Consider the following 68,038-nt stretch of genomic DNA (forward strand, 5'->3'; position numbering starts at 1 on the left):
TTTAAGCACAGGTCACAACTGTTCTCTTTCCAGGATTAGGCACATGGTGCCTCCAGGTAACTAATTTCACTGTCCCTGTCTGGGTGCTCTCTAGCTTCTGACAGGGGTCTTTATTCAGGGGGAGGGTACAGTCATCCATCTTATTTGTTCCTGTGGGGGGGGGGGGGGGGGGTCTCCCTAGCTAGGGGTCTGTGGGGGTTTCCTTTAGTTAGGGGTCCTCGGGGAGGAGCGGGGTGCCTCCCTATTATGGGGTTGGGTCTCCCTAGTTAGGGAGTCCTAGGCATGGCATTTCACCCCCCCCCCCCCCCCCCCCTTACTGGAGGAAGGTATGGGCACCACATAATCCTGGGAGGGGTGGATGGCGGTGGCAGCCGCAGGACGTCACTATCGACCGCCCACTCAAATTGGGAACGTCATGGCAGGATTTTCCCAGGAATCCCACCTATTCCTTGCCATGCAATTTTATGCATGGTGAGGAATGGTGAATTGCTTCCTGATTGCCCACCCAGGCAGAACGGAAAATGAGTAGCAATTCTCCTCTGGCGGGCAAACATAGCCTCCCAAACAGAGAATCTCATCACCACTTCCCCATGGTCTCAAATTCCCACGCTGCTTGTCCGATAGCTACCCCTGGATGAGCAGAAATTTGCATCAACTGACTATTGGGAAACCAGTGCCATTGGCTTCTTCCCCATGACAAATTGTGCTTTCTGCAGCTCCATCCTTCACCGCAGTTGATATCTGAGGCTGAACCACACTGTTCACAATCTTCACGTCACATCTGACCCAGAGATAAGCTTCCCAACAAATATCCGAGACCACCTATTTCCATCTCCGTACTAATGCCCGATCTATCTATCCAATCAAGGCCCCACCTCTAGAACTCCCTCCATAAAGCATGATAGATAGCGCTCTCCCTTGCCTTCCTCCTGTTGAGCTACTTAAAAATACCTTTTGCTGAGCTTGTGGTCATCTGCCCTAATATCTCTTAAAGCTTGATGTCCTATTTTGTTTCTTGGAATGTTTCTATTGTACTTTGGGTTGTATCATTATGTTAAATACAACTAGTTATTGTTGGATATTTTGCTTGTGTCTAGGAGCATTTCTGCTTGGATGTTGCACTGTTTGCAGTGCTTTGAGTCAAAGGTATGTATACTTACAGTGAAAATGCCAAACAAGAAGCCCAATCATCAGTGAGAGGAGAGCAGCCCCATAATCAGGACAACGATTAGAATCACTTCTTGTTGGTTTACGTTCTCAAATTCCTTCTGGTCCACTTGCCGGGAGAAAGACCATTTCCTCAGCCAAGCCATTGACCTCCTGCAAAAGTCCATAAATTAAATTAAACAACGCCAGGGCAACCTCTCCAACACTCATCGTGCTGCCACTTTCACAGGCAATTACCCCGGGTTTTCAAAAAAGCATTGTAGTCCTGTAGTAAAATTTTTCTGGTCACCTCTTTACAGCAATAATTACACTTATATGTGACGCAAAGTGAAAGTGAAAGTGACCGCCCTTGACATCAAGGAAACATTTGACCAATGCGGCATCAAGAAACCCTGGCAAAACTAAGTCAATGGGTATCAGAGGGAAACCTGCCTGCTCGTTGGAGTCATACCTGGTTGGAGGCTAAGGTCCTGCGACCTTAGTCCTCAGTCCTGGGACATCACAGTCCTGGGCCCAGCCATTCAGCTGCTCATTTCTTTTTCATAGAATTTACAGTGCAGAAGGAGGCCATCCGGCCCATCGAGTCTGCACTGGCTCTTGGAAAGAGCACCCTACCAAGGTCAACACCTCCACCCTATCCCCATAACCCCACCCAACACTAAGGGCAATTTTGGACACTAAGGCAATTTATCATGGCCAATCCACCTAACCTGCACATCTTGGACTGTGGGTGGAAGCCGGAGCACCCGGAGGAAACCCACGCACACACGGGAGGATGTGCAGACTCCGCACACCCAAGCCGGAATCGAACCTGGGACCCTGGAGCAATTGTGCTAACCACAATGCTACCGTGCTGCTCCATGAATGACCCACCTTCCATCACAGGGTCAAAAATGGTGATGTTCATTCATGTTTGCACAAGGTTCAGCACCATTCACCACTCCTCAGATGCCAGTAAGACCTGGAAAATATCCAGGCTTGAGCTGACAAGATGCAAGTAAAATTCACACAACTTAAGTGCGTGAATCCAACCACCTCCCCTTGGCATTTAATGAAGTTACCATTGCTAAATTCCCTCTTATCAACAACCTGGGGTTACCATTGACCAGAAATTTAACTGGATTAGCCTTGCAAATATTGTGGCTGCAGGAGGTCAGAGGATAAGAATCCTGTGTCGAGTAACTCCTCTCCTGACTCCCCAGGGCCTGGTCCACCATCTCAAGGCACAAGTCAGGAGTGAGATGAGTGCCTGGATTGGATTGTTTATTGTCATGTGTACCGAGGTACAGTGAAAGTATTTTTCTGCGTGCAGCTCAAACAGATCATTTAATACATGAAAAGAAAGAAAATGCATAATAGGGCAACACTATTCTCCACTGCCCACGCCGGGGGGTTGGGAGAATAGCGGAGGGCCTCCCGACATTTTTCACGCCCTCCCGCTATTCTTCCCCCCCCCCCCTCGCCCGACCCACGTCACGAATCGGCGCTCGCCGTTTTTTACGGGCAAGCAGCGATTCTCCGCGGCCGACGGGCCGAGCGGCCGGGCCTTTACGCCCGTTTTTCACGGCAGCAAACACACTGCTCGCTGTCGTCGTTAAAAACGGGCGATGGATGCGTTTGGGGCATCCAGAGGCCGTTTGGGCGGGAGCGCCACCGTTGTGCTCGGGAGGGGACAGGCCCGCGATCGGTGCCCACCGATCGTCGGCCTGCGTCCAAAGGGACACACTATTTCCCCTCCGCCGTCCGACAAGATCAAACCGCCACATCTTGTTGTCGGGCGGCGGTGGCGGAAATAGCGAACGCGCATGCTTGGGTTCCGTTATGGCATGATGACGTCACCCGCGCATGCGTGGGTTGGAGCAGGCCGCGCGTCACCTTGGCGCGCGGCCTTAACGACGGTCGTTAAGGCCGCGACGCCATGATTCCCGGGGTCCCGCTCCTAGCCCCAATTTTGGGGGGAATGAGGGGGAGGAGAGAATCGGGTCCCTGGAACGGGTGTGAAGACTGCCGTGAAACACGGCCGGATTTACACTCTCTGCATTGCGGAGAATCTCGCCAAGAGTATACAATATGAGTGCAGCTCCAACAACACTCACGAAGCTGAACACTATCCAGGGCAAAGCAGCCCGCTTGATCGGCACGCCTTCCACAAACATTCACTCCCTCCACTGCTAAAGCACAGTAGCATCTACAGGATACACTGCAGGAACACACCAAGGCTCCTTCAACAGCATCTTTCAAACCTCTACCATCAAGAATGACAAGGGCAACAGTTCCCCTTCAAGCCATTCGCTATCCTGACTTGGAAGTTTACTGCCATTCCTTCACTACCAATGTATCAAAATCCTCACTCTACTTAACAGCACTGTGGGTTTATCTGCACACAGTGACTGCAGTGGTTCAGGAAGACAGTTCACCACGACACCACCATCATCAATTAGAGATGAACAACAAAAATGTTGGCCTAGCCACTGAAGTCCACATACCACGAAGGAATTTTAAAAAGACTAGAGAAGGCAGAGGAGATTGCCCAGAAGAGGACATTGCGAAGACATTTACAACACGGCAATGTGATGTGAGAAAAAGTTTCTTCTCGCAAACAAGTGGTTTGGGTCTGGAATGCGCTGGCTGGAAGTGTGGTGGAGGCAGATTCAATCGAGGCATTCAAGGGGGCATTAGGTGATTATCTGAACAGAAACAATGTGCAGGGGTACAGGGAAAAGTCCAGGGAATGTCATGATGGAGAGCTGGGTGCAGACACAATATGCTGAATGGCCTCCTTCTGCACCATAACAATCCTGTGATCGTAGTTATGAGGAAAGATTTGACAGGCTGCCGTTATTTTCCTTGGAACAGAGGAGGTTGATGAGAGATTTGATTGGCATGTAAAAGGTTGTGAGGAGCGAAGAGGAGTGGATGGGAAGAGCCTATTTCCTTTACCAGTGAGGTCAGAGACGAGGACACAGAGATTTAGTGAGGATGTATTGGGCATCTTATGGTGCAGAGTCATGTTCACACCTCTGGGCTAGAAGCTCTTGGCTCAAGTCCCATTTCAAAACTTGATGACCACAGAAGGTGCCTTCATAACATTCCCAAACAGGTTGATCATCAGCCTGTAAATTAAGCCCGATGGCAGACGGTAAGAGTGGGAGAGTTTCCTCGTTGTTCCTGTGCTGTACTTTTCTTTGTTCTTTAGAGGGAGATGGACCCCGGAAGTGTAGAATATTTTAGTTTAGACGGGCAGCATGGTCAGTGCAGGCTTTAAGGGCCTGTTCCTGTGCTGTACTTTTCTTTGTTCTTTGTGAACCATACTGTAGAAGGCAACAGCAAATCACAGCGCACTTTTGCCAAGGCATCATCACAGACCAATCCGATGGAAGTCCATGGTCACCAACACCCTCTGAGGGCATCGTACCAGAAGAAGGTGGAAGAATTAAAGGGAAGATGAGGAAATATTTTTACTTTTCACCCAGAGGGTTATGGGGGTCTGGAGTTCACTGCCTGAATGGGTGGCAGAGACAGAAAGTCTCAACTCATTGAAACGGAGTCTGGATTTGCAACTGAAGTTCCACAACCTCGAGGGCTACGGACCAAATGCTGGAAAATGGGATGAGGCTGGGTATGGGGTTCATCAGCACAGATACGGCCTTGGACACAGGCCTCCTCCTATCTCCTAATTTTTTCTAAATGTTCTAAATACCTAAAAAGGAAGAATGTGTAGAGATGTGGGGAGAAGGCACCACATGAATTACTCCTTCTGAGAGCCAGCAAGGAGACAAAGCGCTGAATGGACTTCTTCTGTGCGGCTACAATTCTTTGATTCCATGAAAAGAGCAGTGACTGCGCAGACACAAAATTGGCTAACAGACAGAGAATGAGGGCGGTCAGTTTAAAGAAAGAATGTGACAAAATAACATTGCAGAACGGACATATAATTCCAAAATTAATGTCAATATAGATAAAAGACAGGTGGTCACTTTGGTAGGAAGAATAAGCAGCTCACAAATTGCTTGGAAAATAAATGCTTAAATGGGTAAGTGAGGTCAGTTCAGGAGGAGCAGCTGATTGGCAAGTATCTAGTGGACCCAGGTCATACATTTATTTTAGTTATGCCGGTTAGTGGGCTGATATAAAGATACATAGCAGGATCTCAGAGTCTGATGGAGTGTACATCCTGTTCCATGTGATAATTCTTCCATCCTGAACGAGCGCATTAACAGGCAGTGTGGCTAGAGCAACTCAGCATCTGGGTTTCACACCTTACACGGCAATTGGCCAGCTCATGCAGGCACCAGAGCAGCGAGGGCCCACGGCAGCGAGGGCCACATGCTACTACAGTTCTGGGGTGGTCACCTTGCAGCATACCGTTGTGCAGGCCCACCAGTTGTGGCGTCTGGAAGCATCCAGGGACATTTTGCAGGTGAGGGCCGAGAAGGGGGAGGTAGGGTCGGAGCCGGACAGCATAATGGGGTGTTTAAGGCTTCCTACAAGGGCTTGTATAGAGCTGAGCCAGTTGGGGGAGGTGGAAGATATGGGCCAGTTTCTGTATGGGTTGGAGCTCCAGAGTTGGAGGTGGAGAAGAGGCAGACATTGGAGGAACTGTTGGGCTGAGGGAGGTGATAGAGTTCATTAGTAGGATGCAGCCAGGGAAGGCCCTGATGGCTTTCTGGCAGAGTTTCATAAGCAATTTGCAATGGAGTTGCCCCCCTACCTAGTGGGTACATTAGTGAAAAGGGGAAGTTGCTGGCTACGTTAGGACAGACGCCAATTTTGTTGATCCCAAAAAAGGGGAAGGACGCACTGGAGTGTGGGTCCTACAGGCACATTTTGTTGCTAAACACGGCCGTGCAATTCCTAGCGAAGGTGTTGGAACATAGAACTGTACAGCACAGTCAGACCCTTCAGTGTGTTGGTGTGTAGGTTAGTGGGGCGCACGTAGTTTCTGAGGACCAAACAGGTTTTGTGAAGCTCTTTAGTAACACGAGGAGGTTGCCGAATGTAATTATGACTCCGTCAAGGCAACGGGAGCCAGGTGATTATGTCCATGAACATGGAGAAGGCATTTGATTGGGTAGAGTGGATGTATCTGTTTGAAGTTTAGGTAAGATTTGGGTCTGAACTGAAATTTGTGGCATGGGTTCAATTGTTGTATGTGGGCCCCATGGCTAGTGCTCGAATGAATGAGTTCTGGATATTTTGGGTTGTATAAGGATGCAAGGCCCACTGTCGCCTTTGTTATTTGCGTTGGCGATCGAGCCCTTGGCAATGCCCCTTTGGGCATCGGCTGAGTAGCGAGGGATTGTGAGGTAGGGTAGGGAGCACGAGGTATCACTATATGCAGACGACCAGTTGTTATTTCTGTTGGAACAGTTGGAAAGTATGGTCAGAATTATGGGCTTATTGGAGGGGTTCGGGCTTTTTCCGGCTACAAGTTGAACGTAGGGAAGAGCGAGGTGTTCCCGGTGAACATGACAGGGTGGGGGCAAACCTGGGGGCGCTACCATTTAAGTTGGCAAGAGAGTAGTTTAGGTAGAGCAGAGAGGATTCAGGTAACACCTGAGTGGGCCACAATGCATAGGTGGAACTTGACAGAGTTAGTGGAAGAAGTCAAGGGGACTTAAAAAGGTGGGATACCTGGATGTTAGCAGGGAGGGTGCAGGTGATGAAGATGATTGTGCTGCCAAGGTTCCTGTTTGTTTCTCAAAGCCTCCAGATTTTCCAGAAGGTGGAGACACTGGTCTCGAAATTTATGTGGGCAAGGAAGGCGCTACAAAGACCTGATGCACTACTATTGGGCAAAAAATGTAGAGAAAGTGAGGCACTGTTTGGACCAGGTTGGAGGGGGTGTTCAGTCGGGACTCAAGTTTGAAGGCCCTGGTACGGCCCCGTTGCTCTTCGCCCGGGAGGAGGTATATGGGGAGTCCGATGGTGGATTCAGCTATTGAGATTTTACCTCAGCTGAGGAGGCACTTTAAATTGGACCAGACGTCGCTGTTGACGCCACTGTATGGTTGTCACAGGTTTAAGCCGGGAGGGACGGATGGGATGTAGGCGATGGAGAGAGGAGGCATTGGAGCGGGTCATTGGAGCGGGTCAGAGATAAGTTCTCGGAGGGGATTTTCACTGGATGAGCTGCGGGAGAGGTTTGAGTAGCCGAGAGGGAGTGAGTTTAGGTACTGGCAGGTGCGGGACTTACCACGAAAGGAGCAGCTGACGTTCTCCCAACTACTAAAGTACCCACTGCTGGAGAAATTGCTGCTCCCAGATGGAGATGGGGGAGGGCAGGATCAGGGACATATACAAGTGGTTGGGAGAGCAGGGTAAGGCGCTGGTGGAAAGGATTAAGCAGAAGTGGGAGGGGTAGTTGGAGCGAGAGAGAAGATGGGATCTCTGGTGTGAGGCAATGCACCGAATGACCTCAACTTCCTCCTGTGCTAGCATGACCTTGATCCAGTTTAAGTGGTGCACGGGTACAAATGAGTGGTTTCTTCCCGGGGGTAATGGATGGATGGGAGAAGTGTGGGTGGGGGCCAGTGAATCATGTTCACATGTTTTGGGCTTGTGGGACGTTGGAGAGGTTCTGGGAGGCGTGTTTGGCACCTTATCGAGGACAGTGGGATCCGAGGTTCCATGGTGGCGTACTTTGGGGTGTCGGAAGTGCTGGACGGGAAGTGGGCCGATGTTATAGCCTTCGCCTCACTGATTGTTCAGCAACAGATTCTTTTGAATTGAAGGTCGGATAAATGTAGAACTCGTGACTACAAGAGTGGTTTCAGTTGAACACCATAGATTAATTTAAAGGAATTTAGATAGAGAGAAAGGAATTAAACAATGTGTTTAGGATTAGATGACTTTAAGGGGCAGAAGGCCTGTGAAGCAGACAAGCGTATTGCTGGTCTGCTTCTATTTATTTTATAAAGACAGAAAACAGAGAAGTTGTTGTATTACAGACAGGAGGGAAGTACAGAGTGGTGTTGTCCAAAGATCAGTGTTAGGATCATTGATCTTTCAGATACATTTTTTTGCAATATTTTATTGAGGTATATATATTTTCTCACAACAAACATAATAACAAATCAAAACAAACCAACAGAGCGGCAATTAACAAACTCAACAAAATACCCCACATACCGCCCCCTACTTCCAAACTCCCCTGCCTCCCCATTTTAACCCCCCACTGCTGACATCTTAACTTTTCTCGAAGAAGTTGATAAACGACTGCCACCTCCGAGGCAAATCCCTCCACAGAACCCCTGAAGGCAAACTTTATTTTTTCTAACCTGAGAAACTGCCAGATCGCTCACCCACAACCCCGGTTCCACCCCCCCCCCCCCCCCCCCCCCCCCAAACACACCCGACATTCCAACAATATCCATCTCCGGGCAACCAGGGAGGCAAAGGCCAAGACATCGGCCTCTCTCACCCCACACCCTGGACTCCCGGGTCTCCTGACACTCCGAAGTTCACCACGTCTGAACTCGTGACCACCTTCACCTTCAGGACCTCAGACATAATGTCAGCAAACACCTGCCAGAATTCCCCAAGCTTCAGACATGCCCAAACATGTGGACGTGATTCACGGGCCCACCCACACACCGCCCACATCTGTCTTCCACCACTTCAAAAAAACAGCTCATCCTGGCCACAGTCATACGTTTCCCGTGGATCACCTTAAGCTGATAAGGTAGTGCAGTGGATGGCACACGAGGATGTATTCACCACTTTTTCAGGTACATATTAATAAGCTGATTATACCAGGCACCATTTCAAAGCCGGCAAATGACGCCAAACTCAAATGTAAAACAGTGAGGAACAGATTTCAGGAGAATATGAAAAAGCTGATAAATTGGAGAGAAACATGCAAGATTAAATTTAATTCGGGGAAATGTGAAGTGATACATTTTGAAAGGAAAAATGAGTAGACAGAAAATAAACCTAGTGGTACAATTTAAGTGGTGCAGAAATAAATTCAAAGCTTTGAAGGTTGTAGGCCATGTTGAGAAGTCTTTGATAAAATTTTACCAACAGAAACATTGGAGTATAAAAGAAACACAATTATGGAAAACCTTTGTAAACCACTGATTAGGCCCCAGCTGGAATATTCTGTGAAATGCTGGCGACCATATTTTACGAAGCATGTGAGCTTGGGAGGGTGCAGAATATATTTACTGGAATAGTATCAAGATGAGGAACTTCAGTTGTACAGAAAGACTTGAGGGGTGGAAGGAGGAGGCCACCAGCCCTTCAAACCCAATCTTCTATTTAATATCATTGCTGATCTACCTCAACCCCACTTTCCTGCATTATTCCCATAACTCTTTCAATTTATCTTCAACATATGCAACAATGGAATACCCACAGCTCTCTGGGAGTAAAGAATTTCAAACCCTGTGTGAAAAAAAATTGTCATATTGGTTTGAAAAGGCCGACCTGTTATCCGGAAAATTCATGTACACCACATCCACTGCACTACCTTCATTAACCCTTCTTGTTACTTTCCCAAAGAATTCAATCAAATTTGTGGGGCAACACCTTCCCTTTAACAAATCCATGCTGATTATCCCTAACTAGTCCATGCCTTTGTGTGACAGTTAAGCCTCTCTCTGAGGATTGAACAAAAGAACAAAGAACAAAGAAAAGTACGGTACTGGAACAGGCCCTTCGGCCCTCCAAGCCTGTGCCGACCATGCTGCCCGTCTAAACTAAAATCTTCTACACTTCCTGGGTCCATATCCCTCTACTCCCATCCTATTCATGCAGTTGTCAAGATGCCCCTTAAATGTCACTATCGTCCCTGCTTCTACCACCTCCTCCGGCAGCGGGTTCCAGGCACCCACTACCCTCGGTATAAAAAACTTGCCTCGTAAATCTTCTTTCAACCTTGCCCCTCGCATCTTAAACCTGTGCTCCTTAGTAATTGACCCCTCTACCCTGGGGAAAAGCCTCCGACTACTCACTCTGTCTATGCCCCTCATAATTTTGTAGACCTCTATCAGGTCGCCCCTCAACCTCCGTCGTTCCAGTGAGAACAAACAGAGTGTATTCAACCGCTCCTCATAGCTAATGCCCTCCAAACCAGGCAACATCCTGGTAAATCTCTTCTGCACCCTCGCTAAAGCCTCCACATCTTTCTGGTAGTGTGGCGACCAGAATTGAACACTACACTCCAAGTGTGGCCTAACTAAGGTTCTATACAGCTTGCCAATTCTTATACTTTTTCTTATTGATTCTACTAATTTGCCTAGCACTGGCCTTGGATCCTATTTAAACAATGGGACCACATTTGCGTTTCTCCAGTGTCTCGTGAGGATTGGAAATCATCCTCCAAGCATCTATCTCCTCCCTGACCTCCTTCAGTAGTCTTGGAAACAATCCAACTGGCCCTGGCGATGGTCAACTTTCAAAGATTCCAACCCTTCGAATACTTCCTCTCTCTTTAGGATTATCCCGTCCAATATCCCATGTTCCTCCTGGACTACTATCTCTGCCTCATCCATCTCCCTTGTAAATACAGAGGCAAAATATTAATTTAAAACCTTTCCCACAGCCTCTGCATCTACAAAGAATTTCACTTCTTCATCTGTGACAACTAAACTTGTATCATTAATGTATTGGTAAAATGTCGTTTGGGTTTCTTTAACTTTATGTTTATTTAAATTTTCTTTAACTTTATAGAACATACAGTGCAGAAGGAGGCCATTCAGGCCATCACGTCTCCACCGACCCACTTAAGCCTCATCTTTTATCATTGCCTCTCTTTGACTTCCTTACTTCCTTTTTGACTTTGCCCCTGCACTTCCTATACTTGACAAGGTTATTTGCAGTGCTTAGTTCTTTGTGCCTATCTTTTTCTGCTTGTTCATCCCCTGTATTTCTCTGGACAACCAGTGGAGGAGGGGGGGTCGAGAATTGGTGGGGAGAGGGGGATGTTCTAGATTTGACAGTATTTTTGAGGGGACAGGTCCACGTTGTACATTTAGGATTTTGCTTTTTAATGATTTCCATTGACTTATCCTCTAGCAGTGCTGGCCAGTCCACCTCAGTCAAATCCCTTCTCATTTCTGCAAAACTTGCCTTCCCCCAGTTCCAAACATTTACTCCTGCTTTATCTCTGTCCTTTTCCATGGTAGCTATGATGTGGAGATGTCGGCATTGGCTGGGGTGGACACAGTAAGTCTTACAACACCAGGTTAAAGTCGGACAGGTTTGTTTCCAATTCGCTAACCGTGGTTTCTCCACTGTAGCCGCTACCACTGGGTTTGTTGTGTCCCTTGTTGAGGAGGATGGGAATGCTGCTGTGGCCAGGGCCCAGAGGGTCGTTCCTTTACAGGAGGCCTCCTCAATCTGTACCCACTGTGTCGGGTTCATGTACCCATCACCTCACTATCTCTGCTGTTGCTGCCCAGTGGTAGTATTGTCGGTTTGGTAAAGCCAAGCCCACTTTTATTTTCCTTCTTTTGGACTGTCGGTTTGGGAATTCTCGGGTTCTCCCCCACCCCCCACACACACACAAACGCCATGATTAGACTGTCTACATTTTGGAAAAAGGCCTTGGGGATGAAAATGAAAATGAAAATGAAAATCGCTTATTGTCACGAGTAGGCTTCAATGAAGTTACTGTGAAAAGCCCCTAGTCGCCACATTCCGGCGCCTGTCCGGGGAGGCTGGTACGGGAATCGAACCGTGCTGCTGGCCTGCTTGGTCTGCTTTAAAAGCCAGAGATGAAGATCAGTATGGATTTAAACAGGAAGAGGAACCTCGGTAGTACGTTCACCTTGATCTCCCGCCAGGGAGAGTGGGAGTGAGCCCCACCTCTGTAGGTCCTTTTTTTACTTCCTCCACCAGGCTGGTCAGGTTCCACTTGTGGAACTGTGTCTAGTCTCTGGCTATTTGGATCCCCAGGTAGCAGAATCTGTTCTGGGCCGTTTTAAACGGGAGCCCCTCCAGCTCTGCCCCTCCCCATTTGGGTTCACTGGGAATGCCTCACTTTTGCAGCCCAAAAAGATTCCGAACTCATTCAGGATCTGCAGCATTGCCTTCAGTCCCTCCTGTGGCTTTGAGACCTAGAGGAGCAGGACATCTGCACAGAGTGAGACTCTGTGCTCTCTGTCTCCTGTCCGGATTCCCTTCCAGCTTTTCGCGTCCCACGGGGCTATCGTCAGGGATTCGATCGCTAGCGCGAACAAGAGTGGGGACAGGGGGCAACCTCTCTTGTTCCTCTCTATAGCTAGAAGTATTCCGAGCTGGTGGTGTTAGTTCGGACACTCACTTTGGGAACGTTGTACAGGAGCCTCACCCAGGCGGTGAATCCCGCTCGTAGCCCAAACCGTTCCAGTACCTTGAGGAGGTAGCTCCATTCAACTCTGGGGGATCATTATTATGTTCAGCAGCCGCCCTAGTTGCCATGAGCTGTCTACCCTTAACAAGGCCTGTTTGGTCCTCTGCGACCACCTCCGGTACACAGCTCTCCAGCCTTTTCGCCAGGACCTTTGCCAGTGAAATGGGTCTGAATGATCCACATTCTGTCGGGTCTTTATCTTTTTTGGGTATCAGTGAAATTGTGGCCTGTGCTAGCGTGAGGGGCAGAATGCCCCTTGCCAGTGATTCCGCAAGCATGCCCCTTAGGTGTGGGGCCAGAACTGGTGCAAATGTTTTGTAGAAGTCCACCGGAAACCCGTTGGATCCTGGTGCCTTCCCCGCCTGCATGGAGCTGATGCTGTCCATGATTTCTTCCAAATCTATTGGTCCTTCCAGCTCACCCTGTCTGTTTTCCCCACAACTGGTAGCTCCAGTCCGTCTGGGAACTGTTTCATCCCCAAGACCCCATTGGGGGCTCAGAGGTGTACACTCCCTGGTAGAAGGTCTCGAATGCCCTATTGACCTCCTTTGGCTCTGTTACCAGTCTGCCTTTGCTATCCTTTACCTGCGCTATTTCCCTTGTGGCTGCCTGCTTTCTCAGCTGGTGAGTTCATCAGCGGCGAGCCTCCTCTCTGTGTTCGTAGAAGGTCCGCCGTGTCTGGCGGACTTCATACCCTGCTTTAGACCATAAGACCATAAGACATAGGAGCAGAATTCAGCCGCTCGGCCATTCGAGTCTGCTCCGCCATTCAATCATTTTCTCATCCCCATTCTCCTGCATTCTCCCCATAACCCCTGATCTCCCTATTAATCAAGAACCTATCTATCTCTCGCTTAAAGACACTCAGTGATTTGGCCTCCACAGCCTTCTGCGGCAAAGAGTTCCACAGATTCACCACCCTCTGGCTGAAGAAATTCCTCCTTATCTCTGTTTTAAAGGATTGTCCCTTTAGTCCAAGTCTGCAAACTTAGCAACAGTGCCTTCAGTTCCTTCTTCCAGGTCATTCACGTATATTGTAAAAAGTTGTGGCCCCAGCACACACCCTGAGGCACACTACTAGACACCTGCTGCCAAAATGAAAAAGACCCTTTTATCCTCATTCTCTGTCTTCTGCCAGTCATCCAATCCTCTATCCATGCCAGCTTCATACCCTGAAAACCATGGGCTCACCCTTAACACCATGGGCTCTTAACTTGTTTAACAGTCTCCTATGCGGCACCTTGTCAAAGGCCTTTTGGAAATCTAAATAAATCACATCCACTGGTTCTCCTTTGTCTAACTTCCTTGTTACCTCCTCAAAGAACTCTAACAGATTTGTCGGACATGACCTCCCTTTGACAAAGCCGTGCTGACTTAGTCCTATTTTACCATGCACTTCCAAGTACTTCGCGATCTCATCTTTAATAACAGACTCTAAAATCTCACCAATGACCAAAGTCAGGCTAACCAGCCTATACTTTCCTAGTAGATAGCAGGTTAAAGTCCATTTGCAGCGTTTTCCTCTCTGCCAGGAGCTCTGCGGTGGGGGCCACGGAGTATTTTCTGTTGATTTCCAGGATGGAGTCCACCAGTTGTTGCCTGGCCATCCTCTTTTCCCTGTCTCTGCTTGCCTTGTAGGCTATGATCTCTCCTCTAATCACGGCTTCAGTGCCTCCCAGAACGTGGAGGGTGAGACCTCCCTGTTTTGATTATTACCAATATAGTGGCCTATGGCCGGCAATGTTTTTTGGCAGAAGGAGGTCCGTGTCCAGCCTCCATGTGGGGAGCTAGCATGACCTGTCTCAAACCTCACATCCATGTAGTGTGGAGCGTGGTCGGAGATAACGATCGCGGAATATTCTGCTCCGGTGATCCCTGGAAGCACCGATTTCCCCACTGCAAAGAAGTCGATACGGGTGTACACCTTGTGAAAAGTGTGCAAATTCCTTTTCTCCCGGGTGCAGGAATCTCTATGTTCCAGATCCACCGCCCCTATCTGCTCCATAAAAGCTCCTAGTTCCCTATCCACGCCAAGTCTTTTTCCCTGTTTTGGGGTTTGATCGGTTGGTCAGTGGGTCCTGTACGCAGTTAAAGTCGCCCGCTGACTTTAATCGGTTGGTGTGTGTCAATGTTGGGGATTTCCGCCATGGTCTTCGTTATGAATTCTGTGTCGTCCCTGCTGGGACGGACACATTTACCAGTAAGACCGGTGCCCCTTCCAGGACACCGCTGACCATGACATACCGTCCCCCTGGGTCTGTAACTGTCTTGGTTTCTGTAAATCTCGTCCTCTTGTTGATTAGTATTGCCACTCCCCTTGTTCTCACCCCGTAACACGAGTGGTGTGCCTGTCCCACCCAGCCCTTCCTTAGCAGCAGTCGGTTCTTCTACCGGCCCAGATTTGGCCCTGCTTTACCCTCCTCCTTCCACCCCTTATCGCGCCCTCCTGTCTGCTTTTCTCGCTCTCGCTCCCGCTCCCCTGAATCCACTCTCCTCCCATCGCATCGAGAGAAGAGATGAGCCCAAAAACGAGGCAGTACAGTCCTGCATAAAACAGAGAACAAATGCGTACATAGAACATAGAACATAGAACATTACAGCACAGAACAGGCCCTTCAGCCCTCAATGTTGTGCCGAGCCATGATCACCCTACTCAAACCCACGCATCCACCCTATACCCGTAACCCAACAACCCCCCCCATTACCTTACTTTTATTAGGACACGACGGGCAATTTAGCATGGCCAATCCACCTAACCCGCACATCTTTGGACTGTGGGAGGAAACCGGAGCACCCGGAGGAAACCCACGCACACAGGGGGAGGACGTGCAGACTCCACACAGACAGTGACCCAGCCGGGAATCGAACCTGGGACCCTGGAGCTGTGAAGCATTTATGCTAACCACCATGCTACCCTGCTGCCCATGCCCTGCTGTACAGTTTGTGATATTATTGTCTATGTTTGAGGTCTGTACTCCTTCTGATTCTTTTTTCCACCCCTGCAGCTTTCATTGTTGTTGCGAATGTTCCTCTCCCAATTTGTTTGATTTAACAAACTCATCAGCCTCCGCTGGGGTGTTGAAATACAGTTCTTTTCCCTTGAATGTTACCCAGAGTCTGGCCAGGAATAACATCCCAAATCGCACCCCACTTTTGTAGAGCACTTCACCCACTTGCCCTTTTTCGTTCCCCAAGACTAGGTCTAGAATTGCATCTCCTCTCGTTGGGTTTGTCACTAATTAAAATTTTTTGTATATATATTTTGTTATACTCTACTTCTTCCAATAGAACAATCGCGTCTTCCCAGGAATCGCCTCTCCCAGGAATCATTCTCGTGAACCAAACAAACTGCCAGCACCAGCCTTGGCTCAGTTAGTGGCACTCATAACCTCAAGTCAGAAGGTTTCAGGTTGAAGTTTCACTCCAGAGACTTGAGCACAAAACTCTCGGCCAACAAACTATAGGCGTACCGAGGAATTGCTGCTGTCAGAGTTACTGTCTTTCAGATGAAACATTAAACTGAGTCTGCCTTCTACCCTCTCAGGCGGGCAAAGAACACAAGGGTCTATTTAAAAGAAAAGCTGGCAAGTTAACACCAACGGCTTGACACAATTGGCATCACTAATACAGGTCACACGCTTGTTGTCAGTGCTCTCTGGTTGCTTACCGTGTAAAAATGGTCTACCATGTTTCCTACAACAGTGACTATAATTCAAAGGTATTTCATTGGCCCATATCCTGAGGTTGTAAAAGGAACTTTTCAAACTAAGTCTTTCTGGAACATAAAAATATTTTAAGTATTTATGCGGATGGGGTCACTATTTTGCAAATGTGCATGTTAGAGTGAGACAGCTGCTCACCCATGATCTACCCCAGGAATTGGGATCTAAACCCCTTTGCCTTGAAGACCATGGGCGAGCACCGTTCAGTGTTGGGTCTCCACAAACGGGGACCAGACAGAACGCCACGAGTGCCGGTGTCCCAGGGGTCCAAGGCCTCCAGGTACTTGCCCTCTGGCCAGGGTGACACCCTGGCAGTGCTACCTGGTGCCAGCCTGGTGGTGCAAAGATGCCAAACTGACATTTTCCTGTGACGGGGATTGTGCCCAGAGGTGCCCTGCGCGGCTGTTGGGGAAGGGGGGAGGGGGGGGAAGTGGAGGCCGAGGACCCCTTTTCGGCGAGTTGGGACTTTGGGAGGGGCTGTTTGGGACACCATTTAAAAACGGCATCCTGATTCTAACGAACAGAACTCCTCAGTGCAGGATACGGGTCTAAGTGCGGCCTCGCTGAGGCCCCAATTAGAACCAGGTTGCCGGTAGATAGCGTGGTGTTCCTCAGCATTGCAACGTGCTCGTTACGGGACTCTTCCCACACGGTTAGATCACACCCGTAAGATTCTTAGGGTGTTAGACAGGGTAAATGTTGGGAAGATGTTTCCACCCATGGGGGAAGTATAGGACCAGAGGGCACAGTCGCAGACAGTTTTGAGGAAGAATTTCTCCTTTCAAAGAGTGGTGAACCTTTGGAATTCTTTACCCCACAGAGGAAGCTGTGGAGGCCGAGTCCTTGAAGATTTTCAAGGCTGCAATCAGTTGGGGAATTATGAGCAATGGACAGAAGACAGGAAAGTGGAATTAGTGAGTGTTAGATCAGCCATGTTCTCATTAAATGGTGAAGCAGGCTGGAAGGGCTGAATGGCCTCCTCCTGTTCCTAGTCCTTATGGTCCTTCTTTCACCCTCTTTAGTTGCATTCTCTCTCAGAGGTGGATTCACAATAAAACACATCGTGCCTTGTCACAGGATCTCAACCAGCTGGGGTGGGGCTGTGCTGGTAGTGTTTGTGGACAGTTCTTGGGCATTATTCAGAGTCTGATATTGCCATTATTTGACTATCAGAAGGCAATGTAGAGTAACATCAGACTCTAATTGGTCAAGTTTCTTTGGAGCAAAACACTACCAAATTCATTGAGGTGACAAGAGGGAGAGAATCAGCAGTCAAGGTGAAGACCACCTGTGTTTTTTGCGGAAGAAAACAGGTTTCTCGATCTCAACCCAGGGCTGGGGAGGGCAGGCCATAGCCAGGTTGTCCGCAGAGAGGCCAGGTTGTCAAGCGAGGCGAAGTGTTGGTCATCGAGGAGAGTGGCAGGGCAACTCGTCCACCTGGGCAACAGTGAGGGAGGGTGGGAAGCCTGGTGGTCAGCAGAGAGACGAGGTTGGCGAGGTGAGGTGCGAGGCAGGGAAAAACTGGAATGGGGACAAAACTGGGAGAAGGGAAAAAGCTAGGATGGGAGAAACCGGTGATGGGAATAAAATTGGAAGAGGTGTTTGTGTGGGGGGGGGGGGGGAAGTCCCCGCGAGTGAAGAGGGCAATGCTCGAGCAGAGTCAGGGGAATGGTGGGCTGGCGCTGCTGAATTTCAGCAATTAATACTGGGCGGCCATGGTGAGGAGATGGCTGGTGGGTGCGCATGGAGGCGGCTTCTTGTAAGGGCACAAGTCTGGGGGCGCTGATAACAGCGCCTCTGGCGTTCCCGCCTGCGCGATACTCCACTAGTCCAGTGGTGGTGGCGGCCCCGAGAGTCTGGGGGCAGTGGAGCAGACATGTGGGAACAGAGGGGGCATCGGTGTGGTCCCCAATCTGCGATAATCACCGGTTTGCCCCGGGGAGGGTGGACAGCGGGTTCCGAATTTGCTGGAGAGCGGGCATTGCGAGGATGCCCGAGTATAAGGGCGCTGGAGGAGAAGTTTGCATTGATGGGGGGAAAAGAATTTTGATATCTGTGGGCATTTCTGCGGAGGCAGGTACCAACCTTCCCAGTCCTGCCACTAAGGGAGATTCAGGATAGGGTGGTTTCTAGAGGATGGATAGGAGAGGGAAGCGTCTCGGACATATATAAAGAGCTTATGTGTTTGGAGGAGACGCAGACCAAGGAACTGAACCAAAAGTAAGATCAAGGGTGGGAGTTAGAGGAGGCCCTTTGGACAGACGTGTTGGGTAGGGTCAATGCAACCGCAACAGGTGGCAGGCTCAGCCTCATCCAATTTAAGATCCAATTTGGGGGGGGGGGGGGGGGGGGGGGGGGGGGGGGGGGGGGGGGGGGGGGGCAGCGAACCATATCCAGATCAGATGTTCTGGGCATGCCCAAAACAGAGGGGATTTTGGTAGGGGTTTGCCGACATCCTGTCCAAGGTATTAAATACGAGGGTTTCAATGAGTCCAGAGGTGGCGATTTTCAGGGTGTCACAGGATCTGGGAATCCAGGAGGAGAAAGAGGCATTTGCTTCCCTGGTAGCCCGGAGGCGATATTACTAGCATGGAGGGACGCAAAGCCCCCGACCCGAAATCGAAGACCTGGCTATCGGACATGGCTGGCTTTCTCTGCCTGGAGAAAATTAAGTTCACCATGAGAGGATCTCTTTTTTTCATAGAATTTACAGTGCAGAAGGAGGCCACTCGGCCCATTGAGTCTGCACCGGCTCTTGGAAAGAGCACCCCGCCCAAGCCCACACCTCCACCCTATCCCCATAACCCAGTAAGCCCACTCAACACTAAGGGCAATTTTGGACACTAAGGGCAATTTAGCATGGCCAATCCACCTAACCTGCACATCTTTGGACTGTGGGAGGAAACCGGAGCACCCGGGGGAAACCCACACAGACACGGGGAGAGCGTGCAGACTCCACACAGTGACCCAAGCCGGGAATTGAACCTGGGCTGGATCTGTGAAGCAATTATGCTAACCACTATGCCAAGGTGTTGCCCATAGGGATGCCCGCAGCATGCTCCCTTTTTATGGGATCATGCTGCGCACAAATTTAATGCTGCATTTCCTGCATTATAACACTATCTCACTGGCAGTGAAGCACGTTGAGAAGTCCAGTGGTTACGAAAAGTGCTACTATAAATGCAAGTCGTTCTTTCTTATTTATCACTGATAATGCAATACCCCTGCAACTACCTTGCATTAAGGCTATTGCGGAATTGCCAACTTCTTTGAAAATATTGAACAGCTTTTGTTATTTTTCTCGCTTGGGGCTATCAGCAAAATTTTCAGCCACGTCTTCTGTGGAGCAGCAGCTCTGTTAGGGTTCGCCCGGAGGTGGCAACCATTCGTCGACTTCTTCGCAGAGAATTAATTGCTTTTATTGCTGTTACAATACTAAAGAAATACCTCAATAAAACGTTTATTAAAAAAAGAATTTAATAAAATTGTAATAGGTGGAAGAACTGGTAGTGAGGGGGTGCGAAAGGTTACAAAGCTAGGATGGGGATACAAGAGGGGATAAGATAATATCAAATAATACTAAAAGAAGACATTGAGTGGTAGCAGGTGGAAAGTATTCCACCTGGAGGACGGTGACCAGTGGTGTCCGCGGGGATCTGTTCTGGGATCTCTGCTCTTGGTTTTTATAACTGACTTGGATGAGGAAGTGGAAGGGTGGGTTGGTAAGTTTTCTGATGTCACGAAGGTTGGTGGAGTTGTAGAGGGCAGTTGCAGGTTACAACAGGACATTGACAAGACACAGAGCTGGGTTGATAAGTGGCAGATGGAGTTCAATCTAGATAAATGTGAAGTGGAAGATCAAATTTAAATGCTGAATACAGGGTTAAAGTGTTGGAAGTCTTGGAAGTGTGGAGGAACAGAGGGATCTTGGGGTCCATGTACATAGATCCCTCAAAGTGCAACACCTGCCCCTTTACCTCCTCCCTACTCACTGTTCAAGGCCCAAAACACTCCTTGTCAGGTTGAAGTGTTTCATTGGCACCTGCTTCTATTTGATTCAGTGTATTTGCTGCTCCCAATACGGTCTCCTCTACATTGGGGAGACTAAACGCAGACTGGGTGACCGCTTTACGGAACATCTTTGCTCAGTCCACAAGCAAGACCCCAACATTCCTGTTGCTCACTATTTTAACGCAGCATCTTGTTCTCATGTCCGTCCTTGGCCTCCTGCAATGCTCCAGTGAAGCCCAATGCAAGCTGGAGGAGCAGCATCTCATCTTCCAGTTCGGCACGTTGCAGCCCTCATGACTCAATGTTGACTTTAGCAACTTTAGACTTCGACCTTTCTCCTCTATCTTAAATCCCATTTATTTTATTAGAATTTTTGCATTTTTAAGGGCGGCACCTGGCACAGTGCTTAGCACTGCAGCCTACGGCGCTGAGTACCTGGGTTCGAATCCTGTCCTTGGGTCACTGTCTGAGTGGAGTTTGCACTTTCTCCCCATGTGTGCATTGGTTTCACCCCCCACAACCCAAAAGATGTGTACGTTAGGTGGATTGGTCACGCTAAATAATATTAATAATAATCTTTTATTGTCACAAGTATGAAGTTACTGTGAAAAGCCCCTAGTCACCACATTCCGGCACCTGGATATGCTGGTACGGGAATTGAACCTGTGCTGCTCGCCTTGTTCTGCATTGCAAACGAGTTGTCTAGCCCACTGAGCTAAACCAGTCCTGTATTGCCCCTTAATTGGAAGAAAAAATAATTGGGTATTCTAAATTTATTTAAAAAAAGAAAAAAAAAGATTTTTTTCATTATGCATATAAAGCAACAATCCCTCAAAACTGGTTCAGTACATCTGCTTCTCTGTACATGAGTACAGAAAAAGAACGGCAACACAGTTGGTTCTTGGGCTTGGCGCCTCCAACCATACAATAGGAAAAAAAACAGAGAAGCTCGACAATAGGGGAGGAGGATAAGATCCTGTAAACATAATGTGATGCACGCCTGTGTACGGCAGATTCAAAATGGTGCTACATAACTTATGGAAAACCTTGCAGGAGCAATTCAGACTTGGCAGAACCCAGAAATATGTTTCGGAATGCATTCGATTCAGAACCCTATAGAGATACGGCTGTTCTCCTGTGCCACAAAGGTTAGCATTGGTCTCTCTCTCTGAACCCACCCAATGTCTTGACCTCAGACTTTGTCAAATTAATTTTGCAGCTGGAGAAAAGGCTACATCTATCCACCACGTCAATAATAGTAAGAACAGAAACGTCCAGCTTAGACGCAAATAACATTTCATCCGTGTATTGTGTGATCTTATGCTGCTTCCCTCCATTATGTAAACCAAAAACTGAAGTGTCCTGTCCAATTGCCTCTGCCAGGGGTTAAATAGCTATTGAAATAAATAGTGGGGATAACGAGCACTCCTCTCTAGTCCCTCGTTGGAGACTAAAAATTTCAGACTTATAACCCACCCATTAAGGACTTACATTGTGGGACTTTGTAAAGCACCTGTATCCATTGAACATACTTCCTTCCCAATGCGAATTTCTGCAGTGTTCAAAGTAAATAATTCAACCCTAACTGATCAAAAGCTTTCTCTGCATTTAAGGAGATCACTGAAATACCCAAATAACATTCAATAGTTTGCCAAGATTGTTACCAGAATTCCAGCCTTTATCAACCCAGTCTGAATGCCCTGGGAGATCAGTGGGAGAACTTCCTCCAGGCGCCGCACAACACTTTAGTCAACAACTTCAAATATACACTCAGGAGCCAAATTGGCCTATAGGATGTGTTGTGTTAATCACACGATGCCTCGTGTGTTTTACAGTGGGAAACCCTCTTCTAGTATTCTGCCCGGTGATTGGTTGTGCACTGTCCTGTGTGTTGATTGGCTGTACTGAGTGTCTGTCACTGCCTGGCTGTATCTCATTATGTGCACGAGTGCATATAATGACAGGATGCACACTCTTTTAAGGATTCTTGCCCGTCTTAAGAATTAAGGAAATATTCACTTCCCGAAGGCTCTGTGACAACAGACCTGCTTCAAATGAGTGACTATAATGGCCAATCAGCGGATCTAATAGCAAATCTTTCAATTAATTGTAAAACTCACATCAAAAACCCATCAGGCCCCGAGGCCTTACCAGATTGAAGCTCCTTCGATGAAAGAGCCACTTTCCCTTTAGAAGTTGGAGGATCTCGGACTAACCTTTGGTCCTCAGCGATCACTGTGAGCTGAAGATGAAAAGAAGCGCTCCACAGTGTCAGTGCATCCCCAGACTGGTCTGATTTATATAAATTGGTATAAAAACCTTAAATGTTTTGTTGGTATCCTCAGTTTTTATCAGTTTTGGAATTAAGTGCATAGCTCGAGGGTCAACCCTCTTCATCCAAAAGGCCAAGTATCTGCTGGCTTCTTTCCAAATTCATACAACTTCTGTTTCACAAACTTTAATCTCCTCTCCGCCCACAGAGCCTGCAAGGAGTCCAGTGCAGCACAAGTTGCACAAATTTATTTCAACGAGTGATTAGGACTCCTACCATCCTTCCTCTCAGCTTCCACCAATTTTATTTCCACTGACGCTGCCGCTCAAACATTTTATGCCTATTTTTGGCCATGTATGAAATGACTTGTCCCCTAGAATAAGCCTTAAAATTTCCCTCAGGTTCAAGGGGCTGACATCAGAGAGGGAATTGATTGAGCGGATGTGATCAAAAATTTAGTATTCAAATATGTGGTAAAAGAACTATCCCTATCAGAGCACATCAAATCTCCATGATCCAGATCCCACGTGTGGGGAGTTGGGGGGGGGGGGGGGGGGGGGGGCGGCGGGAGGAAGTCTCCTCAAGTAAAACAGGAGCAGATGAGAAGCAGAAAACTGATGATTCAATTCTTATCCCTCAGAGGGGAGCCATGCGGTGCCGTGGTTAGCACTGAGACTGTGGCGCTGAAGACCCGGGTTCGAATCCCGGCCCTCGGTCACTGTCCGTGTGGAGTTTGCACACTCTCCCCGTGTCTGCGTGGGTTTCACCCCCACAACCCAAAAAGATGTGCAGGCTAGGTGGATTGGCCACCCTAAATTGCCCTTTAATTGGGAAAAAAATAATTGGGTACTCTAAATTTTAAATAAGACAAAAAAAAAATCTTATCCCTCGGATGTAGTGTTCTCCACACATCTGAATACTCCACCTCCTCTCAAACCAGCGCTAGTGCCCTTGCCTGTTTGGGTGGAGGTGGCTTCTGGTCACAGGAAGTATTTCCATCAAAGGGAAGATGACTATGAAGTTTCCATCTATAAAGGAATTAGCTGGCACCAGTTCATCAAAGTCCATGAAAACTAGTGCCCAAATCAGGGGAATAATTTAGAGGACCATACATAATCATCAGAGACTAATTCCTCAGATTAAAAGGTCCCCAAATCACATATCGACTCCCTTGTATTTCACACAGTTCTCTATTTTGAAACTAAATTCATATTTCCGTTGACTAATATTGCTACACCCCAACTACTGGTCGAAAATGAGATGCACAAAACTGTCCCACCTAGTCCCGCCTCACAAAGTGTTGCTCGTCATCTAAATGAGCCTTAGAACATAGAACAGTACAGCACAGAACAGGCCCTTCGGCCCTCGATGTTGTGCCGAGCAATGATCACCCTACACAAACCCACGTATCCACCCTATACCCGTAACCCAACAACCCACCCCTTAACCTTACCTTTTTAGGACACTACGGGCAATTTAGCATGGCCAATCCACCTAACCTGCACATCTTTGGACTGTGGGAGGAAACCGGAGCACCCGGAGGAAACCCACGCACACACGGGGAGGACGTGCAGACTCCACACAGACAGTGACCCAGCCGGGAATCGAACTTGGGACCCTTGTTGCTGGAAACTACATCAACTTTCCTTTTTAAAGGAACGTCAAAATCTTTTTTCCTTTAATAGGACAATGTGTTCCCTGCACCTTCCAGGAGCAAAGTAGTTATCACCATTGCCCAATCAGCCAGAGAAAATATCGGATGAGATTTTTGAACCACGTTTGTGCATGCACCAATACCTCCCCCATCTCCAGTCATACCAGCAGCACAATAGATGGAAAAGAGTCCTGCCTGTCCCATTGCAGGATCCTGTTAGCAATTCTTTAACCCCAAAATGAAAAAATAAAATTCACAATGACACTATGGACATTCCTCAATGCATGGAATCCCTACAATGCAGAAGGAGACCATTCAATCCATCAAGTTTGCACCGACCCTCCATAAGAGCACCCTACCTCGGCCCAATATCTCGCCCCATCCCCATAGCCCCACTTAATCTGCGCATCTTTGGACTGTGGGAGGAAACTGGAGCACCCGGGAAACCCACACAGACATGGGGAGAATGTGAAAACTCCACATATATAGTCACCCAAGAGTGGAATTGAACCTGGGTCCCTAGTTCTGGGAGGCAGCAGTGCCACATGCGAGGACTTGTAGTGCTATCCCTATAAACTTTCCTTCATTACACTCAGAAAAGAGGAGAAAAGATAAGCCAGAATGACACTGGGCGCCAAATGCCCTTCCCTCATTTTGACCTCACCCTTGAAGACTGAAATAACTCACACACCTCCCGGCATTGAGTCTACTCGTATTTATCATGACTGAAGTATGGAGACCATAAAGCAGAGATTACTGTCATAAAGTACAGATAAGAAGAGAAGGCTAATATCCATCACGTAGCCCTATCATACCACCTACATATCGCATCTCTCAGCTAGAAGGAGCACGCTCAAAATAAATTGAAAATCCAGAGATTCTGAAGGGTAAAACATTCAATATAGTGCTGAACTGGTAACATATCCCTGCTAACATGATTAATCACAATATAGGACAAGCGTTATAAGAACAGGGTCCAGATTTTACAATGAGCCGCAGAGTGTTACTCCAAGTTATTGCCTTCCACAAAGTTCACAAAAGTCAAGGCCTTAGCCAGATTATCGAATCTCTTTTATGGAGTTGTCAGATACTAACCTCTTAAAACAGGGCATAATTCATCCCGACAGCCTTAGAACAAAGAAAAATATAGCACAGGAACAGGCCCTTCGTCCCTCCAAGCCTGACGGCTCATGATACCAACCTTGGCCAAACCCTCAGCATTTCCTTGTGCTGTAACCCTCTATACCCATCCTATCCATGTGTTTGTCAAGATGCCTTTTGAACGCCGTTAATGTATCTGCTTTCACAACCTCCCCTGGCAACAGAAAAAACCTGCCCCGCCCGTCTCCTCGAAACTTTGTCCCCGGACCTTAAACCTATGCCACCTGGTGACTGACCCCTCCACCCTGGGAAGCTGCTTATGAAATCTGAGAAAGCTGGCTGCCACGATTTTGAAACTGGATCGGAAAGCTGGCTGCATTAAGTTGAAAAGGGCACATCGTATCCTGTCTGAGGCCCAGGGACAACCAACGTCCTCTGCCTGTAATTATCTGTTTTCATCATTTTGGAGGTCACCAGCGAATTTGGGAGGCCACCCACTCTATCCATGCCCCTCAATTTGTAGACCTCTATCAGGTCACCCCTCAAACTCCACCTTTCTAATGAAAACAGTCCAAGTCTATTCTGCCTCTCCACATAGCTAACATCCTCCAGACCAGGCAACATCCTGGTAAGCCTGCTCTGCACCTTCTCCAAAGCGTCCACATCATTCTGATAGTGTGGCAACCAGAATTGTGCGCAATATTCCAACGGCCTTACCAAGGTTCTATACAATTGTAGTATGACTTGCCAGTTTTTATACTCGATGCTCCGTCCAACGAAGGCAAGCATTTTTTTTGAGTCACTTTCTCACCTTATTGAAGCCTCTACACTTCTGCTGTGTTATCGCTGAAAAATCGTGGAAGAAAGAGACCCTGGCCCCCTCGTAGAGCCAGGTCTCACCACACCTCACTGCCTCCAACATTCTCTGGTAACCTCCGAAATGATGAAAACGGATAATTACAGGCAGAGGACGTTGATTGTCCCTGGGCCTCAGAGGCAGGATACAATGTGCCCTTTCCAACTTAATGCAGCCAGCTTTCCTATCCAGCTTAAGAATCGTGGCAGCCAGCTCTCACAGATTTAATAAGGAGCTTCCCCTCTCCTCCTGGCAAACCAATGACCCAGACATTTTCCTCTGGCCTCAGTTCTCTAGATCCTCCAGGATTTCGGACATACAAACTAGTTGATTTTCCAGGGATTGCAGTTGGGCCTCAGCTGAGGAAGTTACATTTTCAATGATCATTCTCTCCTCGGTTTCATCGAGCCTATTATTAGTATTTTGCAGCTTAGTCTTGTGAGCATTAATATTCTGTGCCACAAAGCGGAGTTTATCGTCAATATCTTTAATGATGTTTGCAGTCATCATCTGCAATATCTTTGAGTGCCGGAACAAGAGCTCACTAGAGGACCATGTACTGAAGAGTCAGCTCTACTCCAGTTGCAACTGGCTGCTCACTTTTCGCAATGATTTTCTATTCGGATTCCTCAGCATTTTCTCAACACCTCTTAGCCAGAAATCTTCTCAGGGCATGCTAAAAAGTATTCACTCCCAGATTAGGTAGTGTCGCGTAAATGAGAGGTTAAAGAACCCACGGAAACACCGTGATCCCCACTTCCTTTGTTTAATATCCCATACATGCATTGCCTCAATGCAAACCCCTCCCTCTCACACCAGGCTGACTGTTTTTGTTCTTAAAGTTGCTACTTTTTATTGCAGTTTCTACATTTCTAACCATATTCTCCCTCCTTTCAGCTCTACAAAAGTCTATGACTCAAAATGTTGACTCTATTCCTGTCCTGACCAATACTGGCAGACCTGCTGAGTTTTTCCCATCATCCTCTGTTCCAGCATTTGAAAGATACATTTAAAAAGCAAGATCTTGACAGTACTTACTTCAAATGACTCATGCTAACCAGGAAAGAAATAGTAAATTAAAAGAGTTGTACGTAGCTGCTGTGGGAGTGAAGGGTTTAGACTCCTGGGGAATTGGAACCAGTTTTGGGACAAAGATAGCTAGTTCAGGAAGGCTATCTTCCTGAAGGCTATCGTCGGCTTTTGCCTATGATCTTGCAGGAGAGCGTGGGGAGGAGATAACAAGATGACAATACAAAGCAAAAGGAAGAGAATAGGGTCTGTAAAGATATATCAGGCGGGATTCTCCCGTACCCGGCGGGACGGAGTGGCATGAACTACTCCGGCGTCGGCCCGCCCCAAAGGGGCGGAATCCTCCACATCTTCAGGGGCTAGGCCGGCGCGGAATGGTTTGCGCCCCGCTGACTGGTGTGGAAGGTCTTTGGCGCCACGCCAACCGGGGCCGAAGGGACTCCGCCGGCAGGCGAGAGTCCGCGCATGCGCGGGAGCGTCAGCGACTGCTGACATCATCCCCATGCATGCACGGGTGGGGGGGGGGGGTCACCTACGCGCGGCCATCGCGGAGGCCGACACAACCAACGTATGGGATAAGAGTGCCCCCACGGCACAGGCCTGCCCACGGAATGGTGGGCCCCGATCGTGGGCCAGGCTACCGTGGGGCACCTCCCGGGGCCAGATCGCCCCGCACTCTCCCTCCCGCCCACCCCCCCCCCCCCCAAGAGGACCCCGCAGCCCGCCCGCGCCAATTCACGCTGGCAGGACTGGCCCATCGCGGGCCGGAGAATTCGGGCAGGCCCGGGGCCCATTGAGTCGGGCCCATTGAGTTCCTGGAGCTATTGGGGGGAAAGCGGGAACAGGTTACTGAGTCGGGTGATCGGCCATGGTCATAATGAATGGTGGATCAGGCTTGAAGGGCAGAATGGCCTCCTCCTATTTTCTGTTTCCATGAGAAATCTAAAATACAATGTCTAAACAAGATAGAAAGCGAGAAGTGAAATTGCGCACTAACTGAGCTTCAGAGAATCTTAGTCCCATCCTCACACCCGGATTCTTCCTCTCTCTAGACCTCCTTTGCAATGAAAAAAAACACCAAAATCATTGAGTCCCTTGCTGTGATACTGGTTGTCGGAAGATGTGCAGTGAGCTGTCGTGCAGCGCGGGGCAGAATGAAATGGAGAGCAGTAGAAGAAACCTTGGGCAGTGCAGACTATAGGACAGCTAGCGGAACCCAATTTTAACCGTTAACGTGAGCGGAACCACAGAGACCCAAGTTCCTTATTGTCACACCAGTATCGTTCCCCAAAGTCCACTGGAACTTGGCAAGGGAAGCTGGTAGACAGGCAGGGTGACCTGACCAGATTTGGGCCTCCTGCAGGACTGTAATCGATGGGAGCTGCTCTTCACTCACCACCCAAGCTGATTTTCATTGTCTCGTCTGATGCCACAGTGTCAGGAAATGGAATCTTTAAAAGATCCCCTGGGTCAGAGAATTTACCTTAAACACCTGCAGCTCCACTAAACACCAGTTGTCTGACAACTTCCTTGGCATTGCTACATGTGTCATTCAAATGTAATTCTTCAGAGTTTAAACGATAGTCTTGTGAGGTAACCTGTTTAACTGGTGTGAGACTCGTTCTTCTTTGCTACTGCTATTTAAAGGTTCCTACCTCTATTTACTCACTGAACAAGAGGTGTTTCAGCTTGCCAAAGCTCATTACCTCATTAACAATAAGATTTTATATTGTTTTTCTGGCACAGAGGTTGTTAGGCCTGGAATGATTGTCAAGCTGCTTCTGAAAGCTTGTCTCTACAGGTCTGGGCTGTAAAGTGGAGAGAAATAATGGAAGGCCTGTCATTAATGTATATTTGCATATTCATTCTTAATTCCTGCTAGAGGTCTACAAAATTATGAGGGGCATTGATGGACCATCAATTCACACGAGTTGAGTTGTAGAAGAGAACAGTGGTTTTAATAAGCGAAGAAGTATGTCAGCCTGCTTCTGCTCCCACACTGAGAGCTGGCCACAGGTCTACCGATTATATACCTCCCCCGAGGGGCGGAGCCAACAGAAGCATCAACAGAACAACAGTAAGTAACAGTGAATAAGAACAACAGTGAACATATATATGGTGGTGGATAACAGTAGGACGAATAACGGTAAATGTATATATTTATATATATATAGCAATACATGGTTCACCACATTCACCCCAGTTTAAAAAAAGTCCAACGGGGGTGAAGTGGACTCACAGGTCGAGTCTGACAGGAGCCTTGGTCTTCCGCCGTGATTGCCTCAGCCCCGGCTGCGGTGTGGGCACAGGTGGCGGGACCTTCGACTCTGGGAGCATGTCGTGGGAGATGGTGTAGGGGCGGGGGAGGTGGTAACAGCCCCAGGGAGGGCTGCCAGTGCCAAGTTCCGCCACATTCGAGTGATGGTGATAGGCGGTGTAGGGGTGGGCGCGTTGGTGATGGTTGCTGGGGAACCTGCGGGTGCCAAATCCTGGAGGGAGACCGTGTCCTGCCGTCCATCGTGGTAAACCACATATGCATACTGAGGGTTTGCATGAAGGAGCCGAAACCTCTCGACCAGGGGGTCAGACTTTTAGCTCCTCATATGCTTCCTGAGGAAGACAAGCCCTGGTTTGTCAGCCAGGACGGAAGCGAGACCCCGGAGCTGGACTTCCTGGGGAAGGTAAACAAACGTTCGTGAGGGGTCTCATTAGTGGCGGTGCAGAGAAGCAACCGTATGGAGTGGAACGCGTCGGGAAGGACCTCTTGCCAGTGGGAGACCGGGAGACTTCTAGACCGTAGGGCAAGAAGGCGGCCATCCAGACCGTCGCATTCTCCCTCTCCATCTGCCCGTTTCCCCGGAGATTGTAGCTGGTAGTCCTGCTTGAGACGATGGCCTTACTAAGCAGGAACTGACGCAGCTCATCGCTCATAAAAGGGGAGCCCCGATCACTGTGGATGTAGGTGGGGAAACCAAACAAGGTGAAGATGCTGTGTTGGGCCTTGATGACAGTGGCTGAGGTCATGTCGGGGCATAGGATGGCAAATGGAAAACGGGAGTACTCGTCAACACTGTTGACGCTGAGGCGCTCAAAGGGGCAGGAGGCCTTCACCAGGTGAGCCCTGTCTGGCCAATAGAAGTGCGGCTTGCACTCCGCGCAGACTTGGCAGTCCCTGGTCATGGTCCTGACCAGGGCAGGTTGCGGGCCTTGATGAAATGGAGAAGGCGGGTGACCCCCGGGTGACAGAGGTCATTGTGGATGGCCCGAAGTCGGTCTTCTTGCGCACTGGCGCATGTACCGCGGGACAGGGCATCTGGGGGCTCATTGAGCTTCCCAGGACAATACAAGATATCATAGTTATAGGTCGAGAGTTTGATCCTCCACCTCAAGATCTTGTCGCTCTTGAAGGCAACCGACCGTTGGTCAGAGAGAGGACAGTGAATCTCCTGCCGGCCAGGTAATGCCTCCAACGTCGCACTGCTTCCACAATGGCTTGAGCTTCCTTCTCGACAGAGTGCCGAATCTCGGAGGCATGGAGGGTACGGGAAAAGAAAGCCACGGGACTTCCTGCCTGGTTGAGGGTAGCGGCCAGGGTAAAGTCCGACGCATCGCTCTCCACCTGGAATGCAATGGACTCGTCCACAGAGTGCATCGTGGCCTTGGCAATGTCTGTGTTGATGCGGTCGCAGGCCAGGCGGGCCTCAGCCGTCAGGGGAAAAACGGTGGATTTGATAAGTGGGTGGGCCTTGTCCACATAATTGGGGACCCACTGGGCATAGTAGGAAAATAACCCCAGGCATCTAAAGGGAGAGGTAGCCATGCTACAGGAGACGCACCTAAATCTTGCGGACCAAACAAGATTGAGAAAAGGGTGGGTGGGTTCTATTCAGGGCTGGATTGGGGCTGGTTTAGCTCACTGGGCTAAATCGCTGGTTTTTAAAGCAGACTAAGGCAGGGCAGCAGCACGGTTCAATTCCTGTACCAGCCTCCCCGGACAGGCCCGGAATGTGGCGACTAGGAGCTTTTCACGGTAACTTCATTGAAGCCTACTCGTGACAATAAGTGATTTTCATTTCATTTTATTTCAAAGACCAGAGGAGTAGCAATCCTGGTGAAGCAAACGGGTGGCTTTTGGAGGCAGGGAATATTGTAGCTCATGCATTATCAAAATCGGGGGCACGACCCGCGGGTGGGTCACGGGTGGGTGTCGGGAGGGTCGCGGAGCCGTCCGTCGCGGCACTCCCGATCGTGCAAATCTGCGGGCAACAGCCGCAACAGCCGGCTGTTAGAAATGCCGGCTGCAAGCGACCTTCAAAATGGCCGCAAACATGTAAAAAAAAAAGCGGCTGCACTGCGCATGCGTGCCCGATCATCGGCACGCATGCGCAGTGCAGCCACGGCAGATTTTTGTTTTACAAGTTCGGGGGGGGGGGGGGGGGGTGGCGGGCAGTTTATTTGATAAAACTTTACCGGAACAAAATGCAGAACTTTGGACAGATGGAGATTCCATACTTTCTGACACCGGAAGGCTTCACCTTCATCCAACAGGTTCCATTGGAGGAGCGTGTACGAGGGGCAAAGGGACCCAAAACCATTTCCTCCATTTTTGTCAGCAGCAAACAAGGCAAGAGAAAATGGTGGGTCACGCAGGTCGGCAACGCAGGCTGTGAAGGTCGGCCGGTTGGTAAAAATGGGTCCCCGGAAAAAAAGTTTGAAGAACACTGTTGTCGCTGACAGGGGGAGCAGATACATAATGGTCAGTGGGAAACTGCAGGGGACCTGGGTGGTGCTAGTGAACGTTTACGCCCTGAACTGGGCGATGTGGAATTTTTGAGACGCATGCTGGGTAAAATTCCAGACTTAGATTCACACAATCTGATTATGGGGGGGGTGACTTCAACACAGTTAGACCCGGTACTGGACCGGTCAAACCCCAGGTTGGGGAAGCGACCAGCTGCGGCTAATGAACTGAGGGGATTCATGGAACAGGTGGGGAGCGTAGACCTGTGGAGATTCGCCCGATCGAGGGCGAAAGAGTTCTCTTTCTTTTCCCATGTCCACAAAGTCTACTCCCGCATAGATTTCTTTGCGATGAGCAGGGCGTTGATCCCCAGGTGGAGGGGACAGAATATTCGGCCATTGCAGTCTCTGATCATGCTCCATACTGGGTGGATTTGCGTCTTGGGGGGAAAAAGAGGTCATCCCCCACTATGGAGGCTGGATGTGGGGCTGCTGCCAGATGAGGAGGTTTGTGGGCGGATAAGGAGGAACATCAAGAATTACCTGGAAACTAATGATGTGGGGGAGGTAGCAGCGTCCACGGTGTGGGAGGCCCTGAAGGCAGTTATCAGAGGGGAGTTGATCTCTATCAGGTCCCAGAGTGGGAAGAAAGAAAGAGCGGATGGAGAAAGGCTAGTCGGGGAGATACTCGGAGTAGACAGGTGCTACACGGAGACCCCCGAGACGGGGCTACTGAAAGAGCTCCGGAGGCTGCAGGCGGAATTCGACCTGCTGACCACTGGGAAGGCGGTAGCACAGCTGAGGAAGACCAAAGGGGCTGTCTACGAATACGGGGAGAAAGCGAGTAGAATACTGGCGTGCCAACTTCGCAAGAGGGAGGCAGCCAGGGAAATTGGGGAAGTACGGGATAAGGAGGGCAACACGGTCATAGACCCAGAGGGGGTGAATAAAGGCTTTCGGCCGTTTTATGGTAAATTGTATGAGTCAGAGCCCCCGCCGGGCAGGGCGCGGGGGGGGGGGGGGGGGGGGGGGGGGGGGTTGAAATGAAGCAATTCATGGACCAACTGAGATTCCCAAAGGTGGAAGAGGATCTGGTGGAGGGACTGGGGGCCCCGATAGAGCTGGAGGAGATGGTGAGGTGATGATAAAGAGTTTTGGGGACATGCAGTCGGGCAAAGCCCCAGGGTCGGACAGCTACCCTGTAGATTTTTACAAGAGATTTTCGGAACTGCTATGCCCACTCCTGCTAAGGACCTTCAATGAGGCCAAAGAGAAAGGGACCCTCCCCCCAATAATGTCACAGGCTTCAATTTCACTCATCCACAAACGAGAGAAAGATCCGCTACAGTGTGGATCTTATAGACCGATATCGCTCCTGAACGTAGACGCTAAACTGCTGGCCAAGATCTTAGCTGCTAGGATTGAGGACTATGTCCCTGGGGTGATAGGGAAGGATCAGACAGGCTTCGTCAAGGGCAGACAATTGAACTCCAATGTACGGAGGCTTCTAAACATCATCATGATGCCGTCAGAGGGAGGGGAGGCAGAAGTGGTGGCGGCAATGGACGCGGAGAAAGCCTTTGACCGGGTGGAATGGGAGTACCTGTGTGAAGCGCTAAGAAGGTTCGGAGTCAGTGAGGGGTTCATAGGTTGGGTCCAGCTACTCTACCAGGCCCCAGTGGTAAGTGTGCGCACAAACTGTCCAAAGATGTGCGGGTTAGGTGGATTGGCCATGATAAATTGCCCGTAGTGTCCTAATAAATGTAAGGTTAAGGGGGGGGGGTTGTTGGGTTACGGGTATAGGGTGGATACGTGGGTTTGAGTAGGGTGATCATGGCTCGGCACAACATTGAGGGCCGAAGGGCCTGTTCTGTGCTGTACTGTTCTATGTTCTATGTTCTCAACAGCATGAGGTCAGAATACTTTAGGCTCCACCTGGGGACAGGGCAGGGGTGCCCCCTCTCCCCGTTATTATTCGCCCTTGTGATAGAGCCGCTTGCTGTAGCGTTGCGGACTTCAAAGAACTGGCGGGGGTTGGTTCGGGGGAGGGGGGGCAAGGAGCACCGTGTCTCACTTTATGCAGATGATCTGCTCCTGTATATTTCGGATCCACCAGAGGGGATGGGGAGGTCATGCAGATTCTGAGGGACTTTGGCAATTTCTCGGGATACAAACTAAATGAGAAGAAAAGCGAGATGTTTGTGATCCAAGCTAAGGTGCAGGAAAGAGATTGGGAGAGCTTCCGCTGAACTTGGCCGAGAAGAGCTTTCGATACCGAGGGATACAGGTGGCTCGAAAGTGGGATGCCCTCCACAAGCTTGGAGTCAGAAGAAATAGGAGAGGCATTGAATGAATACTTTTCTTCAGTGTTCACCAAGGAGAGGGGCCACGTTTTTGAGGATGCGAGTGTGATACAGGCGGGTAGGCTGGAGGAGGTAGATGTTCTGAGGAAGGATGTATTCGCAATTTTGAAAAACTTTAGGGTCGACAAGTCCCCTGGGCCAGATGGGATATATCCAAGGATTCTTTGGGAGGCAAGGGATGAGATTGCATAGCCTTTGGCTTTGATCCCCCCCCCCCCCTTGACCTTACTTTTAAGGACACTACGGGCAATTTAGCGTGGCTAATCCACCTAACCCGCACATCTTTGGACTGTGGGAGGAAACCGGAGCACCCGGAGGAAACCCACGCACACACGGGGAGGACGTGCAGACTCCGCACAGACAGTGACCCAGCCGGGAACCGAACCTGGGACCCTGGAGCTGTGAAGCATTTATGCTAACCACCATGCTACCATGCTGCCCAAAGTGACTAAGTGTGTAGATGAAGGTAGAGCAGTTGATGTCTTATACATGGATTTTAGTAAGGCGTTTGATAAGGTTCCCCATGGTCGGCTCATGAAGTAAGTAAGGAGGTATGGGATAGAGAGAAATTTGGCCAATTGGATAAGTAACTGGCTATCACATAGAAGACAGAGGGTGGTGGTGGATGGAAAATTGAGACTGGAGACCAGTTACCAGCAGTGTACCACAGGGATCAGTGCTGGGTCCTCTGCTATTTGTGATTTTTATCAATGACTTGGAGGAGGGGGCTCAAGGGTGGGTCAGTAAATTTGCTGATGACACCAAGATTGGTGGAGTAGTGGATGAGGTGGAGGGCTGTTGTAGGCTGCAAAGAGACATTGATAGAATGCAGAGCTGGGCCGAAAAATGGCAGATGGAGTTTAACCCTCATGAGTGCGAGTTGATTCATTTTGGTAGAAAAAATGTGAATGCACTGCTGAACTTTTGCTACTATTGGGCGACTAACATAGCCTTGATTAGGAAATGGATATTGGGGGAAGAGTCGACGTGGGAGTGGTTAGAGGCGGCCTCATGTAAAGGTACCAGCCTAGGGGCACTTGTAATGGCACCTTTGCCGTTCTCGCCGGCCCGCTACTCCTCTAGTCCGGTGGTGGTGGTGGCATTAAAGATCTGGGGTCAGTGGAGATGGCACCGGGGGGGGGGGGGGGGGGGGGGGGGGGGCTCGGTCTGGACCCCGATATGCAACAATCACAGATTTATCCCAGGCAAGATAGACGGAGGGTTTCAAAGCTGGCATAGGGCAGGCATTAAAAGGATGGGGGGCCTGTTCATAGACCGGACCTTCCCCAGCCTGAAAACGCTGGAGGAGAAATTCAGTTTGCCCCCTGGAAATATTTTCAGATACCTTCAGGTACACGCCTTTCTGAAAAAGCAGGTGGTATCATTTCCGCTGCTACCCCCACGCAGGATACAGGATAGGGTGGTCTCCGGCACCGGAGTAGGAGAGGGGAATGCAGCCATGCGGCACAGGCATGGGACACGCCTGGGTCAGGTGATGGCCGCGCCTCCGACGTCCACGAGGATGCCGTGTGGTCAGGCGTGAAGGCATCCAAACTCTGGAATGCTGGCTCTAATGATGTAGGTAGCTGTACCGTGTCCTTGAGGTCGAGGGCACCCCTTTCGAGCAGTTGTTGCCGGATATAACTGGACCCGACTCCGGCCACATAGGCCTGGATCATGAGTTCCATGTGTTGCACTGTCGTAACTGCCTGGCAGTTACAATTCCTGGCGAGTACCCTCAGGTCACGCAGGAATTCTGCCAGCGATTCACCAGGCCGCTGACGCCACGTGGTAAGAAGATGTCGAGCGAAGACCTCATTCACCTTCCTCACGAACTGTCCTTTCAACATTGCAACCCCCTCTTCGTACAAGGCCACGTCTCTGATTAATAGGAAAATTTTGTGGCTCACCCGGGCGTTGAGGAGACGCAGCTTGTACGCCCCGGAGATGTCGCGGTCAAGGAATCGAGGTAGGCCTCGAAACAACTTAGCCAATGCTCAAAGATTGCAGTGGCTTCAGCTGCCTGCAGGTCAAGTTCAAGTCGGTCAGGCTTAAGAGTGGCGTCCATTGTGATATTTTAGCTTATTAAATTGATGGACCATCAATTCACACGAGTCAAGTTGTAGAAGAGAACAGTGGTTTTAATAAGCTAAGCCTGCTGCTGCTCCTGCACTGAGAGCTGGTCACAGGTCTGCCAATTATATACCTCCCCCAAGGGGCGGAGCCGCAGGCAGAGCCTACAGAAGCATCAACACAACAACAGTAAGTAACAGTGAATAAGAACAAAAGTGAACATATATAGAGGGTGGATAACAGTAGATGTAATAGATAGTAGCAACATATGGTTCACCACAGGAATAGACAGAGTGGATAGTCAGAGACTTTTTGCCAGGGTAGAGGGACCAATTACCAGGGGGCATAGCTTTAAGGTGCGAGGGGCAAGGTTTAGAGGAGATATACAAGGCAAGTTTTTTTTTTATAAACACAGACGGTGGTGGATGCCTGGAACTCGCTGCCAGAGGGTGTGGTGGAAGCAGGTATGATAGTAATGTTGACAAATACATGAATAGGATGAGAATAGAATCATAGAATCTCTACAGTGCCATCAACCCATCAAGTCTGCACCGACCCCTGGAGAGAGCACCCCACCTAGGCCCATGCCCCGACCCTATCCCCGTAACTCCACCTAAGCTTTTGGGCACTAGGGGACAATTTAGCATGGCTAATCCAACTTATCTGCACATCTTTGGGTGGAGGGAGGAAAACGGAGCACCCCGGAGGAAACCCACGCAGACACGGGGAGAAAGTGTAAACTTCACACAGTCACCCAAGGCCGGAATTGAACCCAGATCCCTGGCTCTGTGAGGCAACAGTGCTAACCACTGTGCCACCATGCCGACCAAATAGAGGGATATGGCCCCAGAAGTAAAGAAAAATTTAGGTTAGTAGGGCAGCATGGTCAGCGCAGGCTTGGAGAGCCGAGGGATTGTCCCTGTGCTGTACATTTCTTTGTTCTTTTTATGCTTAGACTGTGACCCCTGATTCTGGACATCCCCATCATCTATGCTAGTACATCCTTCCTGCATCTGCCCTGTCTAGTCTTGTTCGAATTTTATAGATTTCTAGATCCCCCCTCGTTATTCTGAACTGCAGCGAATACAATCCTAACTGACACAGCCTCTCCTCTAACGAGTCTTAAATGGCTATTGTGCCTTAAAACAGGCATTATACAGGTATAATTATGAAACATGACACCAAGTCATGTAACAAAATATTAGGGCAAATGAACAAAGATTTGGTCAGCAATTCTAAGGAGTATCTCAAAAGTGGGAAAAGAGTAAAGAGGCAAACTTTAGGGAAGGAATTCCAGGGCCCAGGTTGTAGACTCATTTCAGTTAGAAGGGAGCAATTCGGTCCATTGAATCCATGCTGGCTCTCTATAGAACAATCCAAGAATTTTTAACTGGGGGCTGGCCCTAGGTTGCAGTTTCGAACCAGATTTCTTAGTTTCTCCAAGTATAGCTCCTGCAGTGCTCTCACTGATCATATTACCAAACCTGCTCAAGGGCAAGGTGCGCCACAATTTCTACACGTCACTGAGTAGCTACGAAAAGCGGATTGTTGACCTCGGATATTGTAATCAAGATTACATCATGTTAATCCAGACCAGCAACTCATCAAAATGATAAACATCTTCCCAATCGGATTGGTCACAGAAACATACAGCATAGGAGGGCAGATACTTACTGCAGAAGTGGCACCGTGGTGAAACTGGAACCAAGTTTTAATTACATTACAACAGGAACTACAGCTCAAAATATAATAATAGGTTGTAAAACCCTATATAACATTCTGAGCTTGTGAAAAGTGCAAGTTATAAACACCTGCATTTTCTTTAACATATTTAGCATGATTCACTGACCTCTGGGTATTCATCCAGCATTTCTCCCTGTGAATCACTCTCTAAAGACTCGCTCACGTCAGGCATACCGATGTGGGTATGTGACCAGTTCAGAAACTGTATCCACCAGCATTCTCTATCCAACCAAGCTACCTGGCACCATAGCACACACCAATGGTGGAATTTTAACCAAAGCATGTATGTGGTACATTGATTAGCAGTAATCCAAGAGACAGATTTCAGAGACAGAACAAGTATCAATGTCTCTGTTGCTCGGAGACACATGATCTGATTTATAAATAGAGAAAGCCATTTTAATCTAATGCGATCACCTACAATGTTTCCTCCAGACCAAACTTCCAAAAACACTCCTGGATGATCTTCCGTAAATGTGAGGCTATCCAAAACTCTGGTGCCAATGTTTGTAATTAAACCAAATCCCATTCACCCATCAGCCCCAAAATCATGGGTGGGATTCTCTCAGCCCGCGCCGGATCGGAGAATCCCTGGTATGCCGCGCGAATCCCGCCACGCCGCTCCGATCCTAGAATCTGATTCTCCGAAATTCCGAAGCGCGCATGGCGCCATTCTAATATGTTCTAAAAAAGCATCAACCAGTCATGCTGGCTGACGTTGCGGGAGGATGTGGTTGACGGCGTTGGGGGTGGGGACGGCCGTGGTTGCGGACGGTGGGGGGGGGGGGGGAAGAGAGAATCTTCCCACACATACCCCCATACCCCTCCTTTCCTCGAGGGCATCCAGGAGCGTCTCCAGGTCACGGTCCGTGAACCAGGGCGCTGCTCGGCATAGCGCCATATTGCTCCGTCGGCCGTCTGTGCGCTCACGTCGCTTTATGTGCGTCTCTGACACTCCTCTGCGGCCACGCCCCCGCGCTTCCCGCCGTGCCCATACTAGCCCTCGTGTGGACCGGAGAATGGGGCCCCAAAACGACTGTTGATGCCGGCATGCAGCACGCCCATTTTGACGCCGGCATCAACACTTAGCCCATGTATGGGAGAATCCCGCCCATAGTTCCTGTCATGTTCCTGGTCTAGCAATGCCTCAATTTTAAAACTCTCAGCCTTTATTTCATACCCCTCAGTGGCCTTTTCCTGCTCGATCTCTGGAACCACCTCCAGCCCTCCAACCCTCCTGAGATATCTGTACTCATCTAATTCTGGCCTTGAGTTTCCCCAACTTGGATGACTCCACCATTGACTGCTGTGTTTCCCACAGTCCCAGAGCTCGCCCTACTTTCCACCTTTCAAATATTTCTTTAATCCTACCTCTTCCTGCCCTAATGTTGCCCGATGCAGCTTATTGTTAAATGTTGTTTGATACAATCCTGTGAAGCACCTTCCGACATTTTATTACATTAAAGGCACTACATATGTACAAGTTATGTTGCCATTGTTGAAAATTATAACCCCAGGGTCCCCCAGGAGAAACTGCCATTTAGGAGCCATAACCTGATTAGAGTCAGTGCCTGCTTTGGTAATAATAGAAGGGGCCGTTCCTGCCGGGTGGGAGTGAGTTCAGGTATCTGCAGGTTAGGGACTTGTGCAAAATGTCTCGAGGGAATTCCCTAGGTTGCCGGGATGAACCCTGCTGGTGCGACTGCAGCTTCTGGATGTGGAAGGGAGGGAAGAATCGGGGATATACATACCCAAGTGGCTAGGGAAGCAGGGAGGTGAGCAGGTGGTGAAGATCAAGGGGAAACAGAGTTGGGAGGGGAGATCAATTGGGGAGTATGGAGTGAGGCACTGCGAAGGGTAAACGGGACCTCCTCTTGTGCAAGGATGAGCCTGATACAGTTTAAGGTGGTGCACAGGGTGCACATGACGCGGGCAAGAATGAGTGGGTTCTTTCAGGGGGTAGCAGATGAGTGCGAGAGGTGTGGGTGGGGGCCAGCGAATCACGTGCACATGTTTTGGGATTGTGAAAAATTGGGAAGATTCTGGGCAGGAGTGTTTGCAGTCTCAGCCAGGATAGTGGAGGAGGAGGTGGACCCGGACCCTTTGGTGGTGATGTTTGCGGTTTCCGAGAAGCCGGAGCTCATGTAGAGGAGGAAGGCCGATGTCATGGCTTTTGCCTCTCTTGAGTGCACGATGACGAATTGTGCTGGAGTGGCGGTCGGCATCATCATTGGGGGGTAGCAGCTTGGTTGGGTGACCTGTACGACTTCCTGCGGTTGGAGAAGATAAAATATGAGTTAAGGGGCTCAGCAGAGGCGTTTGAGAAAAGGTGGGGGATGTTTGTGACAGTGTTTGAGGAGCTATTCGACACGGGGCGGGAGTGGGGGGACGAAAAAGCAGAAAAATCTGTACAGACTGTACAGTTGAATGCTGGGAAGTATGTTTTCCGGGGTGCTTATTTGCTGTAATCTGTTTTGATACATGTTTGTAATAAAATACAATTGTTTTAGGGTAAGAGTAGGGCCAGTCAAGGACAGTGGTGGGAAGTTGTGTGTGGAAGCTGAGGAGATAAGCGAGATACTAAAAGAATACTTTTCGTCAGTATTCACTCAGGAAAAAGATAATATTGTGGAGGAGAATGCTGAGACCCAGGCTATTAGAATAGATGGAATTGAGGTGCGTAGGGAAGAAGTGTTGGCAATTCTGGACAAGGTGAAAATAGATAAGTCCCCGGGGCCTGATGGGATTTATCCTAGGATTCTCTGGGAAGCCAGGGAAGAGATTGCTGAGCCTTTGGCTTTGATTTTTAGGTCATCATTGGCTACAGGAATAGTGCCAGAGGACTGGAGGATAGCAAATGTGGTCCCTTTGTTCAAGAAGGGGAGTAGAGATAACCCCGGTAACTATAGGCCGGTGAGCCTAACGTCTGTGGTGGGTAAAGTCTTGGAGAGGATTATAAAAGATATGATTTATAATCATCTTGATAGGAATAATATGATTAGGGATAGTCAACACGGTTTTGTGAAGGGTAGGTCATGCCTCACAAACCTTATCGAGTTCTTTGAGAAGGTGACTGAACAGGTAGACGAGGGTAGAGCAGTTGATGTGGTGTATATGGATTTCAGTAAAGCGTTTGATAAGGTTCCCCACGGTCGGCTATTGCAGAAAATACGGAGGCTGGGGATTGAGGGTGATTTAGAGATGTGGATCAGAAATTGGCTAGTTGAAAGAAGACAGAGTGTGGTAGTTGATGGGAAATGTTCAGAATGGAGTTCAGTTATGAGTGGCGTACCACAAGGATCTGTTCTGGGGCCGTTGCTGTTTGTCATTTTTATAAATGACCTAGAGGAGGGCGCAGAAGGATGGGTGAGTAAATTTGCAGACGACACTAAAGTCGGTGGAGTTGTAGACAGTGCGGAAGGATGTTGCAGGTTACAGAGGGACATAGATAAGCTGCAGAGCTGGGCTGAGAGGTGGCAAATGGAGTTTAATGTGGAGAAGTGTGAGGTGATTCACTTTGGAAAGAATAACAGGAATGCGGAATATTTGGCTAATGGTAAAATTCTTGGTAGTGTGGATGAGCAGAGGGATCTCGGTGTCCATGTACATAGATCTCTGAAAGTTGCCACCCAGGTTGATAGGGTTGTGAAGAAGGCCTATGGTGTGTTGGCCTTTATTGGTAGAGGGATTGAGTTCCGGAGCCATGAGGTCATGTTGCAGTTGTACAAAACTCTAGTACGGCCGCATTTGGAGTATTGCGTACAGTTCTGGTCGCCTCATTATAGGAAGGATGTGGAAGCTTTGGAACGGGTGCAGAGGAGATTTACCAGGATGTTGCCTGGTATGGTGGGAAAATCTTATGAGGAAAGGCTGATGGACTTGAGGTTGTTTTCGTTAGAGAGAAGAAGGTTAAGAGGTGACTTAATAGAGGCATACAAAATGATCAGAGGGTTAGATAGGGTGGACAGCGAGAGCCTTCTCCCGCGGATGGATGTGGCTAGCACGAGGGGACGTAGCCTTAAATTGAGGGGTAATAGATATAGGACAGAGGTCAGAGGTGGGTTTTTTACGCAAAGAGTGGTGAGGCCGTGGAATGCCCTACCTGCAACAGTAGTGAACTCGCCAACATTGAGGGCATTTAAAAGTTTATTGGATAAGCATATGGATGATAAGGGCATAGTGTAGGTTAGATAGCCTTTAGTTTTTTTCCATGTCGGTGCAACATCAAGGGCCGAAGGGCCTGTACTGCGCTGTATCGTTCTATGTTCTATGTTTTTTAAAAAAGAGAAGGGGCCGTTCTGGTCTTTGTTTTCTTGAACGACACTGGGTTTGTGAAAGAGGTATCTATCGATGGGAAAAGTACTTCATGTGGGTATGGAATCGCTGACTAGGCCAGCATTCTAGTCCATCCCTAATTGCCCTGGAGGTGATGAGACACTTTCTTGTATTGCTGCTGTCCAATCAGTGTAGGGCCTGTTTGACCCAGTGACAGGGAACGGAACATCAACATATTTCCAAGTCAGGGCGGTGAGTGACTTGGAGGAGAACGTCCAGGTGGTGGTGCTCCCGGGTATCTGCTGCTCGTCTTTCTCAGCGGTAGAGGTCACTGGTTTGTAAGGTGCTGTCGAAGGAGTCTATGTGAGTTGCTGCAGTGCAGTTTGCTGATGGTACACACGGCTACCACTAAGTGAGCGTTTAAGGTGGTGGACGGGGTGCCAATCAAGCGGGGCTGCTTCCTTCTGGATGGTGTTGGGCTTCTCGAATGGTGTTGGGGCAGCACTCATCCAGGTGGTAGTGACCATAATTCAGAAAAAAAAGCTCCTCTCGCCATAGCTGCTGCCAAACATGCTGCAGTTTTCCAACTTTGTGTTTTTATTTCAGTTACATTTAGTTATAGACAAAGACAGACCAAGAGTAATTTTAACTAGGGAAAGGCCAATTTTAAAAAGCTGACATGACTGAGAAAACGTGGACTGGAAACACCTATTTGAAACTCAGCAAACGTCAGAATATTGGGAGGCATTCGAAGAGGAGATGCAGAAGATTCAGAAGAAAAACATACAGAGAAAGTGTGTGAGATTCTCAAATCTGTACACTCCATGACGTCAAACTGTGCACTGGGTGGGATTAGACAAATGTCTGAACCATCAGTACTGCAGAAAGCCTAGGAGTATTGAAAGTTGGGGATGAAATTTTTAAAAAACAGCAAAGCGGGCATGAAAAAATATAGGCAAATAAAAGCAGACAAACCAACATTGATAAGTACATCATGGAACAGTTAGGCCAAGTGGCATTGGAGGTGCCATGATCCATGATTCTCAATGAATACTTTGTATCTATCTGCCTTAAAAGATTATAGAAAGGATATTATTAAACTAGAAAGACTGCAGAAAAGATTTACTAGGATGCTACCAGGATGTTTGAGTTATAAGGAGAGGCTGGATAAACTGGGACTTTTTTCCCTGGAGCGTAGGAGGCTCAGGGTGATCTTATAGAAGTCTATAAAATAATGAGGGGCATTGATAAGGTAGATAGTCAACATCTTTTCCCAAAGATAGGAGAGTCTAAATCTAGAGGGCATAGGTTTAAGGTGAGAAGGGAGAGATACAAAAGGGTCCAGAGGGGCATTTTTTTCACAGAAGGTGATGAGTATCTGAAACTAGAGGAGACACACCTCCGTGTGAAGGACCAAATTAGGTTAAGGAAGGGATGGGTTCGGCAGATTTTTCACTCGGAGGGGTGTGGCGATTTTAATGAGCAAACAAAAATGGGATTCGTGAGTGCGAAGGAGGCGAGGGATCCAGGTGGGAGATATGTGATTGTGAGTGGGGTATTGGAAGGGGCACCGGTAGTGTTGGTAAATGGGTATGCCCCAAATTGGGATGATGTGGGTTTTATGAGGGAGTTGCTGGCAGCAATCCCGGATTTGGCCATGTACCAGTTGATCATGGGAGGAGATTTTAACTATGTTCTGGAGCCGAGGATGGATAGATCGAGCCCCAGGTCAATGGGTAGGGTACGAATGGCAAGAGACCTGGGGGGGGGGGGGGGGTGTTTATGGAGAGGATGGGTATGGTGGATCCATGGCGCTTTCAGAGCCCGGGGGAAGGGAATATTCCTTCTTTTCACACGTCTATAAGGTGTATTCGAGGATTGATTATGTTGTAGTGAGTCAGGAGATTTTGTTTGGGGTGGAGGGGGCAGAGTATGTGGGGATAGTTATCTCGGACCATGCACCCCACCGGCTGGATACTCGGTTCATTCCGGGACGAGAGCAGAGGCCAGGGTGGGGGTTTGACTCGGGGTTGTTGGTGGATGGAGGTTTTTGTGATAAGGTGCAGTTGGTGATTAGGGATTATGTGGAGTTCAATCAGAATGGGGAGGTGTCGGTGGGCATTTTTTGAGAAGCACTGAAGGCAGTGGTCCGGGGAGAAATTATCTCATTTACGGTTTGTGCGAATATGGAAAGGAGGGTGGAACATGACTGTCTAGTGAGCGAGATAGTGGAGATGGACAGGGAATATTTCAGGGTGCCCACCGTGGACGGAGGAAACAGTTGCAGGGCCAATTTGACAGGCTGACAAAGGGGAGAGCGGTAGGTCAACTGCGTAGGGAAAGAGGGGTGCTATGCGAGTATGGGGAGGAAGGCCGATGTCATGGCCTTCGCCTCTCTGATTGCACGGCGGCGCAATTTGCTGGAGTGGCAGTCGACATCGCCACCAGGGGTAGCAGTATGGTTGGGTAACCTGTACGACTTCCTGCGGTTAGAGAAGATAAAGTATGAGTTAAGGGGCTCAGCGGGGGAGTTTGAGGAAAGGTGGGGGATGTTTGTGACCGTGTTTGAGGAGCTGTTCTTGGCAGGGGGGAAGGGGATGGAAAAAGGAGGAAAATCTGTACAAACTATAGTTGATTGTTGGGAAGAATGTTTCCCGGGGTGTTTATTTGCTGTAACCTACTTTGATACAAGTTTGAATAAAATGCGTTTTAAAAAAAAGAGTATCTGAAACGAGTCCAGAGGCAGTAGCAGAGGCAGGTACAATTTTGTCTTTAAAAAAGCATTCAAACAGCTATGTGGGAAAGATGGGTCCAGAGGGATATGGGCCAAATGCAGGCCATTCAAACTAGTTTAGTGGTCAAAACTGGGGGCATGGACAAGTTGGGCCAAAGGGCCTGTTTTTATGCTGTGAACCTCTATGACTCGATGTAGTTAAGGGGGAGCAGAGTGAAATATTGAATGTAATAAACATAGCGAGACAAAATAGTCAGAGGGTTTAGAAATTTTAAAAAGATAAACCAGTGTGTGTGGAGTTTACACATTCTCCCCATGTCTGCATGGGTCTCACCTCCACAACCCAAAGATGTACAGGGTAGGTGGATTGGCCACGCTAGATTGCACCTTAATTGGAAAAAAAAATAAGCCACTTTGCCTCTTGACTGCTTTGAAAAGAAGGGTTAAAATAGCAAAGACTCTGGCATTCATTACCCATCCTCTCTACAGAGGACTAGAGGAATGTGCAGTGGCTCAGTGGCTAAAGGATCTGTCCGGAGTTCGAATCTCAGCAGCGCCTTCATTCTTCTGGACGGTAAGATAGCACAGTGGTTATCACTTACGTCACAACACCAGGAACCTGGGTTTGATTCCTGCTTAGGTCACTGTCTGTGCGGTGTCTGCACATTCTCCCCATGTCTGCGTGGGTTTCCTCCAGGTGCTCCGGTTTCCTCTCACAAATCCCGAAGGATGTGCTTGTTAGGTGAATTGGACATTCTGAATTCTCCCTCAGTGTACCCGAGCAGGTGCCAGAATGTTGTGACTATTGGATTTTCACAGTAACTTTATTGCAGTGTTAATGTAAGCCTATTTGTGACACAAATAAAAAATTATTTTTACTGCTGTTCATGACAATTTGGCTGCGGACCTGAATTCATTGACCATTTGCCTGGGGGCCTGTAACACCAACCTGAGCAGCAGCAAGTGGGCCCTGACCAGTCCATCTAAATAAGGACAAGACAAAATATTGCCTCTGTTTTTTTAAATGCTTGTTATAAAAGCAGCATGGTGGCACAGTAGGTAGAACTGCTGCCTCACAGCATCAGGGATCAGGGTTCAATTCCGGCTTTTGGTTACTGCCCGTGTGATGTTTGCATGTTCTCCCAGTGTCTGCTTGGGTTCACTCCAGGTGCTCCAGTTTTCTCCCACAATCCAAAGATGAGCAGGTTAGGTGGATTGGCATGCCAAGTTGCCCGTTAGAGTCCAAAGTTGTGGTTAGGTGGGGTTACGGGGATTGGGGGGGGTCGTCTTTTCAAAGGGTCAGTGCCGATTTGAAGGACGCCATTCAGCCCATTAGGAATACTATCCTTCTTCTATGGAACAGAGGGCAACTCCCAGTCCATGTTCAAAAGTAGCTGGTTACTCATTTTAATTCAAAGAAATGTAACCCGCCCCCGCACCTTCTCAAAATAACTGCAATAAATTTACAATGATGACTTAGCAGCTCAAACCAACCCAGGCAAAACCACTGGGCGTCAACAGCATAACCATCCCAGTACATCTTCTGACTCATCACTTCACAGGGCAGGAGTGAGGACAGACTCAACGAGGACAGAAATCAACAATAAATGGCTTCAATACTTTGAAAATAGCTATAACAAGAACAGCCAAAGATCGTTTACAGGATGGTAAGGCACAGAAATATTCTTGTTCATAAACTTTACGGTTTCTACTACCTCTTAAGTGATGGGAACTGGCTGAATGATAAAAAGCAGTGGGTGTTTGTGCAATTGAGGAGTGGCATGTTGGCAGGTTATTTAAAGATTGCTCCTGGATTCCTACAGTTTCTTCACTAACCTCTCGTCCAAAGATGTGCAGGTTAGGTGGATTGGCCAAAATTGCCCTTAGTGTTGGGTGGGGTTACTGGATACAGGGTTTATTAACAGGGGCTTGAGTTTAAGAGCTATGTGGTTATGCTGCAACTGTACAGGACCCTGGTGAGACCATACTTGGAATATTGTGTGCAGTTCTGGTCACCTCATTATAGGAAGGGTGTGGAAGCATTGAAAAGGGTGCAAAGGAGATTTACCAAATGCTGCCTGCATTGGAGGGTAGGTTGAGGGAGCTAGGGCTTTTCTCATTGGAGCGAAGGAGGATGAGAGGCGACTTAATAGAGGTTTATAAGATGATGAGGGGGATAGATAGAGTGCACGTTCAGAGACTATTTCCTCGGGTGGATGTAGCTGTTACAAGGGGACATAACTAGAAGGTGCGGGGTGGGAGATATAGGAGGGATGTCCGAGGTAGGTTCTTTACTCAGAGAGTGGTTAGAGTGTGGAGTAGACTGCCTGCTGTGATAGTGGAGTCGGACGCTTCAGAAACTTTCAAGCAGTTATTGGATAGGCACATGGAGCACACCAGAATGACAGGGAGGGGATAGCTTGATCTTGGTTTCGGACAAAGCTCGGCACAACATCGAGGGCCGAAGGGCCTGTTCTGTGCTGTTCTATGGGTTATGGGGTAGAGGTGTGGGCTTGGGTAGGGTGCTCTTTCCAAGAGCCGGTACAGACTCGATGGGCTGAATGGCCTCCTTTTGCACTGTAAATTCTATGATGCTATAACCACTTGGATTTAAAGACTCAATGAAAAACCAACATGCAAATAATAACAATTTAGGAGCAGGCATTAATGAGAAATAGCAGCTCTGGACCAAAGTGAAGATGGACAGAATATACCCTAAAGCACAGCATTAGCAATTAGATAGAATATAGACATGAGAAAAGTGGAATGGCAGAATAAAGAGACACATCTGGGTGGCAGGGTGACACAGTAGTTAGCACTGCTACTTCAGTGCCAGGAACCTAGGTTCAATTCCGGCCTTGGGTGACTGTGTGGAGTCTGCATGTTCTCCCCTCGTCTGCATGGATTTCCTCTGGGTGCTCCGATTTCCTCCGACAGTCCAAAGATATGAAGGTTAGGGGGATTGGCCGTGATAAATTGCCCGTTAAGTGAGGTTATGGGGATTGGCAGGGAAGTGGGCGTAGGATGGTGCAGACCCGCTGGGCTGAATGGCCTCCTTCTGCACTGTAGGAATTCTATAATTCTATTTTATGATCTGAGAATTTGTAGGTTTAGCGATCAACATATCCAATCATTCAGGAACACCCAAAACAATGACACAAGCAAACAGTAAAGCTCACACCAGAGGACACAGAAATTCCACGATGCTTTTGTCGACCTCAAGCACCACAGAAGGTTCCATGAACAGCCATGCTGGTCGGTGAATTCGACATTCTGAATTCTCCCTCTGTGTATCCGAACAGGCGTCGGAATGTGGCACCTAGGGGATTTTCATTGCAGTTTTAATGTAAACCTACTTGTGACAATAAAGATTATTATTATTAGTGTCTATGGGATCCTGCTGTGCACAAATAGGCTGCTATGTTCCCTATATTTAAAACAAAATACTCAATTCAGTGAGCATAGCTTTGTCGCGACACGTTGGATATTATGAAAACCATTTTTCTTGTTCCTTATTAGGTTTCAAACCCTCTAACAACAATAATAATAATAATCTTTATTGTCACAAGTAGGCTTACATCAACACTGCCATGAAGTAACTGACAAAACCCTCTAGTCGCCACATTCCAGCACCTGTTCGGATACACCAAGGGAGAATTCAGAATGTCCAAATTATCTAACAGCATGTCTTTCGGGACTTGTGGGAGGAAACGGAGCACCCGGAGGAAACCCACGCAGACACGGGGAGAATATGTAGACTCCGCACAGACAGTGACCCAAGCTGGGACTAAAACCTAGGACTGTGGTGCTGCGAAGCAGCAGTGCTAACCGTTGTGCTACCGTTTCTCTATCCTCCACCATTCCTGTAACTCAACCCCTTCCTTCCCAGAACCTTAAAATCCATGATTCACCACCTCACTCAGTCTTCCCATCCTTTCCGAAATCTTCATGCTTTTAAAGTTAAGAATTCTGTACTTCATCACACCTCTAACTCTATTCAGCTTCAACTGTGTCCTTTACCTTGTATTCCAAATAATAGAAACAGTGTAACCCAGGGGCTCAGTGAGCTCGACAAAAATTCTCCAGTAGTCAAGCTTCTGAACAAAAGATTTCAGAAACTGATTCTGAGCAAAAAGTGCAAAGCAACCTCCTTTCCATGTTGGGTTACACGTCATCGCTATCCATCATCAATGAAATGAAAATCGCTTATTGTCACAAGTAGGCTTCAACGAAGTTACTGTGAAAAGCAGTAACGTCTTGCTCAGAAAAGCAAGAGCAGCTAACAAAACATAACACCAAAATGAGACGGTCCTCTCACAATTACTTTCCATTCAAGCATTACAAACCTGGATTTACCCCCAAATATCCATCACACTCTCAATATCCGCCATTATGGTTTCCCGCCCAATCAGCAGTCACAGGAGCTCATTATTTGGGAAACGTTATCCAGAACACATCACTACCAGGTACTGAGCAACAAGAGGTGACGGCCAGGGCTCCCACACTCAAAACCTTTACCTTTATGGAATAGAGGTTATCATTTGAAACAGTCAGATCAGCCTGCCTCACCTTCTCAGAGCAATGTCAACTACAGAGCATGATCTGAAAAGACATATGCCAATAAACCACACCTGTGACTGGATACCGTCAGTGACTGCTAAGTCTGTACCAAATGGTGATAACACACAGAAGACAAACACCCTATTTCACAAACTTCAGAGTCCTCCAATATCAAATGGTACAGCAGGAGGTGGAATACAGCAGTTATTATAAACCCAGTACTCTATAAAACATTTATCATTCCATAACCACTGGACCTGATGAACAGGATGGTATAATTGGAGATTCTGTCCATCTTTTACAATGAGTAATAGTGGGATTAACTAAACTATGATCAGTCAAAGAGTATCCTGCAACATTAACTAGTGGAATAATGGAATTTTTTATCTAGTTGAGATGCAGAGCAGATTCCGCACCGATAGCAGTTCTGGACACTACGCTCCAGAGACTGGCACAGGCTTGGCTGCTGGTCTCAATTACTCATTCATAACGTCACACGCCATGACTCAATAACATACCTCACTCAGAGGTTTCTGTTTTTACATGACGTGTACAGCACCTTTCACAACCACTATATTCCACTTTAGAAAGAGAATCATCATTGTGATGTAGCAAACATGGCAGCCAACTGATAAACAGCAATGTTCCACTGACCAGATCATCCATTTCAGTGATACTGGTTATGGGGTAAATAATAACTAGACCACCAGGGAGACTCACTTGCTCTAATAGTGCCATGGTTTCTTTTATATTAATCATTGAATCCCTACAGTGCAGGAGGCCACTCAGCCCATTGAGTCGGCGCCAACCCTCCAAAGGAGCACGCTACCTCGGCCCACTACCCGACCCTATTCCCATAACTCCACCTAACCTGCACATCTTTGAACTGAGCTTCGAGGCAGATAGTGTTTGGTTTAACATCTCATCTGAAAGATGGTAAGAGTGTGGAGTTTCCTTAGTACTGGGAGTGTCAGCCTACATTTTGTGCACAAGTCTCTGGCATGGGAATCTTCGGACTCAAGAAGCAAACCTTAGAACATAGAACATAGAACAGTACAGCACAGAACAGGCCCTTCGGCCCTCAATGTTGTGCCGAGCCATGATCACCCTACTCAAACCCACGTATCCACCCTATACCCCTAACCCAACAACTCCCCCCCTTAACCTTATTATTAGGACACTACGGGCAATTTAGCATGGCCAATCCACCTAACCCGCACATCTTTGGACTGTGGGAGGAAACGGGAGCACCCGGAGGAAACCCACGCACACACGGGGAGGACGTGCAGACTCCACACAGACAGTGACCCAGCCGGGAATCGAACCTGGGACCCTGGAGCTGTGAAGCATTGCTAACCACCATGCTACCGTTCTGCCTAAAGCACCTTCTCCCAACTGATCCAAGGCTGAGTAAATAGCCAGCTCCACATTCTCAAAAATGATTTCTCCAGATCAGAACCAATGATTGTAACATAGTGAGAGAATATCAGTTACCTGTAGATTCTAATCAAATCCCAGATAGACAGTTTGGGCCACCATAACACCTGCCCTAACTCTCTTTAGAACAGGATTCCAAATTCATTTTTAAAAGTCTCCCAGCTGAGTGCGTCATCTGGAAGAAAACTTTTAAACTTGCCATCGCCGAATTTAGCGCTTACACCACATAAAACAAAGTGATCTGGAGCTGGGGTTTCCCAACACTGTTCCTTACACCACCAGGCCTGTGCCACTGCCTATTTGAACCATTTTTGTCAAACTTGTTTCTAGTCCAATGTCAACACAAAGTCGTCAAGTCCTCGATCCTCCGCGAGCTCCACAATACGAAGTTCAACCATCCCAAAGCTGGTTAACATTTAGCTACTGAAGGTCTTTGTTAAAAATTAACATGTAGAATTTGAATTTATAACCGGAACAAGGCGGAAAGGGGGGAGGGGGGGGGGAGGGTTGGAAAAGAGGAACAAAACCAATCTCGATACTTACATCCCTCTTGGGGTCGAATTTAAGGCTGGATTCTATCATTTTCAGGCCGGTTTGGGCTCAATCCTCAGGAAGCTGCTTTCACTCCGCCAGGTACGACTATTGTGACAGGAAATACCTGTGAGCCGCCCCGCCCCTCACCTGGACCGGGGGAGGGACCATTTCCGCTTTCTGCAGGCGGACCTTCAGTTTGGCATTTCCCCATGAAAGAGGCCAAGGGCCTCCGTCTCTGTGGAGAGGGATTTGAAGCGGGTGAGAGTCCCCCCTCCCCGGGACAGGGTGTTCTATCTCCCCCCACCCCCTTCCCGGGACAGGGTGTTCTGTACCCCCCCGTGAGAGGGTGTTCTGTTCTGTCTACACCCCCCCGAGGGAGAGGGTGTTCTGTCCCCCCCCCCCCCCCAGGGTGTTCTGTCCTGTCCCCCTCCACCCTGGGGAGAGGTGTCCACCGCCCCCCTCTCAGCCTGGGAAGCTGGACCAGAGGGTGTTTCCCCCAGCTTAGGGAGAGGGTCTTCTGTTTCCCCCTCTTCCCTGGGTAGAAGGAGTCCAATATCCTCCCCACTCCACCCCATTATCAAACTGCTTCTAGGCATCTGATTCCTCCACATTAGCGGGAGGGAACTAAGGTTAAACAAAGAAAATTCTGTGGGACATGGGGGTGAAAGGGGATTCACCCTCTGGGAGGTACGAGTTCATTAGCTGGGCTTCCTGACCCTGTGAGGAAAGTTTCCACCTGTTTGATAAAAGGAACAGAGCATAGCTGCAATGCCTCACATAGTTCAATAACTCCGAGGCAATGCCTTAATTCAACCGTAAATGAAGCATGACCTCTTGGCTGAACATATAGAATTACACAGGATATACAGCACAGAAACAGGCCATTCAGCTAGTGCGTATGTCCCACTCCAGCCTCCCACTAGTTCTCATCTAAACTAGCACTGTAACTCTCTATTCTCTTGTCCCTCGCATATTTGGCCCCTTCTCCTTAAATTCATCTATGTTACTAACTTCATCCACTTTCTGTGTTCATGAGTTCCATATTCTCAGTATCGTCTGGGTAAATAGATTTCTTCTGAATTCCCAATTGGATTTCCTGATGACTATTTTACACTGCCGACCTCTTGTTCTGCTCTTACAGACAAAAGGAAATATTCTCTCTAAATCCATTTGATTAAAATTTTCATAACCTCAAAGCTCATTATTATTATTACATCTCAGCCTTTTTCATGGACAGACAGTCTGATAGGTACTGTGTGTACCTTCTTCAGTGTCTCGAAGTCCCCATCCTCTTTATAAAATGGTGACCAGAATTACACACAGTTCTCCAAGTGTGGTCAAACAAATGTTCAACAAAGCATAACTTCCCTACTTTTCAATTCTGTTCTTCGAGAAATCAAGTCTGGTACTTGGTTTGTTTATGTTTTTAAACAGTAACCTGAAGTGCAGTCCTTAATGATTGGTGTATTTGTATTTCCACTAATAAGATACAAACACAGGGACAGTGGTACAGTATATGCAGAAAGCATTGGTACAGTGGTATCCAAAAAGACTGGCACAGTGGCATACACAAGAGGCAGCATATAAAAACAGAGAAAATAGAAGCAGGAGAAGGCCATTCAGCCCTTCGAGCCTACTTCACCATTCATTGTGATCATGGCTGATCATCAAATTCAATACTGTGATCCCATCTCCCCCCCCCCCCCCACCAAAATCCCTTGATCCCTTTAACCCCAAGAGCTATATTCTTCTTGAAATTACACAATGTTTTGGTCTCAACTACTTTCTGTGATAGCGAATTTCAGATTCACCAGTCTCTGGGTGAAGACGTTTCTCCTCACCACAGTCCTAAAAGGTTTACCCTTTATCCTCAAACTGTGACTCCTCCTTCTGGAAACCCCTTCATCGGGAATATTCTTTCTGAATCTACCCTGTCTAATCCTGTTAGAATTTTGTAAATTTCTACGAGATCCCCTCTCATGCTTCTAAACTCCAATGAATATAATCCTAACCGATTTAGTCTCTCCTCATATGACAGTCCCACCATCCCAGGAATCAGCCTGGTAAATCTTGCTGCACTCTCTCTCCATAGCAAGAATATCCTTCCTCAGATAAGACATCAGAATTGCACCTAATACTCCAGGTGTGGCCTCACCAATGCCCGATACAAATGCAGTAAAACATCTCTATTCCTGTACTCACATCCTCTTGCAATGAAGGCCAACCGACCATTTGCCTTCTTGACTGCCTGATATAACTGCGTGCTTACTTTCAGGACTGATGCACAAGGACACCAATATCTTGCTGAGTATCCACCTCTTAATTTACACCCATTCAAATAATAATCTGTCTTCCTATTTTTGCTACCGAAGCAGATAACCTCACATTTATCCACATTATACTGCATCTGTCATGCATGTGCCTACTCACTCAGCCTGTTCAAATCCCGCTGAAGCATCTCTGCATCCTCCTCACAGCTCACCCTCCCACCCAATTTTGTATCATTGGCAAATTTGCAGATAATACATTTAGTTCCCTCGTCCAAATCATTAATATATAATGTGAAGAGTTGGGGTCCGAGCACTGATCCCTGTGGTATCCCACTAGTCACTATCTGCCAATCAGACAAATAACTTTTTGTTTCCTGTCTGCTGACTAGCTTTCTTTCCATCTCAAGACACTACCCGTAATTCCATGTGCTTTAATTTTACATATTAATATGATATGTGAGACCTTGCTGAAAGCCTTTTGAAATTCTAAATAAACCTCATCCATCAGTTGTCCATGATTAACTCTATTAATTGCATCTTGAAAGAATTTGAGTCGATTTGGCAAGCATGACTTTCCATGACAATCCATGCTGACTGTCTGAATACACCACTGCTTTCTAAATGCTGTGCTATGAAATCCTTGACATTGGACTCCAGCAACTTCCCTACTACCAACGTTAGGCTCGCTGGTCTATTCTTCCCTGTTTTCCCTCTTCCTCCCTTTTTGAACAACAGGGTTACATGAAATAAAATGAAATGAAATGAAAATCACTTATTGTCACGAGTAGGCTTCAATGAAGTTACTGTGAAAAGCCCCTAGTCGCCACATTCCGGCACCTTTTCGGGGAGGTTGTTACGGGAATCAAATCGTGCTGCTGGCCTGCTTGGTCTGCTTTCAAAACCAGCGATTTAGCCCTGTGCTAAACAGCCCCTCTACCCTCATTCACTACCCTCCAATCTGTAAGAATCATTACAGAATCTGGGGCTGGTTTAGCACTGGGCTAAATCACTGGCTTTTAAAACAGACCGAGGCAGGCCGGCAGCACGGTTCAATTCCCGAACAGGCACCAGAATGTGGCGACTAGGGGCTTTTCACAGTAACTTCATTGAAGCCTACTCGTGACAATAAGCAATTTTCATTTAATTTCATTTCAGAATCCAAGAATTTTGGAAAATGACCACTAATGGATCTACTATTTCTAGGGCCACTTCCTTAAATTGGGGAGGTTTTAAACTAATGTGGCAGGGGAATGGGAACCAGATTAGGAAATTAGAGGTCAGTAAAGAGACAGCAACTAAAGCCAGTAAGGTACTAGATAATAAACTCAATATGACTAAGGGGAAGAGTAGACAGGGAAGAGATGATGAACGCAAAGGAACAGATTATCTGAGGTGCATTTGTTTTAATGCGAGAAGTGTAGCAGGTAAGGCAGATGAATTTAGGCCTTGGATTAGTACCTGGGAATATGATGTTATTGGTATTACTGAGACTTGGTTGAGAGAAGGGAAAGACTGGCAACTAAATATCCCAGGGTATAGATGCTTCAGGTGGGATAGAGAGGGAGGTAAAAGGGGTGTAGGAGTTGCATTACTGGGCAGAGATGATATCACAGCTGTGATTAAGGAGGGCACGATGGAGGATTCGAGCACTGAGGCAATATGGGTAGAACTAAGAAATAGGAAGGGTGCAGTAACATTGTTGGGACTTTACTACAGGCCTCCCAAAAGCGAGCGTGAAGTAGAGGTACAAATATGTAGACAGATTATAGAAAAATGTTGGAACAATAGGGTGGTCGTGATGGGAGATTTTAACTTCCCCAACATTGAATGTGACTCATGTAGTGTTGCAGGCGTAGATGGAGCAGAATTTGTAAGGAGCATCCAGGAGAGTTTTTTAGAGCAGTATGTAAATAGTCCAACTCGGGAAGGGGCCATACTGGACCTGGTATTGGGGAATGATCCCGGCCAGGTGGTTGAAGTTTCAGTCGGTGATTACTTTGGGAATAGCGATCACAATTCCGTAAGTTTTAGAATACTCATGCACAAAGACAAGAGTGGTCCTAAAGGAAGAGTGCTAAATTGGGGAAAGGCCAAGTATTACAAAATTCGGCAGGAGCTAGGGCATGTGGATTGGGAGCAGCTGTTTAAGGGTAAATCCACATTTGAAAAGTGGGAGTCTTTTAAGAAAAAGTTGATTAGAGTGCAGGACAGACATTTCCCTATGAAAATGAGGAATAGAAATGGCAAGATTAGGGAACCATGGATGACGGGTGGAATTGTGAGACTAGCTAAGATGAAAAAGGAAGCATACATAAGATCTAGGCGACTTAAATCTGATGAAGCTTTGGAGGAATATCGGGAAAGTAGGACAAATCTCAAACGCGCAATAAAGAGGGCTAAAAGGGGTCATGAAATATCTTTGGCTAACAGGGTGAAGGAAAATCCCAAAGCCTTTTATTCGTATATAAGGAGCAAGAGGGTAACTAGAGAAAGGATTGGCCCACTCAAAGACAAAAGAGGGAAATTATGCGTGGAGTCAGAGGAAATGGGTGAGATTCTTAATGGGTACTTTGCATCGGTATTCACCAAGGAGAGGGACATGACGGATGTTGAGGCGAGGGATGAATGTTTAAATACTCTAGGTCAAGTTGGCATAAGGAAGGGGGAAGTTTTGGGTATTCTAAAAGGCATTAAGGTGGACAAGTCCCCAGGTCCGGATGGGATCTATCCCAGGTCACTGAGGGAAGCGAGGGACGAAATAGCTGGGGCCTGAACAGATATCTTTGCAGCATCCTTGAGCACGGGTGAGGTCCTGGAGGACTGGAGAATTGCTAATGTTGTTCCTTTGTTTCAGAAGGGTAGCAGGGATAATCCAGGGAATTATAGACCTGTGAGTTTGACGTCAGTGGTAAGCAAACTGTTAGAGAAGATACTGAGGGATAGGATCTATTCACATTTGGAAGAAAATAGACTTATCAGTGAAAGGCAGCATGGTATTGTCCAGGGAAGGTCATGTCTTACAAACCTAATAGAATTCTTTGAGGAAGTGACAAAGTTAATTGATGAGGGAAGGGCTGTAGGTGTCATATACATGGACTTCAGTAAGGCGTTTGATAAAGTTTCCTGTGGCAGGTTTATGGAAAAAGTGAAGTCGTATGGGGTTCAGGGTGTACTAGCTAGATGGATAAAAAACTGGCTGGGCAACAGGAGACAGAGAGTAGTGGTGGAAGGGAGTGTCTCAAAATGGAGAAAGGTGAGTAGTGGTGTTCCACAGGGATCCGTGCTTGGACCACTGTTGTTTGTAATATACATTAGTGACGAAGGTATAGGTGGTCTGATTAGCAAGTTTGCAGATGATACTAAGATTGGTGGAGTTGCAGATAGCGAGGAGGACTGTCAGAGAATACAGCAAAATATAGATAGATTGGAGAGTTGGGCAGAGAAATGGCAGATGGAATTCAATCCAGGCAAATGCGAGGTGATGCATTTTGGAAGATCTAATTCAAGAGCGGACTATACAGTCAATGGAAGAGTCCTGGGAAAATTGATGTACAGAGAGATCTGGGAGTTCAGGTCCATTGCACCCTGAAGGTGGCAACGCAGGTTGATAGAGTGGTCAAGAAGGCAGACAGCATGCTTGCCTTCATTGGACGGGGTATTGAGTACAAGAGTCAGCAGGTCATGTTACAGTTGTATAGGACTTTGGTTAGGCCACATTTGGAATACTGCGTGCAGTTCTGGTTGCCAGATTACCAGACGGATGTGGATGCTTTAGAGAGGGTGCAGAGGAGGTTCACCAGGATGTTGCCTGGTATAGAGGGTGCTAGCTATGAAGAAAGGTTGAGTAGATTAGGATTGTTTCCATTGGAAAGACGGAAGTTGAGGGGGGACCTAATTGAGGTCTACAAAATTATGAGAGGTATGGACAGGGTGGAAGCAACAAGCTTTTTCCAAGAGTGGGGGTGTCAATTACAAGGGGTCACAATTTCAAGGTGAGAGGGGGAAAGTTTAAGGGAGATGTGCGTGGAAAGTTTTTTACGCACAGGGTGGTGGGTGCCTGGAAGTCTTTGCCAGCGGAGGTGTTAGAGGCGGGCACGATAGTATTATTTAAGATGCATCTAGACAGGTATAAGAACGGGCGGGGAACAAAGGGAAGTAGATCCTTGGCGACAGGTTTAGATAAAGGATCTGGATCGGCACAGGCTGGGAGGGCCGAAGGGCCTGTTCCTGTGCTGTAATTTTATTTGTTCTTTGTTTTGTTTTTATAAAGATTATCAGGTCCTGGAAATTTGTCAGCCTTCAATCCCATTAATTTCCCCAAAACCATTTCTTTATTAATTCTAATTTCCTTCAACTCCTCAGTAAAACTTGTGTTTCTACAGAACTTCTGCTGCATTAAACAAGTCCCGGAAGACATGCTTGTTGTTTGTTATGCTCTTGATGTAGCATAAGCTGCTTCCTTGATGTGCACTCTTACAAAGGAAGGTTCAGACTTGGAGATAGCTTTAACATGTTTATTAAACTGTTAACAATTCTCCTACTTGGATTTGACTCTCCTGTTAATCCTGCTGTAGCTACTTAGACTGACGAACCAGTCTGCTTCAATCTACGTGGTGGGTGTGATGTGTTTCAAATCAACCCTGTGTACTCACTGAATGTCTCCACTGGAAAGAGGAAGATCATGCGTGCTGTATCGTTTGATATGGGTTGGTGTAATGCCCCTCTGTGGTAGTGTCACCTCTGTGTGAATGGCCATTGGTCGTGTCCTATCTTACTGACCTATTGGTTGAATGTCTGTGTGTCATGTCTCTGGTGCTCCATCTAGTGTCTATCTAGTCTACTTGCATTTACATTAACCCCTTGTGTATTTACAGTGATGCATATCACCACATCCCCCTTTTTTTCTGGTTACATATTTTCTGTCCAGTGTTAAAGAAAATTGAACATAAACAGGTAGATAAGTGATGCCAAGTTATGATAACAGTGATCATTAAACAATAAGTCCAAATCATATGCATGAATCCAAAATTAATTAATTATTATGGTCGAGTGTTTTTCTTTTTTGGTTGGTGAGTTGGTGATTTTGATGGTGGCATTGCTTTGTAAACGGCATCAGTGTCCCTGTACGTAAGGAACCAAGAAGTGGTCAAATCACTTTTTGTCTGAGGTGGACTGTTGCTTTCTTTCGATGCTTGTGGTGGTAATTCTTGATGGCACCTGTCCTGAAAGCCAGGTTGCCTGTTGGTAGTGCAGCGAACGTGAATTGGTAAGATGCATCGTCCTGCCATGGTATGTCATTGTACTGAGCTGAGCAGTAACAGTGTCCCTCATTTGCAGAGTTGTACCAAGTCGTACCAGTCGTTGTTCCATGTTGTGTTTGCCATGTTTGTTGTCGACGCTATTGCCTTTGGTATGCTGCTGGATGTTGTCTTTGATGTCGTTGTTATGTTGGTTGGTTTTGTTGTTGTGTTTGCTGCGCTCAAGGACCACACTCTGTCGATAATATGAGTATTTCACACAGTTACCCATGTCAGCGTGCTTTGTGGCATCTGCTGTCTTCTTGAGCGTGCCGTCACTGAGCTCGCGGCGCTCCCTGTCTGGAGTCATATCCGGCTTACTTGAATCAGCTTTGGCTTGTCGATGCTCCGCGTCTGGAGTCATTTCTGGTTCACCTGAGTCAGCTGAGATTTCTTGATGCTCCACGTCCGGAGTCAATACGTTCAGGAATGCATTTGCTTGTGGAGAGGCTCGCGCGAATGAGGTTTGAAGTAACGTGGTGTCACCGGAGTCACCAGTAGTCTCACTGTGATTGTCGAGTGCCTCTGTACACATTAGCTGAGGTCTGTCACGTTGCACATCTGGTATGGGAAGTGGGATGCCGTCGTCACTTGTCGCACAAACAGTGGGTAGAGCCTCAGTAGCTTCTCGTCGTTCACTTGAGCTGGGTAGACTGTCAGAGTCTTCTTCTGGTGGCTCAAACAATCTGGGTGGACTGTCATAGTCGCTTCGTTGTTCATGTGAACGTGGTAGACTTTCATAGTCTTCTTGCTGTTCACTGGAGCGTGGTAGACTGTCATAGTCTTTCTGTCATAGTCTTTGAGCGTGGCAAGCTTGCATCGTCTGCTGATGGTTGCTCAGAGGAGGTTGCTAGACCCTCATGGTAATGTTCATGCAAGGACTGCACTTTGGAGTCTTGCGTTGCTTCTATCGTGGAGGCTTCCACGAGCTCGCTGTGGAGGCTTTTGACACTGGAGTCACTTTCTGTGTGGAGACGTGCAGTGGTCTCGCTGTGGAGTCTTTCATCGCTTTCTGTGTGGAGGCTGGGACCCATCGCGGTGCGTGGACCACTCTCTGTGTGGCAGCAGGCCGCTCTTTGTGTGGAGTCGAGGACTCTTCATGGTGCGTGGACCACTCTCTATGTGGCAGCAGGCTGCTCTCTGTGGGCTTGTACCGCTCTCTGTCTCTTGGCATCAGGCCGCAGCATAATCCTGCAGTCACGAGTTGGGATGTCATATATGCTGGGCTGAGGATTCCCCAATCCGAAGAACACTTCGTCGGGGTTGTCAATGTACAACACGTCTAGTTGCGGTTCGGATTTGGTACTGGGGTAGCCACCTCCCAAGGTGAAATCTTCGTCTGAGTCGTTGTCTTCCAAGACCATATCATCACGTTTTGTGTCGGAGCTGGCATTGGGCTCTCGATGTCCAAAGAAGAATTCAAGGTCTGAGTCATAATCTTCAAGGACTGTATCTTCTCTTTGGGCGGTGCTAACTGCTTGTTGCAGGGTTCTGCGGAGGTTACTTTCAGCTACTGGTCGAATTTCAGGCATTGTGCTGTCGTTCCAGGTGAAAGAATCAGGTTTTCCGGCTTTAAAATTTTTTCCCATGTTTTGGGACATTTCAACTTTAAGTGGGCATGGTCCGGGGCCTCTGACGTCATGACGTGTGTGACGTAGGTCGTAGGAAGCGATTGCACATGCGCAGATCGCTGTTCCTTTACTTGGGGCCTTTTTCTCAACTGCGCATGTGCGGCTCCTTTTCCAAGATGGTCACCAATCAAAACTGCAGAAAGCCTACCTTTGCCTCGTGGTGTGTTTTGGCGCCTCTTTTACTGTTTTGTCTTGTATGTTCCTTGCAGAATTCTTGGAATTTGTCCAGGATTGCCTGGAAGTCCTTCTTGTTTTGTCCCTTTGAGTATTTGAAGGTCTGGAAGATTTCAACTGCTTCTGGACCCATGATGGTAAGTAGAAGCTTTATTTTCTCTGCATCTGCCACGCCATCTAGGTCGGACGCTACCAGGTAGATCTCAAATCTCTGCCTGAACCAACGGCAGTTTTCACTGAGATTGCCTTGGTACCTGAGATGCTGTGGAACCTGAATCCCGAACATCATCTTGCCTGCGTGCCGTTGCTGGTTGTCACTGTTTGCTGAGTTGTAACTATATGGATTTAACAGCCACTCCTGGGTACCATGTTTTGTTATGCTCTTGACGTAGCATAAGTTGCTTCCTTGATGTGCACTCTGACAAAGGAAGGTTCAGACTTAGAGATAGCTTTAGCACATTTATTAAACTGTTAACAATTCTCCTACTTGGATTCGACTCTCCTGTTAAACCTGCTATAGCTACTCAGACTGATGAGCCAGTCTGCTACAATCCACGTGGTGGGTGTGATGTGTTTCAAATCAACCCTGTGTACTCACTGAGAGTCTCCACTGGAAAGAGGAAGATCGTGTGTGCTGTGTCCTTTTATATGGGTTGGTGTAATACCCTGTGGTAGTGTCACCTCTGTGTGTATCGTGAATGCCCATTGGTCGTTTCCTATCTTACTGACCTATTGGTTGAATGTCTGTGTGTCATGTCTCTGGTGCTCCCTCTAGTGTCTAGCTAGTCTACATGTATTTACATTAACCCCTTGTGTATTTACAGTGATGCATATCACCACACTTGTTAGGTGAATTGGATATTCTGAATTCTCCCCCAGTGTACCCGAACAGGAGCCATAGTATGGCAACTAAGGGATTTTCACTGTAACTTCATTGCAGTGTTAATGTAAGACTACTAATAAAGATTATTATTTATAAAGTCTTCCTTTGTGAAGACAGAAACAAAGTACAAATTTAGTTTCTCAACCATTTCTTTGTTCCCTGCTATGACTTACCCTGTTGCTGACTGTAAAGGGCCTACAATAGTTTTTAACCAATCTTTTTCTCTTTATATACCTATAGAAACTTTTACAGTCAATTTTTTTTGTTACCCGCTAGTTTACTTTCAAATAATATTTTCCTCTTTTTACTCAATCCCTCGGTCTGCCTTTTCTGAATTTTAAACTGTTCCCAATCCTCCAGTCTATTGCTTTTTGTTTCTAATTTGTATACCTCTTCTTTGAATCTAATACTATCTCTAATTTCCCTTGTAAGCCATGGTTTGGTCACAGTTCCATTTCTACTCTCGCGACAAATAGGAATAAACAACTTTTGGAGTTCACCTATTCATTTGTTGAATGCCTGCCATTGCCTGACACTGTCCTTTCTTTCAGTAATGTTTTCCAGTCCGTCATAGCTAACGCATACCTCATAGTTACCTTTATTGAGATTCAGGACCCTGGTCTCAGAATCAACTACCTCACTATCCACCATGATAAAGAATTCTACCATATTGTGGTCACTATTCCCCAAGGGATGCTGTATGTAAGGGATCTCTCTAAGTGAGAGTGACAACTAATCCTTTCTCATTGCATAGCACTCAGTCCAAGATTGTCTGTTCCCTTCTTTGTTCCTCAACATACTGGTCCAGAAAACCATCCCGTTTACAGTCCAGAAATTCCTCCTCTTTTGTACCGTGACTAATTTAACTCTTCCAATCTATAAGCAGATTAAAGTCACCCATAATTACAGATGTTCCTTTATCACATGCATCTCTGATTTCCTGTCTAATGCTATTCCCAACATGACCACTGCAGTTTGGTGGTCTGTATACCACCCCATCAATGCTTTTTGCCCCGTTTCTCAACTCAACCCAGACAGATTCCACTTCATCCGTACGAATATCTTTCCTCAATATTGTATCAATATTTTCTTGAATCAAAAATGCAACTCCACCACCTTTTCCTTTCTGTCTGTCCTTCCTAAAAACGGAATAGCCCTCAATGTTTAGTTCCCACCCTTGGTCACGTTGGAGTCATGCCTCCTTAATCCCAACTATATCATATCCCTTTAAATCTATCGGCGCAACTAATTCATCCATTTTATTTTAAATTCTCTGAGCATTCAGGAACAAAACTTTAAGGCTAGTCCTTTTAACATTTCTTGCCCCATCCCTGCTACTTTTTGCAGTGTCATTATCTGATACAGGCACTTGATTTCTCTGCTTATCACTTTTCTTATTCTCCATGCTATCTTTTTCTCTTGTTCTTGATTCCCCTGCTCTGAATCCGTACATAGGATCCCATCCCCTTCCATATTAGTTTAAATCCCCCCTAACCACACTAACAAGTGACCCCCCCCCCCCCTCCCCCCCACAAGGACGTCAGTCCTGGTCCTGCCCAGGTGTAACCCATCCAGTTTGTACAGGTCCCACCCCACCCAGAACCGGTCCCAATGTCCTAGGATACTGAAACCCTCCCCCTCACACCGTCTCTTCAGCCAACTGAAATCTCCTGCTATTTCTAGCACATAGCACTGGTAGTAATCCTGAGATCACTACTTACAAGGCTCAACTTCTCAACTTTCTTCCTAATTCCTCATATTCTGCTTTTCGAAGGGTGATATGGTGGCACAGTGGTTAGCAGTGTTGCCTCATGGCGCCAAGGACCTGGATTAGATCCTGGCCCCGTGTGGAGTTTGTATATTATCCCCGGGTCTGCGTGGGTCTCACCCCCACAACCCAAAGGTGTGCAAGGTGCTTTTATTCTGCTTTTAGGAACTCATCCTTTTGTAACCTTTGTCATTTATACCAATGTTTACCTCGGCCACTGGATATTCACCCTCCCTCTCCAGAATGTTCTGTAACCCATTGATATAGACATGGGCATGTTCTCCACTACGTTTCCTGAAGTCGATGATAATCTCCTTCATTTTGTTGACAATCTCCTTCGTTTTGTTGACAAAATGTTTCAGTTCGAGCTGATTTAAGCCACAGTTCACTTCAACTCTCCGTCTTGTGATGGTCACATCAATTTAATCAGCTACAACATCGCGATGGAAGCAGCCCTCAAACCTGACCGACTGGAACTCGACCCGCAGGCCGCTGAAGCCAAAGGGATTTTTTTCGCACTGGCTCCGATGTTTTGAGGCCTACCTCGCTTCCTCCTCCTCGCCCTCCATCACCGACAAACAGAAGCTGAGCCTCCTCCACGCCCGGGTGAGCCATCGAATCTCCGTGCAAATTGAGGAAGCGACCACATACGCAGACGCGATCCTGAAGCGGCAATACGTGAGGCCGGTGAATGAAGTGTTCGCGCGGCATCTCCTCACCACTCGCCGCCAACGCCCTGGGGAAATTGCTGGAGGAGTACCTACGCGACCTGAAAATACTCGCGCAAAGCTGCAACTACAAGGCCGTCACGGCCTCACAACACATGGAACTCGCCGTCCGGGACGCCTACGTGGCTGGAGTCTGGTCCAACTACATCAGACAGCGCCTGCTCGAGAAGGGCGCTCTCGACCTAGAAGAGACGATAAAACCAGCCACCTCCCTAGAAGTAGCATTTCAGAGCCTCAACGCTTTCCCTTCCGACCACGGGACCCCCTCATGGATACCTGACCAGAGAGTACCCCAGGCCTGTGCCGCGCGGCTGCCCGCCCAACCCGGGGGGGCTACCCTGCTATTTCTGCAGCCAGCACCAGCACCCCAGGCAGCATTGCCCGGCTCGGAACGTGAACTGTAGCGACTGCGGCAAGAAAGGACACTTTGCCAAAGTTCGCCTGGCTAGGTGCAAGTCCTCCAAATCACAGGCCCGACTCTCAGACTCACAGGCCTGCAGACCCCGCAGCATGGCTGCGTGCCTGCCGACTCCGCCCCCTTTGGACGCGTCACCCACCTCGTGTTGTCCGTGGGGGCAGCCATCTTCGACTCTACACAACACTTGTGACTCACGGGGGCCGCCATGTGCGACTCATGGGGGCCGCCATCTTGACCGCCATCTTCATCGCCGCCCGACACGTGCGACCGACGGACGCCCGTAATGAGGATGTGTCTCGGTAAATGGTGACCTGTAGTAGCCCTTGTAATATATTCTCCATTGTCCTCTGGAATATCGCACAAACTGTACCCCGAAGCGTAATCTTGTCTACTGAAAAAGGCCCTTCAGGGTGTTTATCGTTGAGAATTTTTGGGACTCTTCGTCCAGCTTCAGCTGTAGATATGCGTGGCTCATATCCAGCTTTGAGAATAGGAGTCCTCCAGCCAGCTTTGCATACAAATCCTCAATCCGGGGAATTTGGGTATTTGTCCAGTTGTGAAATCTCCACAAAGGCAGACCGAGCCGTCCGGCTTCAGGATAGCCACCACGGGTGCCGCCCACTCTGCAAACTGGACCAGTTTTATTATTCCTTCGCGCTCCAATCTTTTGATATCCGTATCAACTTTCTGCCTTAACGCAAAGGGCACCGGTCGGGCCTTGTAGAATTTTGGGACTGCCTCTGGATCTACATGCAATGTCGCCTTTGCTCCCTTTATTGTTCCGAGCCCTTCTCGGAAAACCTCTGGGTATTTGCACAGGAGTTCGCTCAGGCAACCATTTTCCAGCTGGAAAATATTTACCCAATCTAGCTGGATCTCTCTTAGCTAGTTTCGTCCCAATAAGCTTGGCCCCACACCTTTCACGACCATTAAAGGCAGCCTAACCAGCTGCTCTCCATAAGCCAGTTACATGCGTTGTGCCCAACACTCTCAGTGGTTCCCCTGTGTATGTCCTCAGTTTTGCTGAGGTTTTGGTTAGGGATTAAGGTTGGAGTCCAGTGCGAATTTTATTAATTACTGTTTCCCCTATCACTGATACGGCTGCTTCCGTGCCGACTTCCATTAATGTGGGACATCCATTCAACCTTGTTTAATTTAATGGGTTTTGATTTAACCATTGTTACACAATTTAGTTGTTCCTTGTCGGAGGTAGCTGGGGCTTCTAGGGTATGCATTCTCCTGTACCCCGGCCTACGTGACCTTCTCCAAGATGATAGTTTTGGGCTTCCAACAACTACAATATTTTGCCGGGCGAAAAGCTGCAGGGGCTGCCGTCTGTCTGGACCTAATTTTCCCTTGCTTGGGAGCGGTTTTGCAAGTGGGCTTGGGTTCCTTAGTCCCAGTCTTTCCTGAGGGTGGCTATGCAGTTGCCTATCCCCCCAGCGGTAGTCCCTTAACTCAGTTTCACTGGTATGGCCGTCTACCTCCATCGGAGTACCCTGTAACTCATATGCTCCGCTTGCCGCTTTTTCTAAGGACAAAGCCAGCTGCAATGCTTGTTTGCAATCCAGCTCGGCCTCTGCTACAGACGTTTTTTTATTGCTAATAATTTATTCCGCACACCAACTGTGTTGGTTTAGCTCACTGGGCTAAATCGTTGGCTTTGAAAGCAGACCAAGCAGGCCAGCAGCACGGTTCGATTGCCGTACCAGCCTCCCCGGACAGGTGCCAAAATGTGGCGACTAGGGGCTTTTCACAGTAATTTCATTGAAGCCTACTCGTGACAATAAGCGATTTTCATTTCATTTTCATTTCATTTTTCATTTCAACTGGTCTCGGAGCATCTCATTTAATGTCAGGCTAAATTCACAAGCCTCGGCTAATTGCCCTAACCTTGTTAAAAAGGTAGTGGCTGACTCACCAGTGTCTCGGAACGCTGAGTAAAATCGGTACTTTTGCAGGATCAGAGGTGGCTTAGGGTCATAGTTCTCTTTTATTAAGTCCGTCAATTCCTGAAAAGTTTTTGTGTCCGGTGCCTCCAGAAAAGTGAGACTGCGCATGATGGCAAAGTTTAGAGGTCACACTCCCCACCATGGAGTTCACACTCTCCACCATGGAGTTCACTCTCCCCACCATGGAGTTCACACTCTCCAGCATGGAGTTCACTCTCTCCACCATGGAGTTCACTCTCTCCAGCATGGAGTTCGCTCTCTCCAGCATGGAGTTCACTCTCTCCAGCATGGAGTTCACTCTCTCCAGCATGGAGTTCACTCTCTCCAGCATGGAGTTCACACTCTCCAGCATGGAGTTCACTCTCTCCAGCATGGAGTTCACTCTCTCCAGCATGGAGTTCACACTCTCCAGCATGGAGTTCACTCTCTCCAGCATGGAGTTCACACTCTCCAGCATGGAGTTCACTCTCTCCACCATGGAGTTCACACTCTCCAGCATGGAGTTCACTCTCTCCAGCATGGAGTTCACTCTCTCCAGCATGGAGTTCACTCTCTCCAGCATGGAGTTCACACTCTCCAGCATGGAGTTCACTCTCTCCAGCATGGAGTTCACTCTCTCCAGCATGGAGTTCACTCTCTCCAGCATGGAGTTCACTCTCTCCAGCATGGAGTTTACTCTCTCCAGCATGGAGTTCACTCTCTCCAGCATGGAGTTCACTCTCTCCAGCATGGAGTTCACTCTCTCCAGCATGGAGTTCACTCTCCCCAGCATGGAGTTCACTTATCCACCATGGAGTTCATGCGCTGCACCAAAGCAGGGCAGAAGTCCTAGTCTCCACTGAGATTGCCACCTTCAGAGTATTGACCTGGCCACCTGGGAGTGCCGGCACCATCCCCTCCGACTGAAGGCTCCAGTTGACCTTTCAACCTGAGGAGTAATGCTAACACCTCTACTGATGTTCCCGACTCTGCCTTTAGAACTCCAGCAACTTCGGACAGGCCTATCCCAGAGGCACACCACCTGACTGGGACTCATCAGAAGTCCTGGCGTCCGGCAATCCTCGAGCGCTGGATCCCTGGGATGCTCCTGCCTCCAGGTGTTATGGATCAGTCAGAGTGAGGGGCTCACGGACTTCCGGTTGCGGCTATGCGGAGCTAAGCCGCACGTTCGGCAGCTCCCGCCAGGAACGGACTTTTGAGCTCTTTTAAGGGCCCCCAGCGGTACTTGCTCGATGGTTCCCGACGTGGGAAGGTGTCTGCAGTGGATCCCCAGTGGTCTATGGTCTGGACCAGGAGTGGGGCCAGCAA

At 48.0% G+C, this 68,038-nt stretch overlaps 1 long non-coding RNA gene across 1 annotated transcript; it reads right to left on the minus strand.

Moving 5' to 3' along the window:
• Positions 1 to 952: 952 nt before the first annotated feature.
• On the minus strand, positions 953 to 51,778 carry LOC119954395. The gene is made up of 2 exons (XR_005458231.1): positions 51,619 to 51,778; positions 953 to 1,320 (listed from the first exon to the last, which is right to left on the minus strand). It is a non-coding gene; the product is annotated as an uncharacterized LOC119954395 (long non-coding RNA).
• Between the last annotated feature and the right edge of the window lie 16,260 nt (positions 51,779 to 68,038).

The sequence above is a fragment of the Scyliorhinus canicula genome, chromosome 19 (assembly GCF_902713615.1).
Source record: "Scyliorhinus canicula chromosome 19, sScyCan1.1, whole genome shotgun sequence".
Lineage (NCBI taxonomy): Eukaryota > Metazoa > Chordata > Chondrichthyes > Carcharhiniformes > Scyliorhinidae > Scyliorhinus > Scyliorhinus canicula.